We start from the raw sequence: 72,089 nt of genomic DNA, 5'->3' as shown, positions 1-72,089 counted from the left end.
CCACCCATTTTCAGGGAATCCTCACAGTGTTCTCACAAAAACGTAACAAGATTTTAAAAAAAACGTAGACGGTGTTCGACCGTATTTTTTTCTTTAAAAGAAAAACACATAACCCAAAAATTTAAAACTTTAAAATTTGCCCACTTACCTTAAATTCTTGATGCAAAAATTACGTGAATAATTAGGGTTGCTTGCACAGGAATTCTCGAAATTCCTACTTCCACGGCTGGACGGCGGCAGCGCTTCGCTGTGCTCGAAAATTCCTATGGAGACTAGAGGAGATTTTCGAAATTTTTGAGAGAATTTGGGTGTGATTTTTCGAAAACTAGGGCCCTTCTATTTATAGGAGTTGGCTGCTATCGTGATAGTGCGTTTGAACTGTGAATCAAATCTAGAATCATGATGTATCCGTGATCTAGGTAGATATTCGAAATCTCCTTCTTCCTTCCACCTAATTTTCGAAAATTCCTAGTATATATTGTTAGATTTCGAATTCTATTATCTCTTATTTGATCTTTTATCCTGATATCTCAGCATTAACTTAAATCTTAGATATTTATCTGCTTATTTTTAAAATTCCTTCTTTAATTCTTTAGATTGAGATAAATTTATTCCTACCAAATTTTTAATTTTAAAATAGATAATATTATCTTAATCTCGAGCTTTATAATTCTGTACACGATAAAATTATCTACACAACTTAGATAACCTTAAAACAAATCTTATATTCTGAATGATTTAAATATTAATATCCAAGATTACACCATCAAATTATTAACCTGATATCAACTGATATGATCACGATATTACAAAATCCCGGGTTTTACAGCTGAGACAATTATGGAATTCAAAAATCGTGTAACAACTAACAACCACTAATATAACAGTGGTGTTTTAAGGGGGTGTGATGCGATTCTTCGATCACGAAAAGCAAACGCGCTCAAAAACGGAGTCACATCGTCGATTCGATGAAACAGTTTTGTTGTTCCGATTTTTTTGAACAAGTAAAGTTGTAATATTCACCTTTAAATTACGAAGTATTTAGCAACAAATATTAACGATATAAACAATCGAAATTCAAGCGAACCTTCAAAGAACTCGTCTTTGACAATTCGAGTGAAGAACAATCGACAAACTCCACAAAATATTAAACTTTGATAAGTTTGATTTGAAAACACACAACGGTGTATACAAAGCTAAGCTTTGAAATTGAGAGAAAAACTCACAAAATATGATTAAAACTCAAGAATTTATTCGTTTAATTCGTGTGTACAATGTTTATATAAAAGAAATACAACAAAATCGTAATCTAGGGTTCTCATATGTAAAATCTGCACGGCGGCGCGCCAGAGCTAGCACCTAGACTCTAGGCGCTACAGGTTCGGCCCTGGTGGCGCCTAGTCGCTAGAATGTAGCGCTTAGGCGCTAGGCAACTCCCTTTAAGCACTGCAGTGCTTCTTCCTTAGCGATGTGGCGCTAGTCCATCCACCTTTCTCCACACTTAATAGCATTCATTTGTCCTTTAAGCTCACTCCTATGCATCACAACTCTTTCGAGGCTTGGAACCTTGCTTTCAAACTCTTCTCGATTGCTCATGAGTCCATGCAATACATTATTGAACATCTGCTTCCAATCATTTGTACGCCATGGCCGACCAGATTCATATCAGTGTGGCTAATTTTTACCATTGGATTGTGATAGGAACCCACATATTTTGCTGTAAAACACGTGGTCCTCCAAATGAAGGGTGGGTGGGACAGGGGAGAACTATGCTAGGTGCGGCGCCACATCCAGCGTCATAGACTAGATGAAATGGATTTTGGAGTAGATGATTTTTCGGGTGAAAAACATAAACTTGTTCGTGCAAGAAAATCATTGGTTAATGCCCATAAGCAACTACACTCTTTTCCCAATCAAGTTAAATCAATCTAACAATTTTATGTATCCGCAAGCTCATTTTATTCCATGCTGGATTTTACGCCCAAATTCTTATAATTCAAACTGGACCTTCGATGTCAGAAAATGAAACCACTTCTAATGATTCCAAAAGCTACTCCAAATCCACATCCCATAAGAATAACTTGCCACTTAAATCCATCCAAAATATTAAAATCTTCATGTTGTTGTGCAACATTGCTGCGACTGCTGATGGTCTTTCTTCATCATCGGTGCATTTCTTAGTCAAAGGAAATCCGCAAAATCCCAAGTTTCTTATGTACAAGTTGTTGTCAAATGTAGGAAACTGACCACCAGATTGAGGTATTGGCCCAACAAGATAATCGTGTGACAGATTCAACCGTTCCAGAAATGTTAACCTCGTCAATTGCTGGGGAATTGACCCTATCATAGTACAGTTATATATGCTATACATTCAGGAATATGACATGTGAGGATGCTATGGGACAAACTCAAATACCTTAATGAATTTGAGTATTCCTATTGTATCTGAAATATTTCCATAAAACACCACGTTTGAAAAATCAATGGTGGTAAGTGTTTCCAGAATTATCTGATATTGAAGCTTCTGTCCTTTTACAGTTGATGTCATTGACTCCATGTAAGGGTAGTCTAACCTTGAGTTCACTGTTTCATTTTCATTTTCTTTGACATCTATGATGGCTTAGAAATTCTTGAAATATTGATTTTACAAAGCTCCAATGAATTGGTTTTCGGAGAGGGATCTGCAACATAGAATATGAAATATTACTCCTTAAAGCAGGCATTGTACCATGGAACCTATTAGATCTCAACACAAGAACTCGAAGCTCCACAAGATTTTCCATCCAAGAGGGATAATAATCTTGCTTTTTGTTGTTTCCGAGGTTAAGAACCCGAAGCTGTCAGCACTTGGCCAAGGACTGAGGCAATGTTCCTTCCAAATCTTTGTTATTCAAGTCGAGATATCAGAACACTTCCATTTCCTATGCACTCTGGAACTTTTCCTTCCAATCTGTTATTGGACAGATGCAGAATCTGAAGGGCACTCATATCGCAAATGGATGATGGAATATCTCCTGTTGAATTACTAGTTAGGGGGAAAAAAATAGAATGTCGTAGAAAATCAAAAAATAAATGAAAAATGAGATTTTAATGGGTTTCACACTTTTCTTATATCTTTGTGATAAGGGAAATAAACTACTAGTCTTTAATGTTGAAACACAAACAAGATATTTAATGGCACACAAGTGCTACTGCAGTGGGATCTTCACCTGTCAAGTGGTTCGAGTCCGAGACCAGAGTGTCCAGATTTGTAAAATTGCTTGAACAATTTTTGAAACACTCGAGCAATGGCCCATAGTTCCATTCAAATAATTATCATCTAGATACAAGCGACATAATTTAGTCATCTTCCAGCTGCCACAATTTTTTGAAAACTGATTCGGGAATTCTGTGGGTTTGCTGACAATTCAAGAACAGTATCTATATTCTATATATCTATATGAATTTGAATTGTGAATTTACTTAGTTACCTTTTCACTCACATTTACTTCATTAATGTTTTATTTATTTATTTAGGCGACTTTCCGATTTTCTGATATAAAAATTGAGATTAAAAATGAGAGTAACTTTATTTCATTATTTTAGTTGAATTGATGACAAATATTACAAATATATTAATATGATATTTTATTTTATTTTTAATTTCATAACTTGTGATATTTAATTTATAAAATTTATTTATTAAAAATAAATATATGAGTTTGAATTGTGAATTTACTTAGTTATCCTTTCACTCACCATTACTTCATTAAAATTTTATTTATTTATTTATGTAACTTTGAAGTATGTTTTATTTATTTCTTTATGTAACTTTTCAATTTTCTGATATAAAAATTGAGATTGAAAGCGAAAAAAACTTTATTTTATTATTTTAGTTGAATTGATGACAAATATTACAAATACATTAATATAATATTTTATTTTATTTTTAATTTCATAACGTAATATTTAATTTATAAAATTTATAAAAAATGAGACAATAATTTTATTTCATTATTTTAGTTGAATTGATGACAAATATTACAAATACATTATGATACTTTATTTTATTTTTAATTTCATAACTTGTGATATTTAATTAATGTATCAATATATATCTCAAACTTATACTTTTCTACAAGTTTAATTAAAAACATGTCAGAAATGTCATTTTTATGGTACTTTTTCAATGAAAATGGTTATTAAGAGCATGTAGATTATATATGCTCTTTTGCAAAATTTTCTAATATTTTATTTGTCATATAATTTTAACTAGAAAGAAAAATTAACGATAAATTAAAAAGAATGAAAATTACTTTTTATTTTTATACTAAATTTAATAGATAGTTCTTATAATCTTTTTAAATAAGATAATCCATATAATAAATATGAATTATAGTGATGATTTATTTTCATTCATTAGAAATTTAATTTTTTACATATGAAGTGTATTACTTATTATTTTATTTATATATGAGTTTGAATTATGAATTTACTTAGTTATCTTTTCGCTCATCATTACTTCATTAATGTTTTATTTATTTATTTAGGTGACTTTTCAATTTTTCTGATATAAAAATTGAGATTAAAAATGAAAATAACTTTATTGCATTATTTTAGTTGAATTGATGACAAATATTACAAATACATTAATATGATATTTTATTTTTTATTTCAAAACTTGTGATATTTAATTTATAAAAATTGAGATAATAACTTTATTTCATTATTTTAGTTGAATAGATGACAAATATTACAAATACGTTAATATGATACTTCATTTTATTTTTAATTTCATAACTTGTGATATTTAATTAATGTCTCAATATATATCTCAAACTTATATTTTTCTATAAGTGTCATTAAAACATGTCAGAAAATATCATTTTTATGGTACTTTTCTATTGAAAATAGACATTAAGAGCAAGTAGATTCTATATGATCTTTTGCAATTTTTTGTAATATTTTACTTGTCATATAATTTTAACTAGAAAGAGAAATTAATGATAAATTAAAAAGAATAAAAATTACTTTCTATTTTTATATTAAATTTATTAGATAATCCTTATAATCTTTTTAAAGAACATAATTCTTATAATAAATATGAATTATAGTGATAAATCAAACTATACGGCAAATGAAAGTAATTTTACTATACATATTTATTTGATTGATATTATTTTAAAATTTTATTTAACATGAAATTATTAATCATAAATATTAATTTACAAATGATCCATTCTCATATAAAATTAACTATGTATAATATGTATTCTAAAAAAGAGAAAGTTAAACAAAATTCGCAAGAGATTAAAAGTTAGCAAAATCAAAATTGATATTTAACTTAATAACAAGCTTAAGGATTTTATTTTGACATTATTATGATAATTTAGTTAATTAAGAGAATTTTATTTGAAATCGTTATATGCACTCCATTTAAGTATAGAGTAGGTCTTTCATAAGACGGTCTCACGGATCTTTATTCGTGAGACGGAACAATATTGTCTATATTTACAATAAAAATTATTATATTTGACATAACAAGTAATACTTTTTCGTGGGTAACCCATATAGAATATCTGTTTCACAAAATTGACCAGTGAGATCGTCTCACATGAGTTTTTGTGTTAAGTATATTGTGATTTTGGTTTTAGTAAAATTCACTATTCTATTAATTTTATTTTTATTGTTTTTCCATTGTGAATAATATTTGGATGAAAACTATCTTTGTTAATTTGAGAGAGATGTCATTATGTTATAATCACGCGAATTGAAAAATGTTATACAAATAATGAAATATTTGATTTATCGTCATGATATATTTTTATTTATTGTGTTTTTATATATTTATATTAATAAATACTCATAAACAAGATGTTATTCAAACGATTTTAAACACTATCTAAATCTCGTTATCATATTTTTCATTATTAGTCACTCACGTGCATCGCACGTGATGCACGTGATCATTCCTAGCGTTATATAAAATGGAAATTCCAAGGTGAGTTCATTGTTAGAAAAGTTGAGGTGTGTCAAAAAAGGGAGGTAAGGGATTCTAGACCTTTCAGTTTTCTCCAAGTGATTCGAACAAAAATCCAAGAATCTTACTTTTTGTAAATAGCCAATTTGGCATGGAACTTCACCATTGAGTTTGCTGCGTTGTAAACTAATATACTGAATATATGTCAAATTCCCAATCTCTGGTGGAATTATGCCTTCCAATAAATTGTAGCTGAGGTCCAATAAAATGATGCTCGACAGGTTTCCAATACTAGACGGTATCAACCCATTGAAGTTGTTTCCGCTGATATCGAAACTGGTGAGATTTGGGAAAGAACGGAAATCGAGCCTGTCAATTCTGCCTGAAAGACGTGCTTTCGATAAAAACGGAGCCCCCATCATTGCAGGTAATCCCCGTCCAATGAAAAATGTTACTAAGGTTATCAAGGGACCATGAACGGGTAACAGGAGATGACGTCAAGTTTCTCTTCCACTCAACAAGAGCTTCAGCTTCGGTTTCTGCAGAAAAGCCAGTCTTGGGCGAAAGTAAAGAGAGTAGAAGGCAAAGCAATAAGATGGAAGGTTTTTGGGATGTTCTCATAGTTATTTTCCTGCAGTTATACTAGAGATTTCCAATTTTTGCACTTTATAGTATCAAGAACAAGAAGGGACGATAGCGATTGAGATACAGATTCATCTAAGTCAAGAAAGACTTGGATCTTTGATCCACTGTGTCCATCTTCCACCCATTAATAAGGTGACACTCATATGTCGGATGTGATGAAATATATCTAAATTGTATATCAAAATGATGAGTGTCACCTCATTGGTGAACACCGAGGTGATCAACATATCAAAACTAATATATATAGACACACACATATTCATAAAATAATAATATATGTTACTATATTATAATCGGAAAATTCAATCCTACATAGGGGGTACTACCCCATTTGTAAGATCAATGGCGAAGATTTGACCATTTTCATATGGGGCCACAGGATTTATACATGGTCCATATGAAAATCATGTGTGCGAAATCTGAATCATTATCATGTAATGAGGGTCCTACCCCCACTGTTGGGTCAAAGGACCCATTATAATCATGTAAATAAAAGTACCAGTTTGAAACACATGTACTGCACATAAATTCCTATTATTTATATTTAAATTAAAACTCAGAGTTAGAAAAAGACCAACAACACGGTAAATCTGGATTTGACAATATAAATGATCACAATAGCAAAAAGAAAAATACGTGATACAAAAATTGCAATTTTCATTTTTAGTATATAAGAAACTATATGTTAGGATCAAGCGCTTACAGCTAAGCCAAAAGCTATAGCTGTTAGCCAAAGCGTAACTTTATTTCCTTATTTCTATCTACTGCTGCTATCTAATATTCTTTAGAGACCAGTGTTACACTTTCCTTACCGTCAACCCTGACCCCGACAAAGATAATATTGCTCGTTAAGATCTGGTGTCACTCTTTTACGACCCACCTAACCAACCAGATTAAGCAGTGCAACATCAGTAGCTTGACGCACGGTAACCCAACATCCTCCAAGAAGCATAGGCTTCTTGACAGACTTGAACTCATGACTTTGCTCTGATATTAATTGTTAGGATCAAGTGTGTTGGGTGCAATAATTGTCCCTGCTGGAAAAAAGATCGAACCGTGGTGCTTGAGCTGCTGTGTGGTTTAAAAGATTTGAGTTGCACCATTACCACCAGCTGTAGCTTTTGGTAAAGCGGCAAGCGATTGGTCCTACAATTGGTATCAGAGCCAAGGTCACGGGTCCGATTCCCATTGATTGCAAGGAGTGCAATTATTGAGAGAGAGATTGTTGGGTGCAATAATTGTCCCTGCCGGAAGAGCGATCGAACCATGGTGTTTGAGCTGCTGTGCGGTTTAAAAGATTTGAGTTGCATCATTATTACTAGCTATAGCTTTTGGTAAAGCAGCAAGCGCTCGGTCCTACACAATTGTAGGATCGAGCGCTTGCCGCTTTACCAAAAGCTATAGCTGGTGGTAATGGTGCAACTCAAATATTTTAAACCGCACAGCATCTCAAGCACCACGGTTCGATCGCTTTTCCAGTAGGGACAATTATTGCACCCAACAATCTCACACCCAATAATTACACTCCTTGCAATCAATAAGAATCGAACCCGTGATCTTGGCTCTGATACCAATTGTAGGACCGAGCGCTTACCGCTTTACTAAAGCTATAGCTGGTGGTAATGGTGTAACTCAAATATTTTAAACCGCACAACATCTTAAGCACCAAAGTTCGATCGCTTTTCCAGCATGGACAATTATTGCACCCAACAATCTCCCTCCGAATAATTGCAATCCTTGCAATTAATGGGAATCGAACTCGTGACCTTGGCTCTGATACCAATTGTAGGACCGAGCGCTTGCCGCTTTAGCAAAAGTTATAGCTGGTGGTAATGGTGCAACTCAAATCTTTTAAACCGCACAGCAGCTCAAGCACCACGGTTCGATCGCTTTTCCAGCAGGGACAATTATTGCACCCAACAATCTCACACCCAATAATTACACTCCTTGCAATCAATGGGAATCGAACCAGTGACCTTAGCTCTGATACCAATTGTAGGACCGAGCGCTTGACGCTTTACCAAAAGCTATAGCTGGTGGTAATGGTGCAACTCAAATCTTTTAAACCACACAGCAGCTCAAGCAACACGTTTCGACCGCTCTTCTAGCAGGAACAATTATTGCACCCAACAAAGTGCTTACCACTAGGCCAAAAGCTATAGCTGTTAACCAAAGCAAAACTTTATTTCCTTATACTTGTGGCGGCAAATAGTGCATCTATTTGGGTGCTAATAGGTTGAGTTGTTAGGACAACGAGTCTGGAGAGGTGCATGTCTATCTACTGTTACTGTCTCACATCCTTATAGATCAATTTTATCATTTCTCTACTGTCAACCTTGTCCTCAACAGACAGTAATACCCGTGAAGATCTGACGTCACTCTTGTACGACCTACCTAGATAACCAGATCAAGTAGCGTAACGTCAGCAGCTTGACGTATGAGAACTTTTTTAGAGGTCACTCATTCTAGTACNGTGGGGTGGGAGGACTCGAACTCGAGTTGTAGGGTAAAACAGAGTGAGACCATGAGAGCTAATAGTCGACCTCAGTCCATCTCATCTTTTAAGTGAAGATAAAAGTAAAATAAAGTGAGAATTTTTTATTTTTTTATTTTTTAATTTTCTATTAACATAAGATGGTGACAAAGGTTTACTTCCACTCAACAAGAGCTTCAGCTTGTGCTTTAGCGGAAAAAGCGGACTTAGCGAAAGTAAAGAGGGAAGAAGAATAGTAAGCAATAAGATGGAAAATCTTTGGGATGTTCTCATGGTTATCACTTTCCTATTGTAATACTACAGATTTCCAATTTTCTCTTTCTTAATTGTAGGACAGAAGAACCAAGAACGTAGAGACTGTGATACATATTCATAGAGTGAAACTTTTATCCAATGCGATGTAACATGTTTTTTTGTTTTGCAGTGGACTAAAACTATAATCCAACAACATTCTTTTCATTAGTCACTTGTAAGTTGTAATGACTATAGTTTTTCATGTAAGGCAATTCTCAATGTTATATATCTATTTATCGAGGGAATTTTTTTTGCCATCCTCTATATTTAAAGTTTGGCGATTTTTGTCCGTTTTATTGTCAAAATCGAGTTTTAATTCTGCATATTTAATTTTTTGCAATTTGTTCATTGGTTTTGTATTTTTAGTCCTTTTATTGATTGAGTGCACTTGACATATTAGCGTCATGTATTAAAAAAAAAGTAAAATTGAAAAAAAATAATGGACTAAAACTAAAATTACATAGAGACAAATATCAAAGACCAAATTAAGAACTTTCCCATTATATATCTAACAATCCACACAAGCATCTTTAAATGAATTTGTGAGACTCAATTATTATAATTTGTTGGAACATTTTTTGTTTGCAATCTTTTCTTGATTTTGATGTTAACAAAACTTGTTATTGTGTTTCTAATAATCTACCTTAAGTGCACAGATTACTGGAACTGAAATAATCAGTTGGTAGCCCAAACTGAAGACTATCGGATACGCAAACTGAACGCACCAACTGATCTTATGAACTGAACACAATCCAACTGATGTATCTTAAAAGAGTTCAACTGACTAAACAGCTGAAAGATAGTTCAGCAGGAAACCTTCAAAAGCCTGGCCAGCTGATGAAGTGTTCAATTGATGAAGATACCAGCTAATCAGTTCAACTGAACCAGTGAAATCAGCTCAGCTGACGAGCCAACTGATTTCACCTTCTCAACTAACTAGATCAGAAATTCAGTTAGGAGCAATCAGTTGCGGAACACGACAGTCAACATTATTGGAATCCAGGTGTGCGCAAAGGTATATAAGCTTTTGTCCCGTCAAAGAATAATAATGGACCAAACAACAAATCTTAAAGACAAATTGTTCCAAAAGAGATGTTGGAAAAAGACGAGACACAAACGCCAAATAACGCATTCAAGCAGCAACGGTCACATGTGCTGAATCTTGGTATACGGTCATCTTGCTGCTATAAATACATGCCAAGATCATCAGCAAGAACAAGAAAGAGAGTGTGGAAGAATAAGAATGGCACGCTTATTATTCATCAGCTTTCAAGAAGCATTACGCCCAGTTGCGAGGGAACAATTCAAGATATATCAGCTTAGTATAGAAGCTATTTTCCTTTAGTGTGTGAGAACACCTTTCAGTTGTATTCATTGTTCAGTTCTCACACACACGCACACACACCACCACTCAAATACAGTCTTGCACAAAGACAATAAACTTGTGTATATAGTCTTTAACACACATACGCTAAACAAGTGTTGGCTGGAAGGTGCTGCCTTCAGTCTAGTGTAAGTCCTAAGCTGTGTAGGATTTATACAATTAGTTGTATAAATCTAAGTCTTCTAGTGTATCCTACCCAAGGAGGTAGAAGGGGTGACGTAGGAGCAGTTGACGTCTCCAAAAATCCATAAACATATCTTGTGTATTTAACTGATCAACTGTTGTTTTCAAGTTAATTAGATTAGCAAGAGTATCCATGAGTTCAGTTGTCACCATAACTGAATTGGTGAATGCAAAAACTAATCTTCCCCTTTTCAGTTATTCAGTTGCACGATATATAAAATATATCAGCATTTCTTAACGAAGGATTACTTCGAGTGTTTTCCGCTTGGTTTCTAACGAAACTCAATTTAATTTATCGGTGTAAACATTCTTAGAACACGAGCTACTGCAGCTCATTGAAGAATATTGTGTTTAAAGCATCTTTGGTGCTCAGCACACGATCAAAAAATAATTACTATTAATTATCAAACAATAATGATTAAATTTAAAAATGTAGTGGAAAAATAGTTTAAAATACTTAAAAATGTATCTTAGGGCGTGGAAAAATTTTGGTATTACCTCTCCGTAAATAGGACATACAAAAAATTTAAAATGGTATAAAAGAAAAATGACTCAAGGACGACGATACTGTATTAATAAATAATAAGACACACGTGCCGATCAGACACACATCAACAATTCACATGCTACAGTTGAAATAAATTTGGCAAGGCTCTCAACAACATAAACTAAATCCAAACTCACCATAACAACTCTAAATAACCATACAAATATATGGAGCATCTCCCCGATAAATAGACTCTGACATAAAATTGACCAGACTCCAATATAATCAAAATGGATTAAATAGGAGACTTCAACTCTTATAACCGACTAATCATATCACAATCACGAGCTCCACTGGCAGAGCTGCCTGGTGCTGCAAAACTACTCTGATGACCTACCATGATGCCCAACAACAACCATAGTATCCCCTAGTAAAAAATACTTAGGTTATGATTCTTGTATGAAATAGTTAAACAACAATTACGATAAACATAAATCATGCATAAATATATAATAAAATGAACTAGACAATGTATGAACATGACTCAATAACAACTTGAGAATAGAAGCCAATAAACAGTACGATAACAACATGAATAATGCTCGAGCCATAACATACAGGGGAGTTACATCATCATACAACTAAACCGTCCTGCCAAGAATGCTAGGTATGTCGTGTTGTGTCTAATAGACACCCAAGACTCGGCATCCATACAACTTATATTGATATAATAGGAAGGTACAATAATGAACAACGTATGATGTCAATATTTCAAATGTATATCACACAAAAAATGCCTCAACAAATAGATAATCATAATTTTGGTATCAAGGATAAATCGACTCGAAAGCCGCCGACTGATTCCAAAATAACCACGTGTGTTAGGAATACAATATAACAATAAAAACGAGTCACAAGAATGATATGACTCAACATGAATGCCATAAGATCATGCCCTAAACTAAATTTCATAAATATGTCAAATAATCGAACATAACATCAACAAAACATTTAACAACTCATATAACTCCACATAATCAAGTTAACAACTATAAAACATATAATATGTCTAAAACAAAATTTATATATTATCGTTGTAAGTTACTGAACTGTACCTGAACCAACTTTGAACCACAACAAGCTCAACTTTGATATCCTGGGCCTAACAAGTAAGATAATATGCCGAATAGTTCATACATCAATCCACAATAACAAATAATCCATATAAAATTTTCCAAACTTCTCGAATTGAAATTATTTTATTAAAGATTCAACTCAACTAAATACTTGTCCAAAATATAATTATTGTTAGGATCGGTTTTGACACCAACAAAGGTGTTTCAAACACAATATTCTCAATGAACTGCAATAGCTCGTGTTCTAAGAATGAATACACCGATGATTTAAATCGAGTTTGATTTTCAAACCAAGCGAAAAATACTCGAAATAATCATTCGTTAAGAAAGCTGATCAATTTAAAGTTTTTAGCTTGTGTAAATTGAAAAAGTGAAATAAGGGAGATCAGTTCGAGCTTGTATCAGTTCAGTTATGGGAAGAACTGAACTTATATCAGCTGAACTGATCAAATCAGTTTTAAAGCAGTAGTTAAACATTAAGTACACAAGATATGTTTATGGATTCAGAGATTTCAACTGCTCCTACGTCACCCCTTCTACCTCGAGGGTAGGATACATTAACAGACTGAAGGCCACACCTCTCAGTCAGCACATTGTATAACGTCTCACATGCAAAGACTATATACACAAGTTTAACGTCTTTGTGCAAGACAAACATACACAAGTTTAATGTCTTTGTGCAAGACTCACTCAGCTGAATTTATCTTTTTGTATTTGTGAGTAATTGTGTGTGCGTGCATGAGAACTGATATATGAGTATAACATGAAGGTGTTCTCAAACACTGAGGGAATGATGCTTCTAATCTAAGCTGACAACACTATGAAGTGTTCACTCAAAACTGGGCTGGTTGTTTCTTGTAAACTGAAATGAGTTAAGCGTTCCCTATCTTTTTCCACACTTGTTAGTTGATGGTCTTGATCTTGTATATATATATAGGGGCAGTGTAAAGGTACATCAAGACTCATTAAATATGTTCGTTGCAGTTTGAATCCGTTCCTTGAATTTGTGTCTTGTACTGTCTGACAGCCATTCTGGAACGTATTAACTTTAAGCTCTGCTATAACATTCATTATCGTCCTTTGATCGGATAATTGTAGTTACCCTTGTACAAAGCTGGATTCCAATAAATAAGCTTGCTGCGATTCTGTGAACTGGTCTGCTCCAAACTGATGCTCTGAACTGGTTAGTTGAACTGATTCTTCGAACTGGTCTAGTGAAATTAGTTGAACCGATTTCATTGATTCAATTCAAGGGTGTTTCAAACACAATATTCTCAATAAGCTGCAATAGCTCGTGTTCTAAGAATGAATACACCGATGAATTAAATCGAGTTTGGTTTCCAAACAAAGTGGAAAATACTCGAAATAATCATTCGTTAAGAAAACTGATCAGTTTAAAGTTTTTAGCTTGTGTAAACTGAATAACCGAAATATATGGGATCAGTTCGAGCTTGTATCGGTTTCGTTATGGGAAGAACTGAACTGATATCAGCTGAACTGATCAAATCAGTTTTAAAGCAGTAGTTAAACAGTTAAGGATACAAGATATGTTTATGGATGTTCGGAGACTTCAACTGCTCCTATGTCATCCTCACTACCTCGAGGGTAGGATATACTAACAGACTGAAGGCCGCACCTCTCAATCAGCACATTGTTTAACTTCTCGCATGCAAAGACTACATACACAAGTTTAACGTCTTTGTGCAAGACATACATACACAAGTTTAATGTCTTTGTGCAAGACTCACTCAGCTGAATTTATCTTTTTGTATTTGTGAGTGATTGTGTGTGCGTATGTGAGAACTGATCTATGAATACAACACGAAGGTGTTCTCACACACTGAAGAAATGATGCTTCTAATCTATGCTGATAACACTATGAAGTGTTCCCTCAAAACTGGGCTGGTTGCTTCTTGTAAGCTGATATGAGTTAAGCGCGCCCTATCTTTTTCCACACTTGTTTGTTGATGGTCTTGATCTTGTATATATATAGGGGCAATGTAACCGTACATCAAGACTTATCAAATATGTTTGTTGCAGTTTCAATCCGTTCCTTGAAATTTGTGTCTTGTACTGTCTGACAGACATTCTGGAACGTATTGACTTTAAGCTCTGCTGCAACATTCATTATTGTCCTTTGATCGGAAAATTGTTGTTACCCTTGTACAAAGCTGGATTCCATTAAATAAGCTTGCTACGATTCTGTGAACTGGTCTGCTCTGAACTGGTTAGTTGAACTGATTCTTCGAACTGGTTTAGTGAAATAATTTGAAATGGTTTCACTAATTCAGTTTAACTATTCAGCTGGGTTTTTCATCAGTGGAACTCGTCATCAGCTGGTCGGGCTTCTGAAGGTCCCCTGCTGAACCACCTACCAGCTGAACAATTATTTGAACTGGTCTTTGATCTATCAGTTGGACTAGCTCAGTTGACACTTTCAGTTTGCATCTCGATAGCTTCAGTTTTTGCTCGATAACTGATCAGTTCGAAGCCTGATCAGTTTCGGCTTTCTGCGCACTTAGGTAAACTCGTTAGAAACAAAACAACAAGTTTTGTTAACATCAAAATCAAGATTGCGAACATGAGATGTTCCAACACTTATCATACCACCGAAATCCTAACTCAAATTCTCATATTTCATCAGAGGACATTAAGGTGAGATTAGATCATTTCGACATTTTCATACACCCGAAAACAGAAACCAATGCAGCTGGTTCTGTCACAGTTTGCATATTCAACACTTAATAGAATAAAATTTATATCTAACTCATTATTATTTCAAATCAATATCCTTCAGTTAGAAATGAAAGAAAATCAAATATCTAAGTTTGTCTAGTTGAAAATACATTCAAATTCTCAATCGTTCGTGCCCAGAATTATTAAAACACACTGCATCAAAACCAATTCGCGTACAGAATTCTGTAACAAAGTAGTTCCAGGAAAATATGCATAACTATCTCGATTCTTAATGGAATTAAACGATTTTGGTTTTGTTTTGAAGGTACTCATAGATCTACAACTTTTACTTGAACCAAAATTCTAGAATCATAGTGCACACAACTCATATTCTCGAAATACCGTAGGTTTGCATCCCAACTCAAATAAAAAATACATTTTAAACACATTATGATAGAAAATTCATATAAAATCTATTACTGATTTAAATTAGATTATTCTAGTGATCAAAGAAAGCCAACACAGAGCACTACAAGTCTATTTAGATCATAACTAAAAATTCTCAATGAATAAATCGCAGTGACCCAAAAACGAACACATTATACCACAAATCTCAACCTTGAACAAAAATGAATCGAAGTGCTTAAACTTTGAATCCTAAAAATTGGTATACCTTCAAACAACTCGTGGGCTACAAAATAAAGTGGTAAATGAGATCTTCAAGCCCTAAAGTACAGCAGAAAACAAGGAAAAAAGCTGGAATCCACGAGTGGCTCGGCCCCTTCCACATATAGAAAAACAGCAAACAAATAGAGCTCCGTGCAGATAGAAACAAACATAAAAACAATGATTCAAGGCTCAAATCAAAACTACGGATGTGGGGAAAAAACCCTTCAAGAATTTTTGAGTTTCGACATTGGATGGAGAAGTTATGACAATGCTTCTATTACTGCTACAATAGTGACGTGAAAAGGGGTTGGGATGTGTTTTCTTCTTTGTTCTTTCTTATTTTATTGGAATGAATTATGGGTGTATGTATAAGTGTATATCATGTTTATTTACTAATAGTAGTAATGTGTGCCAATTTATCCCATTTTACATTTATTTTGCTTTTGTGTGAACTCCGATATTTTAAAATACATATTTTTAACACAATTTCTAAATTTATTTTGCATAATTAATTATTTTAATTAATAAACTCAATAATTATTCTAATTATGTCAAATTACCAGATAATTGATTACAAGACCTTACATTTCTCCATCCCTTAACACAAATTTCGTCCTCGAAAATTCTGTTTATACACATACATCTTACACACTATAAGAATACAATAAGCCAATACTAAAAATCAAACATATATAGATAAGATACTATCATCTTCTCCTATGTCTCCTAAGTTGATTCTTCTACCCCATGCATTGACCATTGTACTGAAACAACTGGTATAAATTTATTATGAAGAACCTTATCTTTTCGGTCTAAAATGAAAACGGATACTCAGTATACGATAGAGAGGGATCAAGTTCAACCTCGTCAAGCAGAATCACATGCGATGGATCAGGCTCATACTTGCGAAACATAGAGACATGAAACACATCGTGTATGCCATATGACAATTTTGGCAACTCTAACCGATAAGCGCAAGTCCCAATACGCTCAACAATCTCACAAGGGCCATCATATCTAGGTGACAACTTATATCTCATACCAGAACGAACAATACCCCTAAACGGTGAGATTTTTTGAAACAGAAAATCTCCAACTTGGAATTCTAGAGGTCGATGACATTTATTTTCATAACTTGCCTGACGATCTTGAGCAGCTTTCATTCCTCGACGAATTAGTTAAACTTTGTCATGTATTTTTTGAACAATCTCAGGTCCAATCAAATGTTTTTGACCAAACGCATTCCGACAAAGAGGCGATCGATATCGTTTTCCATACAAAGTCTCAAAAGGAGTCATACCAATAATCACTTGAAAACTGTTATTATAAAAAAATTCCACTAATGACATCGAAGTGACTAGATGTACGAGACAAGTGAGTGAAAAAATCCATAGCCACGTGCTCCCAGTTCCACCAAGGAACTTCAAGACTGTGTAACATTCATCTTGGTCTCATTTGCTCTGCCTTGACCTGCTGACAGAATATATAATGAGATACAAACTGAGCCAAATCATTTTTCATGTTTTTCCACTAAAGACGAGGTCTTAGAATATGATATATTTTCCTACCTCCAAAGTTTATACTATAACGAGTGCAATGAGCTTCTATATAGATAGTTGTATGCAATTCAGAACTATCATGAACAACAAATCTTCCATTCAAACGAAGAAAGTCATCTGAATGGATTGTGAACGCAAATTGATGTCCTTGAGACATTAACTCATAACATTTCTGAACCCAATCATCATTTTTCTTAGCTGGTTTAACAATCTGAATCAACTCTGGTTCAACAGAAATCTGAGGCACACAAATGACATTTTCTTGAATCTGAAAATCCAAACCAGAAGTGCAAATATCCTCATGCAACTGAGAAACATGAATAGATGATAAATTAACATAAAAAATTTTACGACTCAATGCATCATCAATGACATTCACTTTTCCGGGCTGGTATTGTATATCACAATCATAATCTTTCAAAAGATTCATCCAACGCATCGGTCTCATATTCAGATTTGATTGAGAGAAAATGTACTTCAAATTTTTATGATCTGAATAAATTACAAATTACTCGCAAAAGAGATAATGCCTCCAAATCTTGATTGCACAGATAATAGCAGCCAATTCCAAGTCATGGACATTATATCTAGATTCATACGGTTTCAATTTAATAGAATCATAAGATCCAACTCGGCCATGTTGTATTAGAACACAACCTAGAGCTCGACTTGATGCATCAATACAAACAACAAATCCCCATGAACTATTTGGAATGATAAGAACTGGTACAGAAGTCAATCTATCATTCAATTCAACAAAACTTGACTCACATTCACCAGACCAAGTGAATATCTGATTTTTATAAGTCAACTGAGTGATAGGTTTAGCAATTTTAAAAAAAATATTTCGGTAATAACCTGTTAAACCCATGAAACTTCGAATCTCTGACACACTGGTCGGTCTTGCCTAGTTCAAAATTACTTCCACTTTACTTGGGTAAATAGAAATACCATGTTGAAAGATAACAAAAACAATATTTCATGGCTCAAATCGAAACTACGGATATGGGGAACAAAACTCTTCAAAAATTTTGAGTTTCGACATCGGATGAAAAAGTTATGACGATTCTTCTATTGTTGGTACAATAGTGACGGGAAAGGGGTCGTGAATGAGTTTTCTTCTTTCTTCTTTATTGGAACTGGAGATGGGTGTATGTATATGTGTGTATTATGTTTATTTACTAATAATAGTAATGTGTGTCAATTTATCCTGTTTTGTATTTATTTTGTTATCGTGTGTTATTTGAACTCTGGATGTATTTTATATCGCATTAACTTCGATATTCTAAAATACATATTTTTAACATACTTTTTAAATTTATTTGACATAATTAATTATTTTAATTAATCAATTCAATAATTATTCTAATTATACCAAATTATTGGATAATTAATTGCAAGGTCTTACATTTCAAAAGCACTTCGGTCACTTCATAAACACTACAATTTATTTGTACAATCTCATTGTCGGATTATTTGTTCCATTTCATGCATATAATATTTCTGATCACGTAATTATTTAAAAATCTAAATGTAGTAGTTCATGGTCTTGCTAGAGTTACTTTTTTTATGCTAGTCATTCGGTTTATTTTGAGACTCTGCCTTGTTTGATTGAACATTCTTTGGATGATTATTGTAATTCTTTGCATGATTAATGAAATTTCCTTTAAAAAAAAAAAAAACCCTTTACTTAATCCTTTAATAGAAAATGTATATGGCAATAAACCTTTTAAGTAACTTTACGTGATTTGAGGTTAAATGCATTGAATAATCACGAACCTAAATGAGCTTATAATTGTTTATTTGTGTCAAAAAATATATCGTTTTTAAAAGAGAGAAAATAATGTCAATAAATTAGGCATATAGTAGTAAAGCATTGTTCTGTTTATATATGCATTCTCAACTTACTCGTATCAAGTGACTAAAAGTAATAAAAAGAAGTTGGCATTTATAGACATAAGCATCAATATTTTTTCTTCGAATATGTATATTGTGAGACGGTTTCACATATTTTTATTCGTGAAACAGATTGATTCTGATCATATTTATAATAAAAATAAATACTTTTGACATAAAAATTAATATTTTTCATAGATAACTCCAAATAAATATATCACAAAATTGAACCATGAAACATTCTCATATAAGTTGTTTTTGTGTTTTTCTTCCATGTAGTTATGGAATAACACTGTATAATACATATCCACAACCTCAATTTGTTTAGTGCTGAATTTAGATTTCAAATCTATTAATACAGATCAAAAAACGAAACGACTTGAAATGATCCCAAAAACTACTCCAAATCCATATCCCATGAGAATAACTTTCCACGTAAATCCATCCAAAATGCTATCATCATCATCATCATCATCACCTTGTTGTGGCAACATCTTTTCGTCATCTGTGCATTTCTTAGTCAAAGGAAATCCACATAATCCCGAGTTTCCTATGTATGAGCTGCTGTCAAATGTAGGAAACTGACCGCCAGATTGGGGTATCGGCCCAACAAGATGATTATATGACAGATTCAACCGTGCTAGAAATGTTATCCTCGTCAACTGCTGGGGAATTTCTCCTACCAACTGATTTGAAGATAAGTCCAAGTACTCTAGTACGCTTATATATGCTACACATTCAGGAATATGACCCGTGAGGATGTTATGGGACAAATTCAAATACCTTAATGATTTGAGCATTCCTATTGTATCTGAAATATTTCCATGAAACATGTTGTTTGACAAATCAATGGTCGTAAGTGTTTCCAGAATTATCTGATATGGAAGCTCCAGTCCTTTTACGTTTAATGTTACAGACTCGATGTAAGGGTAACGTAACGCTGATTTCTTTATTTCAGTTTTGTTTTCCTTGACATCAATCATGGCTTTGAAATTCTTGAAATATTGGTCTGGTAAAGCTCCAGTGAATTGATTGTCGGAGATGTCGAAGATTTGCAACATAGGATAGGAAATATTACTCTTTAAAGCAGGCATCGTACCATGGAACCTATTAGATCTCAGCACAAGAACTCGAAGCTCCGCGAGATTTTCCACCCAAGAGGGAAAATAATCTTGAATTCTATTGTTCCCGACGTTAAGAACCTGAAGCTGTCGGCACTTGGCCAAGGACCGAGGGAACGTTCCTTCCAAATCGTTGCTATTCAAGTCAAGAGATATCAGAGCACTTCCGTTTCCTGTGCACTGTGGAACTTTTCCTTCCAATCTGTTATTCGATAGATGGAGAACCAGAAGGTCCCTGATATCGCAAATGGATGATGGAATCTCCCCTGTTAAACTGCAAGTTACTTAGAAACTAAAATGTAGAAAATCGAAAAATTAAATGAAAAACAACCTTTGAATGGGCGTCCGAATGTAACTTGTGATAAAAAGGAACTTCACCTGTTAATTTATTTGATTCCAAGAGCAGAGCTCTCGGCCATCTCAAATTGCCCGTACTTAGCCTCGAACAATTTTCGAAACACTCCAGCAATGGCCCATGTAAATCGTTTTCTTTCGCTGCAAAATAGTTGACATCTAATCCACAGCATAATCCTCGTGGGAGATTCCCCGAGAAGTGGTTTTTAGAAAAATCAGCGACGGTCAATCCAGGAATATTTTTCCCAAAATTCTCAGGCAACTCCCCAGTCAATTGGTTATTATTCACTTCAAAATATAGGAGTGAAGTTAAATTCCCAATTGTAGGTGGAAGAGTTCCACTGAGATTGTTCGCATCAAGGCGCAGCATTAAGAGGTTTGTGAGATTTGTGATTGTAGGTGGAAGGTTTCCATTGAGATTGTTCGCATAAAGGCTTAGCATAATGAGGTTTGTGAGATTTGTGATTGTTGGTGGTATTGAACTCGAGAACAGATTATTTGAAAGGTCTATATACTGCAAATTAAGGAGGTTTCCAATCTCCAACGGGATGGAGCCTGAAAATTTGTTATTTTGCAGGAGGAGTTCAGATAAATTGGTCAGTAAGCCTATTTCAGATGAAATCACCCCCGTGAAGCGATTGCTTGCCAGAAACAATAATCTAAGTTGGGTCCAATTGCTTAAAAAATGAGAGATATCACCAGAAAGATTGTTACCAGCTAGGTCCAAGGCTGTTAGTTGGGTCAGGTTTGACAAGGATAGAGGCAAAGGTCCTGTAAGTGAATTCCGGCCTAAGTTCAAAGAGGTAAGGTTGGTGCATTGGCCGAGCTCAGGAGGAATTGTTGAATCGAGGTGATTATTTTCCAGATATATTTGTTTAAGATTCACGAGTTGGCCTAAAGAAGACGGAATATTTCCTTCAAATGAGTTGTCGCTTAGACCAAGATATTCGAGCTGTAACAAGTTTTTGAATACTGATTCGGGAATTGAGCCTGTGAGATTGTTAAATGACAAATCAAGAAGAGTAACACTCTGGCACCTGATTATAAAACTTGGAAACTGCAAAGTGAGTTTATTGGTATCAAGGTTGAGAGATGTCAGAAAAGGGAGGCTCGGGATTCTAGACCAATCAGTCGTCTCCAAGTGATTTAATCCAAAATCCAAGTGTGTCACCTTTTGAAGTTTGCCAATTTGACGTGGAACTTCACCACTGAGTTTGTTGTCACGGAAACTAATGTACCGAATCTCTGTTAAATTCCCAATCTCAGGTGGAATGATGCCTTCTAAGATATTGTGGCTGAGATCCAAGAAAATGATTGTAGATAGATTTCCAATACTAGACGAGATGAATCCACTGAAGTTGTTTCGGCTGATATCGAAACTGGTGAGATTTGGGAACGAACCGAAATCGAGCCTGTCAATTCTGCCGTAAAGATTTGCATGGGATAAGTTTATATCAGAAACGGATCCCCCATCATTGCAGGTAATCCCCGTCCAATTACAAAGGTTACTGAGATTATCAAGGGACCATGTAATGGTGGTAAAAGGAGATAGTGACATGGTTCTCTCCCACTGAACAAGAGCTTCCGCTTCCGTTTTCGCGGAAAAGCTAGTGTTCAACAAAAGCAAAGAGAGAAAAAGAAGCAATAAGATGGAAGATATTTGGGATGTTCTCATGGCTATTTTCCTGCGGTTATACTCCAAGATTTGCTCTCTTTTATAGTACTGAAGAACAAGAACGGATGCTACAGATTGATTCATCAAGTCAATTAGAAAGACTTGGAAGTCCACTCGTCAATCAATAAAATCCAAACAGCTTCCATCTCTATTATTACCGATCTTGATATATGATCAATACATAGACTATAAGCTCAAGTAACACATACGTGATTTTTCTTGATGAATTTTATAATGTTCAATTTTTTTTTGTACCGGATCAAATACCCCTATTTACTTTAATTAATTTTTTAATTCAAATTTTATTTGTTTCACACATTTAGTGTGTTTAAAAGTTTATAAATTGGATTAATTGTTAAAATAAACTTATTAAAAATCATATAAATTAAAATTTGTTTTAAAATTTAATTTCTATTTTTTAAAAAACAAAAGTAGTTATACAAAAAATGACTATACACCCACAAAACGTGCGCATAAAAAGTTTATTGTACATACACGCAAATGTATAATTTATAGTGTAGGTCTCTTGTGAGACGGACGGGTTGACTCATTCTATATAAACATGTAGTCAAAATTAATATTTTTACGGGTCGGATCAGGTACTTATTTCACAAAATTAACTCGTGAAACGCTCTCAGATGAGTATCTATGTAGTTGAGTAGGTTTATTGTGAGACGACCTTACAAATTTATATATGTGAGACGGTCGATTCAGTAAATTATATGATGTGAGAATTAATACTTCTGAAATAAAAATAATATTTTTTATGAATCGAATAGGATTGGGTCGAGTCGGAGATCCGTTTAACTAAATCCATCCATGAGACGGTGTCAAATGAGTCTTTGTGTTAAAATTAATGTGATTTTCAGAAGGTTTTCTTCCGCACTCAAATGATTGAATGGAAGCTTGATATTGAAGAGTTTTATGGTCAACATCGAAAGCATATTCTTAATACCATCTTTGGAACGTTTTCTATGGTTTAAAATCAATATTGGGTTAAGTTCGTTCTAATGATTTTCTTTATAGCTTTCAGATCTTGAAAATCATAAGATTTGTTTAAGGTTTTTTCCGATTGAATTAAGAATATTTATTTAAGTGTGGACATATATATCAACATAAATGTTTTTGCAATATTTATATATGCAGAATTATATTTCTTTCCTCATATTGTATTTACTAATTAATTAAAGATGTATGAATAATTATCATATCTTATTCATATTTTTTTATATTTTATCGTAGCTACGTATTAATATGTACATGTACAATTGAGATTTGTAATGTATCGCATCTATTTCACAGATGTACATGTCACGGTGGCTAGTCAATAATATTTATTATTATCTATTCTACATTTATCCCACCTATAAATCAAAAGTATGAACAAATGACAATTTTTTTCTGTTGTGATTTTACTATTTTGTCTAAAAACTACAATTATTTTTTTATGCACATGTTGTGTGTGTATAGTTGATTTTTTTTGTAGATATTTTTGTTAAAAAAATAATAAATTTTAAAACTTAAAATCAAATTTAAATTTCGATGATTTTTAATAAGTTTTTTAAACAATTAATTCAATTTATTAACTTTTAAATACACTAAATGTGTACAAAAAATAAAATTAATTATTAAAGTAAATAGGGGTATTTGAAAAATTATACCATAACCCCATGATTTTTGTCTTATTATGCGTAAATTTATAATATAGTATAGACATGCACAACATACATATATAAATAATAATACGTTTAAACAATCACCAAGATCGTCAATATTATGTACATAAAATGGAACGTATAGGAGCTGACAACGGGTATGTATTATAAATAATTGTAGTGAATAATTGGAGTGTTGTTTGGATTCAAATTGAAACGTATGTGTGTGGATGGTTAGATTGATAGATAGATAATATAATAATATATAAAATTTAGAGAGATTTCGACAGTACATGAAAAAATGTAGTTGGATTTTATTCATTGACGAGTGGGACTTCCAAGTAGCTATCGCAGTTGATCAAAGAAATCTGTAACTCAATGGCTACCATCCGTTCTTGTTCCTGAGTACTCTAAAGAGAGCCAAAATTGGAAATCTCTAGTATAACTCCAGGAAAATTAGGTTTGATATTTGAAAAACCCAAGCACATGAAGAATTTTTAAAAGCCCACCAATTAATTCAATTTAATCAGTTCTAGAGTAGGTCTATTGTGAGACTGTCTTACACAAGTTTTTGCCTCAGTTCTAATAATGAGATCGTGGAAAATGGAAGTAAGGAGTGAGAGAAAAAAAAAACTTATCCAACATCAAACAAAAAGACTCATCGAAGTATTGAAAAAAAAAAACATCTCAACACTCACAAACTTGCATACTCTTTGCAAAATCAATAGCTATAGCTGACAACGGGTATGTATTTTAAAAAATTGTGCAAACATGATGATAACAAAAAAAAAAAAGGAGTTACGAGCTAATGATGAGATATATATGCTACTAATGAGGATGAAAAATCAAAGTGTTAAAAATGATATATAATAATTTTTTACTTAGGAAGGAGAACTATTTAAAGGGCAAATGTTTAAATTCACAATTGAAAAATTTTACCCGTATATCTACACTTTCAGAGGTAGCGTGTTTCCACCTAATACCTCTGCGGTTAATAAAAACAAACAAATATATAGTATATAAGGTAGGTCTTTCGTGAGACGGATGAGTCAACTCGATCTATATTTGTAGCAAAAATAAATAATTTTGACATAAAAAGATAATATTTTTTTATGGTTCAAGTCAAGTCGGATGAAAAATCTGTATCACAAAATTAACTAGTGAAATGATTTTATATAATATTTGTGTAATGGAGAGGTAGTTGAAAATATATATTTAAATTTGCAAAAAAATTGTGGGAATTTCTTTATTTTTCCTTACTCTTTTAAAAAAATTATTGTTCTTTTAATTTAATTTAATTTATATTTTTTTTTCTTCACATGTAATGCATGTGCATTTGAACGCTATTATATTTATAAACAAGAGGGTGTAATAAAAATAATCTTTGAATGAGAGATCACTTGAGAGAGCTACCTTATATACTATACATTTGTTCGGATCGACTAAACTGTTTCTGTGTTTTCATGATGAATCTTTTGGAATGACTAAATTTAATGAAGTAATAAAGATTTGTTCTTAGACGAGGATTTTTGTCTGTGATAACGGGGATGACACGTGAGTTATAAAAGGATACATGGGAGGTTTTCTTCGTTCTGCACTCAAAAATGATTGGATGGAATATTATTATGGGAGGTTTTCTTCGTTCCAATGATTTTCTATATAACTTTCATATCTCGAAAATCATAAGTTTTGTTTCAGTTTTTTTTTTCCTCAATTAAAAATATTTATATTTATTAAATCATACCTATAATATTGTGAATAAAATGATAGTATTTTTTCATTGTGATTGTACTACTTTGCCTAAAGACTATATATTGTTTGAATTAATTGCAAGGATATTTGGTGGGAACATACGACCTGTAGAAATGTGGGTGTATGAGTAAATTTTTTCAATTGTGAATTTACACCGTTACCATTTAAACAAGTATCCAGTTAATTCAATGGCAATAATGTTAATTTTAATATAAAATTTTGAATTTTTATTAATTATTTTTCATCATCTTTAATACTCCTTATTTTTCATCATCATTAATACTATATCTCACAGAAAAAGCGGTCTTAGGAGAAGGGAAGAAGAAGAGTAAACAATAAGATGGAAAATATCTGCGATGTTAACATGGTTGTTTTCCCCGCACATTTCCAACTTTATAACACGCAAGAGAGTAGAGACTGGGTGTCAGACTCCGAGCCCGGGCCCGCGCCTGCGTGACTGCATAATAGGCCCCTATAGCAACTACTTCGTATTCGTCCTCGCTTTACGAAAATGATTAACCCAAGTTGCTATAGAAGTACATTGTAAGCCATTATAAACTCATTTTAAATCTTTGATTTTTTCGATGTGGGACAAGGGTATCACAATCACCCCTCTTTCAGAACGCGACGTCCTCGTCGCTGCCTGACCCCTCGATCCACAAGCATCGAGAATCTAGATGTGGCTCCTACATGTTCAAGAGGTGGCTCCCGTCATGTAGCACTTTGCCCCGCAGGTTCAAGAGGTGGCTCCCATGCACGTAGCACTTTGCCCCGCATAGCACTTAGTGGGACAAGGGTATCACACTGGGATACGGGTTCATCAAGTCGAAATGACTTGGAATCTTTGATGGAACATGTTCTTTGTTTTGCAGTAGATATTGTTGGGGAAAATCCAAAAACCATAGAATCCGTCATGCTAGATCATTAAAATTTTAATTGAAAACTTAAGCGGAAATATATCTAAAGCTATAATCCCGAATTCTTTAAAACATGTTTTGATCTTCCAGATCTGCACTCTTTTTTAATTGATAGAATCCTTTAGTTTTTTCTTCTAGACTATTTTCTTAATGTGGCAGAGAATAGAGAAAGTGATTACGCGCGATTTGGGAACTATAACTCATATATAGATAATGTCTATCATTATATTCTGATATTTATGTTTTAGCCCATAATAAAATCAGAAATTACAGTTATGTCTCTGCACATTAAAGGTCCACAACCTATTAAATACATTAAAGCCAAATAGTCAAAACTTTAACCGATCATTTTGATTTTGGGTTTAACTTAATAGAAAACTCACAACTCATAATTATTCACAAAAATCAAATTACTTGTGGGATCGTAAAACTGGTATCCCCTGCATCTTTCAAAGTATCCAGTAAAATAACAACTGATCGTTCTTGAGTTCAGTTTATTATCATTAGGCTTGTAAGGCCTTGCCTCAGCTGGACATCCCCAAACATGCAAATGCTTAAAACTAGATTTTTACCTAGCCAAATTTCATAAGGTGTTTTGATCGCTACTTTAGTTGGAACTTTGTTAAGGATATATGATGTGGTCTTTAGTGCCTCTCTCTCAAGTGATTTTGGCAAGGTATAATGACTAATCATACTCATCACCATCCTTAAGCATTTTGTTTCGTTTTTCAGCAACAACATTCATAGTGGGCGAACCCAGCATAGTGTACTGTGTGACGATACCGCATTCCTCTAGGAATCTAGCAAAAGGTCATTGACGATGTTCACCTGAACCGTCATATCTACCATAATATTCATAATCACAAATCTAACGTTTTTAATCTTTAAGACAAGTTAATTTTTAACTAGATCTTTATAAATTTTGAACACATCCAATAACTGTGCCTTGTCATAAATGAGATCAATGAAGTCGTATATTGAAAAATCGTCTGTGAACGTTATAAAATAATGTTGACCATTCCAAGAAGCTGAAGGGAATGGTCCACAAATATCAGTATATATAAGTTCTAAAACGATTGAACTCTTGTTGGTTTCAAATCTCCTTTTATTGGTTTGTTTTTCATTTATACAATTTACACCATTATTAAAATCTGTGTAATCTAAAGGTTTATAGAATTTCTTCTGATGCAAATCTCCTTATTCTCTTTTCAGATATGTGACCCAATCTCTTGTGTCATAACATAGCTGAATTCTCAATAGTAAATTTTCTTTTAATTTCTCTACTTGTTTGCATAGATTCGTTAAATGAAGCAATAATATCCAAAGAATAAATATTATCGTATCTTAATAAAGAATCAGAACCAACCAATTTTGAATAATGAAACAAACTAAATATTTCATTTCCAAATGAAAAAAATAACCGAATTTGTCAAATGCAGAAATAGAAATAAAATTCCGTCCAAAATATGGTACAACGAATGTTTCAAAAAGATCCAAATATATTATAATCTTTAACAATAATCTAAATTTATCTATTGCCTCAACTTCAACTTTGTTTTTGTCACAAACATAGATGACTCTTTCAGCATCACTTGATTTTCGGCAATTCAGGAAACCTTACATAGACATACTGATGTGATTTGTTTCACTAGACTCTATCCACCATGTGTGTCTAGATGTAACGTCCGAAAAACCAACCTACGTAAACCACATGCATGCAAAATTATTTTAATTGTTTAATTGTTTTATTTAATTGCTTTTAAACGCTAAGCATGATATTTATGATATGATTAAATGTAAGCTTGCATAATTAAATGATAATATGACATGATTGCATGAAATTAAGGATTTTACCTGAATATTCGATAATAGGTAGGGAAAATGAGACCCGAAACGACGAAGACAAGAATATGTATTTTTCATTAATTGATGGCAAGGATTCCTAATATGATTTAAAAATGATTTAATTTTCCTAAAAATGTTGAGTTCGAATTATTTTACGAGTCGAGCTCGATTTTTCCCGAGAAGCCGGTTTTGGGCAAATAAGGAGTTTTAAAAGATCAAAAATATTATTTTATAGAAACTAATTTATAATTTTTTTAATTAATTAAGTGTTATTGGGCCCAATTTAATTAATTTAAGTAGGCCCAATTACCTTTGAGCATGCAAGACCAAAACCAAAGTAAATTTAACTTGTTAATTGAATTATAAATAACTAAACCTAAGTCTTTTATCACCCCAATTCAGCCTCCTATCAGCCGTGAAACAAACCACACACACAATTCATATTTTTGAAAATTTTGGGAGAAGAAAGCTTGTGTTCTTCGTCGTCCGGTCTTTCAAACATCGCACCCTCGCCGAAGATCGTATATTCGAGTGTTATAAACACAAAGGCACGTTTTCTAAACCCTTTTAAACATCATACAAATCATAATATGTGTGTTTTAATTGTTTTTGCATGAATACAATAGGTATTCGATAATTTTTACGGTAAAACATTTATACGACGTTTTTGCGCTTTTATGAAAAGCGTTTTGAATCCAACGGACACGCTGCCAATATATGATTAAATATGAATGATTATTGGTTAAAACATGATAAAAGTGAAGTAATTAACAAGCTGGAACCATAGGATTTTTAGCCAAGAAGGAACCATGGGTTTGTGTGCTTGTTGAGGTTCAAGGGGTTTCATCACTATGAATGGGGCTTAGGGGTTCGACCAGGTCTCGAGGAGGGCTCGTGCTGGACGTGGGTCAGGGTCAGGATGCTAGGACTCCTCGCACGCAGCTTTGGAGGAGTCCCATGGAGCAGGGACTCCTCGCGCGATCTGGTGAGAGTGACAGCAGCCATGGGGGCTCGTTGCTGGGGCTGAGTGGCTAAGGGTAGGTCCATCAAGGTCCAAGGGAGATGGGCAGGGGTCGGGCTAGGGTTTGGTGCAGGTGGGTGCGTCGTTGGCTCGAGGGAAACATAAGAAGGGCATGGAGTTACGCGCGGCCTGTCCTCGTTTCAGGGGGTTCGCTACCTGGGTTCATGGCTTGGGCTGGTCTGGGATGGGTATGGGTGTGGTTCAGGGTCGGTTATGGTCATGGTGGTTCAGTGGTGGCTAGGCTGGAAGAGCCCTAGGCTAGCTAGGAGTCCTAGTGCAATTAAAACACCTCACACGCACACATACATGCAATTGGGTCAGTTTCTAGCAGGGTTTGAGCGAACTAGGGGATGGTTCTTTGGGCTGGGCTTGGTTAGTAGGGTCCCTAGATGGGTTGGTTAGGGTTTGGCTCAAGGGGGCTTGGGCGTGGCTCGAGTAATTTGGGACATGGCTCGGGTGGTTCGATAATGGGTCAATATTTCGAATTTAAGAACTAAAATTGGAACCATGGGTCCACGGGTATGGGTCATGGCTCACAAGGGTAGAATAAATAATAAAAATATTATGTTTAAAATTTGGGATCAAAATATCGAGTTTTGGATTTATCCGGGATTTAATCGCCGCACGAAACACTAATTAAAGAATTAATTGAAAAGCCTAGTGTTAAGCTTTAAAAAATTATGGAAAAATATATTTATCCTTAAATAATTATTTAGAATATTCTCATGTCATTAAATGTGAGAAAAGATAAATTTGAGAATTTTTACGTCCAGGGGCAAAACGGTAATTTTACACTTAGGAAAATATGAAAACGCTTGGCAGCATCTCGAATGATCATAACACATGTTAAATGATATTATATGATTTAAAACGATGATTTTGAGGATATTATGTATTTTTATGATTTATGTTAAAGCTGTGCAATTTATATTGTTTAAAATATTATTTTTGGAAAGCTGTGTTATTTTACGATTTTTAAAGAAAGGAAAATATTTTGAAGGATGTGAATTGACTGTGACGAAAGATATGATACATGAGATAAGATTTTGTGGGGATGTCGTGAGGGGCAAAGACCCAGGGAGCCCATTTACGGGAGTAGACCCCAGAGATACCCATTTATGAGAAAAGGCCCCAGAGGGAGCCCGTCTATGGGAGAAGGCCTCCGAGGTAGCCCCGACGATCGTATTACCACGGTGGAGCCTAGTGCCCACCCCCATGGACCATGTGGAGCTAAGACTGCAGTCGACCAAAGGATAAAAGCTAGTCACTTTCAAGTATCAAACTTCACCCAAAATGATATATGATTGAAAGCTTATGATTAAAATGTTTTTTATGATATATGATTTATGATGAGGATTAAAGCTATTTTTAAAATGATTTATTTATGCTCAAAGGTATTTTAAAATGATTTTTAAATTTATTTTAAAATGATTTTACGATTTATGATTTAATTATGCTAAAATGATTTTAAATGATTTATTTATGTTCAAAAGATATTTTAAATAAAAATATGATTTTAATGCATGTGATTGTATAAGTATTATTTGCTATCCATTTTTAGAACGTGCTGAGTCTTTAGACTCACTAGGTTTGTATGATGCATGATTTGATGATTTATGGGAGGTGCTGACGATTGCGTGGATCGAGTGCAGCAGTACACACCCGAAGGCCTTTATGTTTCCGCACTAGCTAGATAGATAAATGATTTAAATATTATGTTAATGATTTTTATTAGAGATATTTTTATGCTTTATTTTATTGTTAGTCGATCTTTTTAAAGATCGATTTAGGAATTTTGGCTAGTCGATGATTTATGATTTTATTTTATGCACTTGAGATTTCATATGTTAAATTATTATGATTGTTGATTATGTTAAGTTATTTTATTTAGATAGTATTTTCGAGTTTATGATTTATGATTAATATAATTAAAATAGAGGTCTTTTCAGTTGGTATCAGAGCCAAAGATCCCCAAAGGGTTGTGTATAGTCACTTCGAGAAGCTCAAGAAATCATGCCTCAAATATGTGAGTTTTTACTGCTTTATATTTTATATGCTTAAAATTTCTTTTAAATGCTTATATGACACATGATATAAATGTTAGATTGCATGTTGCATGTTGCATGAAAATTGATTAAATGCATGTTGGTTATGTGGTTGGACGACGTGTACATAGATGCCTCCTAGAAGGATTTTGCATAGGACTGATGAGGTTAGACAGGAGGAGAATATTCCACAGCCTCCACCTGTCCAGGATGCTAGTGCCCGTGTACTAGTCGGTATGGCCCGTTTTTTTGAGCAGCACGTAGGAGATGGAGCAAGGGTTAAACCAGAGGCAGCTTATGAGCGTGTTAGGAGGATGCCTCCCGAGGATTTCCATGGCACTACTGATCCATTCGTTTCTGAGGGATGCATTCGATTTTTAGAGGTGATTTTTCGCTACATGGACATGGCGGACGATGATCGAGTTCGCTGTACCATCTATCTGCTGAAAAGCGACGCTTCTTTATGGTGGGAGCGGAGCGGAGTGAGGAGTGAACATGGCGACATTGACTTGGGAGGAGTTCAAGAGGGTGTTCTATGACAAGTACTTCACATCTGATGTTCGTTCTAGGCTTAAGAGGGAGTTTATGAGGCTCCGTCAAGGGGATTGGTCTGTTGCTGAATTTGTGTAGAAGTTTGATAGGGGCTGTCACTTTGTGCCCTTGATTGCCAACGATACTGCTGAAAAATTATGACACTTCCTAGATGATTTGAAGCCGACTATTCGCCATGATATGATGCTCAGCGATCCGACTGACTATACTACTGCCGTTGCCAACGGTTTTAGAGCCGAGCAGTCACACAAAGACATTGATTGGGAGTTGCAGCGAAAGTGGAATCGTGCTCAGCAAGCTAGTCAGAGTAACAATAAGTCTTATGCGGGACCACCGAAGCAACCAGAACCACCTAAACCACAAGGGCAACCACCTAGAGGGAACATTCCGAGAGCTGATAAGAAACCACTTTGCAAGGAGTGCAATCGTCATCATCATGGCAAATGCATGTGGGGCACCTTCAAATGCTTCAAGTGTGGAGAATTGGGACACAAGGCTGGGGATTGCACAAAGCCTAGGCAACCCATGAGTCTATGTGATGCAAGCTGAGGAGGATGAGATAGAGCCGGCACTACACTAATTTCGAGGTAAGCTAGCTGTTTAACATTTTTTTCGATGCTTTTCTTGCATGAAATGTTAAATTCGGTTATGGTAATTGTTTGGGATATTGAAGAACTTAGAGGAATATGGTGCATGAACTACTTGAGCTGGATTTAAGAGTCGACTTTGGGAAATTTTTTGGGTTAGAATCGCAATTTTCAAGATTTTGAAGACCGAATTGAAGAGTAAGATTTAAGTTAGATGTTAAGTTTGAGGTGGATAAGGGAATCTAAGCTTTGCCATCATCAAGTCAAGGAAAATTTCGAGGACGTCCAAAAAACCAACCTACGTAAACCACATGCATGCAAAATTATTTTTATTGTTTAATTGTTTTATTTAATTGCTTTTAAATGCTAAGCATGATATTTATGATATGATTAAATGTAAGCTTGTATGATTAAATGATTATATGACATGATTGCATGCAATTAAGTATCTTACCAGAATATTCGATAATATACAGGGAAAAAGATACCGGGGACGACGAAGACAAGAATATGTATTTTCATTAATTAATGGCAAAGATTCCTAACATAGATTCCTAACATAGTTTAAAAATGATTTAATTTTCCTAAAAATATTGGAGTTCGAATTATTTTACGAGTCGAGCTCGATTTTTCCCGGAAAGCTGGTTTTGGGCAAACAAAAAGTTTTAAAAGATCAAAAATATTATTTTTAAGAAACTAATTTTATAAACTTGTATTAATTAATTAAGTGTTATTTGGCCTAATTTAATTAATTTAAATAGGCCCAATTTAACTAAAGCATGCAAGCCCCAAAACCAAAGCTCATTTAACTTGTTAATTAAATTATAAATAACTAAACCTAGGTCTTTTATCACCCCAATTCAGCCTCCTATCAGCCGTGAAACACACCACACACACACTTCATATTTTCGAAAATTTGAGGAGAAGAAAGCTTGTGTTCTTCGTCGTCCGATCGTCCAAACGTCGCACCCTCGCCGACGATCGTATATTCGTTCGTTATAAACGCAAAGACACGTTTTCTAAACCCTTTTAAATATCATACAAATCATAATATGTGTGTTTTAATTGTTTTTGCATGAATAAAATAGGTATTCGATAATTTTTACGATAAAATGTTTATACGACATTTTTGCGCTTTTATGAAAAAAGTTTTGAATCCAACAGACACGCTACTAATATATGATTAAATATGAATGACTATTGGTTAAAACATGATAAAAGTGAAGTAATTAATAAGCTGGAACCGTAGGATTTTTAGCCAAGAAGGAATCGTGGGTTTGTGTGCTTGTTGTGGTTCAAGGGGTTCGATCACTATGCATGGGGCTTAGGGGTTCGACCAGGTCTCAAAGAGGGCTTGTTCTGGACATGGGTCAGGGTTAAGAAGGGTCCTAGCATGGCTAGGATCCCTCACGCGCAGCTTTGGAGGAGTCCCATGGAGGAGGGACTCCTCGCGCGATCTGGTGAGAGTGATAGCTGCCATGGGGGCTCGCTGCTGGGGCTGGGTGGCTCAGGCTAAGTCCATCAGGGTCCAAGGGAGATGGGTAGGGGTCGGGCCAGGGGTTGGTGCAGGTGGGTGCGCTGTTGGCTCGTGGGAAACATAAGAAATGCATGGAGTCGCGCGCAGCCTATCCTTGTTTCACGGGGTTTGCTGCCTGGGTTCATGGCTTGGGCTGGTCTGGGTTGGGTCTGGGCGTGGTCCAGGTTCAGTTAGGGTCATGGTGGTTTGGTGGTGGCTCATCTGGAAGAGCCATAGGCTAGCTAGGAGACCTAGCGCAATTAGAACACCTCACACGCACACGTGCATGCAATTGGGTCAGTTTCCAGCAGGGTTTGAGCGAGCTAGGGGCTGGTTCTTTGGACTGGGCTTTGTCAGTGGGGTCCATAGATGGGTTGGATAGGGTTTTGATCGAGGTGGCTCGAGCGTGGCTCGAGTAAATTGGGAGATGGCTTTGGTGGTTCGATAATGGGTCAATATTTCGAATTTAAGAACTAAAATTGGAACCATGGGTCCAAGGGTATGGGTCATGGCTCACAAGGGTAGAATAAATAATAAAAATGTTATGTTTAAAATTTGGGATCAAAATATGGAGTTTTGGATTTACCCGGGATTTAATCACCGCATGAAACGTTATTTAAAGAATTAATTGAAAAGTCTAGTTTTAAGCTTCATAAAATTTTCAAAAAATGTATTTAAGCTTAAATAATTATTTAGAATATCCTCATGTCATTAAATGTGAGAAAAAGATAAATTCGAGATTTTTTTCGTACAAGGGCAAAACGGTAATTTTACACTTAAGAAAATACGAAAAGGCTTGACAGCGTCTCGAAAGATCATAACACATTTTAAGTGATATAATATGATTTGAAATGATGATTTTGAGGATAATTTGTATTTTTATGATTAATGGTAAAGTTGTGCAATTTATATTGTTTAAAATGTTATTTTTGGAAAGCTGTATTATTTTACGATATTTAAAGAAAGGAAAATATTTTGAGGGATTTGAATTGACTGTGACAAAAGATATGATATATGATATATGATTTTGTGGGGATGTCGTGAGGGAAAAAGACCCCAGAGGGAGTCCATTTACGGGAGAAGACCCCACAGGGAGCCCATTTATGGGAAAAGGCCACAGAGGGAGCCCGTCTGTGAGAGAAGGCCCTCGAGAGAGCCCCGACGATTGTATTGCCACGGTGGAGCCTAGTACCCACCCCCATGGATCATGTGGAGCTAAAACTGCAGTCGACCAAAGGATAAAAGCTGGTCACTTTGAAGTATCAAACTTCACCCGAAATGATATATGATTGAAAGCTTATGATTAAAATATTTTTATTATATATGATTTATAATGAGGATTAAAGCTATTTTTAAAATGATTTATTTATGCTCAAAGGTATTTTAAAATGATTTTTAAAAGATTTATTTATGCTTAAAGTTATTTTAAAATGATTTTACGATTTATGATATAATTATGCTAAATTATTTTAAATTGTTTTTTTAAATTCAAAAGCTAATTTAAATAAAAATATGATTTTAATGCATGTGATTGTATAAATATTATTTGCTATCCATGTTTAGAACGTGCTGAGTCTTTAGACTCACTAGGTTTGTATGATGCATGATTTGATGATTTATGGGAGGTGCTGACGATTGAGTGGATCGAGTGTAGCAGTACACATCCGAGGGCCTTTATGTTTCCGCACTAGATAGATAAATAAATGATTTAAAGATTATGTTAATGATTTTTATTAGAGATATTTTTATGCTTTATTTTATTGTTAGTCGATCTTTCTAAAGATCGATTTAGGAATTTTGGTTTGTCGATGATTTAGGATTTTATTTTATGCACTTGAGATTTCATATGTAAAATTATTATGATTGTTGATTATGTTAAGTTATTTTATTTAGATATTATTTTCGAGTTTATGATTTATGATTAGTATATAAAAAAATAGAAGTCGTTTCACTAAACATTGAAGTTAAATTAACCTCAGACAAACCATATTAAGAAGCATACATTTCTTAGCACACCAAGCATGATAATTTGTGTATCCCCAGCATCCTTATCTTTTTCTTTTCTTTCTTTTATCCTTCCAGGTAGAGGCATAATGCTCACTTTCTATCTTGTATTGATTCAACATTTGCTCTTCCTGAACACAATGCGAGATGAGGTCATTCAGATACCAAGGCAATTTCTTAAAGTTAAAACTCACCTTTACCTCATTGAAACGAGGCTTGTCAAAAGTGTACAAATTTCAGACTATTCACTTTTAGCAAACCTCTTTTCTAGGTCTTGAAGGAAAGCCTTAGCCATAGTAATGTAATTAGACATTGTGCCCCTGAATGTTTTTTGGAATGACCCTCTTCATAATCATCATACACATGTGATTAGACATCTCCCACTTTTCAAACTCTTTTTAATTAGAGCTTCTCTTATCTGTAATGGCGGGAGGAGAGTCAACTCTTATCGCAAGGTCGAAATCCACGACTTTGAAAACTATCAATAAATTCTCTTGCTACGATTTAAAATTGGAGCCATTTAGCATATGAATAGAATTAATGTTGTAATGAATATTCGCAGGAGTCAAATCTGAATAGAGAACAAAAACCAAATATACATGCTAACAAAATATCCAAATAAAATAATCAATAAATTCAAATAATGTAAATCTCATAAACAAGAAATCAAGCACTCTATTAATATTTTATCTTTGAACAAAAGTTCAACTTGCAAGTGATATCATAGTGCAGCAGTCAAATACTGATAATAACTATCATATCAAATAACAACGTTCCTTTGAGCTGATTTATTATTCACATTAAAAACCGAACAACTATAACATGTTTACCACCACAAGCATACATGTAATTATATTAAATATTAACTTTCATTTTGGCCGATAAATATTCATATAAATCACATATACCAAAATATTTTTGTATTTCAAAATAAAATTAATTTTCATAAAAGATTGTCAAGATCAAGATTAGAAATTTAGAGAGAATGTGAAAAAACTTTTAGTGAATTGTTTAGATTATGTTAACGATGCTGAAACTTTCTTCTTGTCGATAAAGTCTTCATCAAGTCTATCAGTGTAAACTGTGCGGAAAAAGACTTATTGAAACTGATTTGAACAAAAAACTATTGAGTTGGATGGTTAAGAGAGTATAGGCTGAAAGATAAATGAACGCAGAAATGTTTATGGATGTTCGGAGAATTCATTTGTACTAAAAGGCTTTGGTAATTACAAGTGATTTGAATTACCCACTTCAGTTAGAATTTAACACTGCCTAACTGAAACTCTTAGTGAAACTAAAACTGAAGACTTTGAGCAGTAGAGTTCCTTGCTCACAGCTTATCTGAATTACACAGAAGAATTCTGTGCACCAATATGATCCTTGAAATGACAAGATAAATAACGAATTAGTGTGTGCTTCTTCTTTAATCTGATTGTAATATTTATGCTAAGAGATTTAGATTTTGCTTTCGGTCGAGGATGCTCATTTGGCTAGTTCAACTGATCAGCCTATATCGTTTCTGAACAGGTTTGCAATTAAAATAATTTTTAGTTTTACTTTTCATCGAGTTCTGCTTGAATGAACTAGCTTGAAAGAAATTCCAGTTAGGTTTAGCACTAAATCTCTCAGGTACGTAACCAATACCAAATTTTTTATTTTTGTTCCTATACGAAATATGCTTTTCAACTTGGTGGATAGGTTCTTGATGTTCATGTACCAAACTAAATCACAGAAAGTGAATATATTTTCCTTTGCATACATTCAGTTTTAGTTGAGTACTGGTTTTAGGGATGCTTTCCTTGTTGTTGAAATCGAGATCGATTTTGTATCCAACATGTTTATGCAATTCCTGCATTTCAGTTTACATAACTGAAGACTTATTCCTGGATGAAACTAGTTCAGTTAGCTTGAAATTTTCAGTTTTAACCTTCTGGTTCTCATCTTGTAACTTTTGATTATCAATTTTAAGTTTAACAATCTATGCCCTTAGAATCAACATTTCACTAGATTGTTCCCGATCAGTTTCAGTTATGATGTCGGATAGATCATTTTGCTTTGCATTCAATGTGACAGTTGGAATCAAAGATTATTTATAGTTGATCGAATCAGCTGAAGAAGGAAGCAATATTGGAGGAAAAAAAAGAGAAGAAACACACGAAAGGAAAAATCTACAATTTTAAATCAGCTGTGATACATTTCTCGAGTATTTTCTCAAGTTTACAGATCGCACATGTCACGTCATGAGCCTGGGCCCATGCATGCGTGACTGCACAATGCACCCTGACAGCAACTACTTCGTATTCGTCCTCACTTTACGAAAATGATTAATTCAAGTTGCTATAGAAGTCTATTGTAAGCCATTATAAACTCATTTTTAAATATTTGATTTTTAAGATGAGGCACAAGGGTATCACAATCACCCTTCCTTAAGAACGCGACGTCCTCGTCGCGGCCTGACCCCTCGATCCACCAGCACCGAAAATCTAGAGGTGTCTCCTATAGGTTCCAGAGGTGGCTCCCGTCATGTAGCACTTTGCCCCGCAGGTTCAAGAGGTGGCTCCCATGCACGTAGCACTTTGCCCCACATAGCACTTATTTCTCGGTGTTCTATGCCGGGGACTGGCTCTGATACTATTCGGTCACGTCTCGGGCCCGTGCCTGTGTGACTGCACAATGGGCCCTGATAGCAACTACTTCGTATTCGTCCTTACTTTACGAAAATGATTAATCCAAGTTGGTATAGAAGTCTATTGTAAGCCATTATAAACTAATTTTTAAATATTTGATTTTGAAGATCTGGGACTAGGGTATCACATATACAATTTAGATCTGTTTCATCACATCCAATATATGAGTGTCACCTCATTAGTGAGCACGAAGATTAGTATTGTGAGTGAGCAACGTATCAAAAATATATATGTATATATATAGGACTAACATAAAAAACAAAATGTAATTTTCTAGATCATATTCATACCTAAACTTTCATGAATATTTTTACCACAAAATCCTGCAAGGAAAACCTAAAATCGAAATTCCCAACAAAATCTTAGGTTCAAGGAAGGTTACTTGCAACAAGATGAACTTAAGTGAGCCAAGAAGATATATGTATTGACAATAGGGAGTAAGTTTTATGATTACAAGCTCCAATAAAATATTACTAAATAATAGAGGAAGAATATATTGACTATAGGGCGTAAGTTTTATGATTACAGGCTCCAATAAAATAATAATAAATAATGCAAGAATATTATTCATGGGTATAATATTCTTGCATTATTTACAGGCTCGAATAAAATAATAATAAATAATGCAAGAATATTATTCCTGTAATCATAAAATTTATTTATTATTATTTTATTGGAGCCTGTAATCATAAAACTTACGATATATATAGGACCGAGTGCTTGCCGCTTTACCAAAAGCTATAGATGGTGGTAATAGTGCAATTCAAATCTTTTAAACCGCACAGCAGCTCAAGTAACACAGTTCAGTCGCTCTACCAAGTAGGAAAAATTATTGCACCCAACAATCTCCCTCCCAATAATTGCACTCCTTGCAATCAATGAGAATTGAACCCGTGACCTTGGCTCTGATACCAATTGTACNGTACTCACTCTATGTATTAAATATTTAATAATAAATATGTAATGAATATGTTATTTAATGTGAAATTTTTTTCATTTTTTTAAAAAAATTCAAGAGATGTAAAATTTAAATGTCCGCATTGATTGTATCGTTTAATTTAATTTCAATTATAGTTTCAGTTTTGTGTTACTTTTGTATACTAGGTTCTCATACTCTCTAAAATATTAAATAAAATATAATTTTTTTTCATAATATTATGTTTTACAAGTTTTAGTGGACAGTGTCATCATAATTTTTTTTATATTATATGTTCATAAATTTATATTATTATTATTATTATTATTATTATATATTTTATTCAAAACTTCAGTAAAATATTTTTTCAGTAGGTCTATTGTGAGACGGTATCACATGTCTATATCCGTGAGACATGTCGATCTGGTCAATACATGCAATGAACAGTAATAATTTTGACATAAAAAGTGAAACTTTTCATAAGTTGAGAAGGATCAGAGATTCGTATCACAAAATTAACATGTTAGACAATATCACAATAGTTTTAGTGATATTATATATTTTTATTATTTAAAAATTTGACAGACAAAATAATATATGATCTTTTAAAATATCTTTTTCTAATTTTTTTTATTAAAAATATTTTTGTTCAACTAATATATAAAATGCAATTGTAAAAAAATTAATTTGACAGCAAAAAATTGTTATCTTCATTTAAATGTTATTTCAAATGGCATAAACATTTTTTATGTAATAATATTTAAAATTTAAATATATTCATTACATAATATCAATATTTTAAGTAATTACTCATATTTTACTAATTTAAATAATTAGTTACATAAAATAACACTTTGTGCATATATACTATTCAAATATTTATATTTTACTAATTTAAATAATTAATTACATAAAATAACACTTCGTGTGCATCGCAAATATACTTTTAAATAAATAAAATTAAACTTACACCCAATAACTTTTTCTGAAATGGTCGTATGCTTTCTTATCACGAAATAATCATAATCATTAAATTTTAAAATATTATTTTTAACTTCAAAGTAAAATAAGAGAGAGACATCTCAAAGATATTTAATTGATCAATCCATTTAATTATTAATTGAAAATTTATATTCCACACTTAATGTTTCTGTAATTTCGTATATAATTTTACACATAATTACTCTCGACTCAGATCAATTTCTATCATTTGAAATCCCAAAAGGTGATTAAGTAGTTCGTTATACTGAAATTTATAGTACTCTAAAAAGTTAAGTAGAAATTGAGTCGATTTAATTGTTATGTACTTCAAATTGAGCGTATAGGAGCCGACAAAGGGTACTGTAAATAATAATTGCAGTGATTATCAAGATAATAATAAAAGATTGTATTACTTTTGTAATCGAGATAATACGTGGAGAATCTGGCATGTGTCCCTCATATTTCACGGGGAGCAAAATATTCAAACCATGACAGCTGAAAACAATACCAGAACCAATTTTAACTTTATCTTATTTTTTTTTATCTAGAAGATGATAAATTTAATTAAAATAAAATTTGCATTTTTTTGTATTTTATTTTATGATGTTAATATATTAATATTTATGTGTTTTTGAGTATAAATATATTTTAATTACTTTAAAAACTTGTTCAAAGACCGGATAATACTCGATCCGAACCACGAGAACCCGATACATGACGCTAATATTTTCCCAACTTGTACTATGAATTAATTTATCTAAATCAATGTATGCTTCTTTTATCCTAAAATAATTATAGTCAGTGGCATTGTTTGGTGTGCATGATAAGGAGTGATTGGTTTTTAATCTTTCACTTATCATGTGTTTGGTGTGTATGATTAAGATAGTGATAAACCCGTTCAGCCCGCACATAGCCCGCAATATATGCATTATTATCCTCTTGTTAATGTTTATATAATCTTTTGGGAGAGAAGTGATGATGTTTGATTAATTTAAATTTTCTTTTGATATCTTAAAATTTAAAATAATTATAAATTCAACAAATTTAATAATATTTATATATAATTTTTAATTTGACTAACATTATAAATAATTTATTTATTTTTGATCATATTTTAATTATTATTATATTATTTTTAACCGTAATATTATAATTGTTATTAACCATTATTTAATATTCAAATTTGTATTAACATTTTAATGATCACAATAAATGTATATTTATGTTATTATCAAATTTTAATTATTTTCTATAATATTAATCGATTTTTTATTTGTTTTTGGAAATTGAAATTGATGAAAATTTAATATAAATATAATATTTTAATTTTATTTATAATATTTTAAATAAATTAATTCTAGAAATTTATTTATTTATTCAATCATTTTAACAATATATTACTAATTAATATATGATGAGAGCATTTTAGTAATCAGAATATAATTAATAAAAATAATCAAGCAAGTTAAAATCATGTCAAACATCATATAATTTATCATAATGTATTATTTATCATTGCTTTTTATTTTATAATCACTCTTATTATATATCATTTACTTATTATATCACACGAACCAAACGATGCCTAAAATTCCAATATATGATTTCTTAAACACATCATAAAATAAGACTTCCCAAAAATATTCTCATTTAAATTCTTTAATTGATCAGTCCTGTTAATATATTCATGAATAACCTTTTGGATTCTTTATGTTTGTGGATGGTTAGATAAATAGATCTATAATACATGAAAAATTGTAGAAATTATAACTTGCAAGAGATGACTAATGGAGTGCGTTGGAGTTGATATATATGTTGGATCAATTTTTATTTATATGGGGTTTTGAGCTTTAATATATCGTTTCTTTTTTCTTTTTGTTGTAATGGTCAAACAATGGAAAGGTTAATTTGTTGGTGATTGACTATTTTAAAATATTCGGTTTGGGCTTTAATATATCTAATAGGTTTCTCTTCTAAACTATTTTAACAAGTGATCAACTAATGTTTTGAGGTTTGGGCTTTAATATATCAAATAGATTGTAGGCATTTAATGCGTATCTAAGTGTAATTTTTGTTTTTATGATAAGTTAAAATATAAATATCGGAAGATAATTACATTATCTATATATGAGACATGGTCCCTAGATAACTCGTAATCATGTTTTCTATTATCTCCCCTGTTAAGAAAATAATTTAGAAGATAAACCTAAAGGATACTCTCTAGGAAAAGAGATCTGGAAGATCAAGACACGTTTTGAAAAATTAATTATTATGATTTTAGGTACGCTTCTACTTAAGTTTTACGTCAAAATCTTAATGATTTAGCATTACAGATTCTGTGGTTTATGGATTTTCTCAAACAAGTAGTATCAGAATCACTCATGCTTGAATAATTGAGATTTTATTTTAAATTTTGGATATTATTTGGTTTTAGATCTAGAAAAGAAAATTTTGTTTGAAAATATTTTATATGGCTTCACATCTAGAAAATATTTTGGTTGAAAACAAATTTTTCATGGATTTAGGTTGATAGTTTCGAATTATGTTTCAGTTTTTTTTTAAAAAAAATCTTCAGAAGTTTGAAACTACAGTGTCGTTGCACAGTTTCTACATCATTCCAGCGTTGAAAAGGCGGCGATTCGCCCAGGTACAGTTTTTTAAGATACCGGGCACAGACTAGCGCGTGGAGACGCACCTGCTCGACCAATACTGTCCTGGACAAACCTAGGCGCGATTTCAGGGCTCCCCCGCACGCCCTATATGGAATTTCCGAATTTTTTCTTATGGTTCAAGTTTATTTGATCTAAATTTAAATATTCAATTATTCAATTAATGATAAGGTTATATATATTTTAAAATACATTCATTGAAATAAAATATCGCAAAAGTGACATCTTTGTTAGAATATTTAGTTCTGGTGTTTGATAAAAAGATAACCTCTGATCGCTAGCCCGAGCAAAAACTAAAATCAGTAACCTAACTGTTCACTAGCCCTAGCAGAAACTAGAATTAGTAACCTAACTGATCGCTAGCCCAAACTGACCAAACTGATTAAAAGACTTCTGTTTTAATTCAAATCGACAGGCTATCACTTTTAACAAGATCTATACAAAGATATTTTAGATCAGTGATTAAGGATCAGAACCTAAAGACATACAGCTTTTTGTTTATACCAATCAGTGTTAAGTATCAGAGTGACAGTCTCTGTCGGAAGTCAACTAATACCAGAAAATATGATGAATCGGCAACAAGTACATTTGCAGTCATAAACATATATTTTTTGTACAAATTACCATTGAAGATTGGGACTATAACTGATCAGTTGAACAAGCCAAAGGAGTATCCTCGACTGAAAACAAAAGCCAAATCTTTTATCAGAAATATTACAGTCATATTTAAAGAAGAAGACACACTGATTCGTTATTTATCTGGTCATTTCAAAGATCATATTGGTGCACAAAATTCTTCTGTGCAATTCAGATAAGCTGTGAACAAGGAACTCTACTGCTCTAAGTCTTCAGTTTTAGCTTCACTAAGAGTTTCAGTTAGGCACTGTCAAGTCCTAACTGAAGTGGGTAATTTCAAATCACTTGTAATTACCAAATTTTTTTAGTACAGACCTTGCTTGAGGAAGAAGGGGTAACGTATTAGTATTGAATTCTCTGAACATCCATAAACATTCATTTGTTCATTTATCATTCAATCTATATTCTCTTAACCACCAAACTGAATAGTCTTTTGTTCAAATCAGTTTCAATAAGTCTTTTTCCGTACAGTTCACACTGATAGACTTGTTAAAGACTTTATCGAAAAGAAAAAAGTTTCAGCATTATTAACATAATAAAAAAAATTCACTAAAAAATTATTCACCCCCTCTAAATTTCTAATCTCGATCATGACAAGCGGAATCAGAGCTGTTCATTCTTGTCCCTGAACAAAACATTCATCATGGCGTCATTCAGTAAGATTTCAATGTTATCCACAAAAGACTTTGATGATTGGAAGATCCGAATGAACGTTCACTTAGCTGTTCAAAATGATGATATGTCGTTCGTCATCACAGATGGACCAATGAGGATAATGAAGCAAATACAGTTGTAGCCATCACTGAAGATGCTCTTCAAATGCTAGAAAAACCAAGAAGTGAGTGGACAAACGATGATAAGAAGAAAACGAATCTTGACAATGTGGCCAAAGACATTCTATAAAAAAAACTCTCGACAAAAACACATTCAGCAAGATAAAAATGTGCAAGACTGCCAAATAAATTTGAGAAAAATTGATCCAACTATGTGAAGGAAAAGACCAAACCAAAGAAAATAAGCTCTCTGTGGCCTTACAGAAATTTTACAACATCAAGATAAAGCTTGAAGAATCTATGTCTGATTTTGATGAAAGAGTCAGCGGGATTATAATAGAACTCGGTGCACTTGGAAAAGTGTACAACAACCGAGAAGTGATTCTTAAAATAATGAGAGGACTACCAAAAGAATGGGACGTCAAGACAGTGGTTATGCGTGAATCAAAATATCTGAACAAGATGGAGATACATGACTTATTTGCAGACTTGAAAGCCTTTGAATTTGAATTGAAAATAAGGGAAGATGATCAACCTACTGCTTATCTGACTAAAGCTTTAACTACGGTGAAACTTGAACCATCAGTTTCAAATGAAAATTCATCTGAACAAGTGATGATATGTCACTGTTCGTAAAAAAGTTCAGGAAATTTCTAAGAAAAATTCAAGGCAACTTTCAAAACTCCAATCGACGATCTTATCAAAAGAGGGAGTCAACTGATGATTCCAATACTTATTTCAATTGCGGCAAAACTGGTCACTTCATAGTTGACTGCCTTAAAACAAAGAAGGATGACAGGAGGTCATCTGAAAAAGACAAGAGATCTTTTGACAAAAGGAGTTCCAAAGACGAAAAGAAATTCTAAAAGAAATTCTCTAAGAAAATGCATGATCAAAAAACGATGGTAGCTAAAGAAAACAAATCAAAATGGGCTGATTCAGATTATGGATCATCTTAATCAGAAGACTCAAGCATCTCCAACGATGATGAAGAAGTGAAATGCTTAATGGAAAATGATACTGAGCTGGAATCTACAAGTGAACAGGTATCTGACTTTATCTCAACAGATTTTTCATGAGAAGACCTTGTCAATGCACTTTATAACATGATCAATGAGTACCAAAGACTTTCTCAATCATTCAAAGAAATTAAAGCTAAGCAAAATGATCTATCCGACATCATAACTGAAACTGATTGAGAACAATCTAGTGAAATGTTGATTCTAAGGGCATATATTGTTAGACTGAAAATTGAGAATCAAAAGTTACAAGATGAGAATCAGAAGGTTAAAACTGAAAATTTCAAGCTAACTGAACTAGTTTCATCCTGGAATAATTTTTCAGTTGTGTAAACTGAAATACAGGAATTGCAAAAACATGTTGGATACAAAATCGATCTCGATTTCAGCAACAAGGAAAGCATCCCTAAAACAAGTACTCAACTAAAACTGAATGTATGCAAAGGAAAATATATTCACTTTCTGTGATTTAGTTTGGTACATGAACATCAAGAACCTATCCACCAAGTTGAAAAGCATATTTCGTATAGGAACAAAAATAAAAAATTTGGTATTGGTTACGTACCTGAGAGATTTAGTGCTAAACCTAACTGGAATTTCTTTCAAGCTAGTTCATTCAAGCAGAACTCGATGAAAAGTAAAACTAAAAATTATTTTAATTGCAAACCTGTTCAGAAACGATATAGGCTGATCAGTTGATCCAGCCAAATGAGCATCCTCGACTGAAAGCAAAATCTAAATCTCTTAGCATAAATATTACAGTCAGATTAAAGAAGAAGCACACACTAATTCGTTATTTATCTGGTCATTTCAAGGATCATATTGGTGCACAAAATTCTTCTGTGTAATTCAGATAAGCTGTGAGCAAGGAACTCTACTGTTCAAAGTCTTCAGTTTTAGATTCACTAAGAGTTCAGTTAGGCAGTGTTAAATTCTAACTGAAGTGGGTAATTCAAATCACTTGTAATTACCAAAGCCTTTTAGTACAAATGAATTCTCCGAACATCCATAAACATTTCTACGTTCATTTATCTTTCAGCTGGACATTATCAGTTCTAACTGATGTCCTATCAGTTATGAATATTTCACTTGATTAGGTTTTTTTCCAGTTCTGTTCAAACGAAGTCTTCAGTTACGATTACTTGATTTGTCTGAGCTGTTTGATTATCCAGTTCTCTTACGGATTATCTTATCAAACTCTGAAACTTATAATATTCCAACACCTAAAAATGTACCCCAGGACGTGGAAAATTTTCAATATTACCTCCCTGTAAATAAAACGTATCAAAAATTTTAATTAGTATAAAAGAAAAATGACTCAAGGACGATGATGTTGTATTCATAAACAATCACACACAAGTGGTGACCAGACATAAATCAACAACTCACAGACAACATGTAACATTCGAAAAACCAACCTACGTAAACAACATGCATGCAAAATTATTTTAATTGCTTAATTGATTACTTTTAAATGCTTTCATTTTATGATTAAAGATATGATTGCGTGATTAAATGATATATGACATGATTTCATGAAATTGAAGGATTTTACCAGAATATTCGATAATAGGCCACGGAAATGAGACCTGGGACGACCAAGACAAGAATATTTATTTTTCAATTAATAATTGCAAGGCTTCCATATATGATTAAAAATGATTTAATTTTTCTAAAAATGTTGGAGTTCGAATTATTTTACGAGTAGAGCTCGATTTTTCTCGGGAAGCCGATTTTAGGCAAATAAGGAGTTTTAAAATATCAAAAATATTAATTTTGGGAAAATAATTTTATAAACTTTTATGTTTTAATTAAATAAGAGTTATTGGGCCCAATTTAATTATTTAAAGTAGGCCCAACTACCCTTAAGCTTGCAAGCCCAAAACTCTAGCCCATTAACATGTTGATTAAATTATAAATAAGGACTCTTAGGCTTTCTAACCTAATAATTCAATTCTCCATCAGCCGAAAAACACCTTACACACACACCACTAATTTTTGAAATTAAGGGAAGAAGAAAAGGCTTGGAGTCTTCGTCGTCCGGTCGTCCACCGTCGCACCCTCGCCAACGATCGATTATTCGAGCGTTTTAAACGCAAAGACACGTTTCTTAAACCCTTTTTAAACATCATACAAATCATAATATGCTTGGTTTAAGTGATTATGCATGAAAAAAAATTATGGGTTTTTGATTATTTCACGGTATATTACGTATTTTAAACGTTTTCACGATTTTACGCTTGTTTTAAAAACGTTTTTTAATCCAACGAGTACGTTGCGAACGTGGAATGTTATATGAATGAATTATGGATAAAACATGATAAAATTAATAGGGAAATCAAAGCTGAAACCGTAGAGAATAGAGAGGAAGAGGCCGAAGGTTTTGTTGTGGTTTGCACTTGGTTCAATTGGCGGCTAGCTTGCATGGCTGGGCAAGGCTCGGCTAGGTGGCTGAGCTGGTTTCGGTTAGGTCCTAGGGAGAGTCCTAGGAGGGCTAGGGCTCGAGCCTTGGGCTGGGGAAGAGTCCACGTGAAGTGGGACTCTCCCCCACGCATGCTTTTGACAGCAGCAGCCAAGGAGACTTGTGGCTGGCCTGGGGGCGAGCCAAGGTGGTACATCAGGGTCCAAGGGAGATGGGTAGAGGTTGGGCCAAGGGTTGGTGTGGCTGGGTTCGCTGCTGGCTCGACTGGAACGTGGAAAACGTGAGGGAGCCGCATTGGCGTGCAGGCAGCTTGTTCTTGATTCAGCTGGCTTGTGCGTGGGTTCAGAGGCTAAGCTGGGCTTAGGGTGGGTCTGGGCATGGTCCAGAGTCATGAGGGTCCAAGGTGATTGCTTGTTAAGTGGCCAGAGGAGTCCTAGAGTGGCTACGAGTATTGTAGCGTGAGTGGCAACCATGCGTGCAGCTTTGTGTCAAGGTGCAGGGCTTCGTGCGTGAGGTCAGGGGTCTGGGCTAGGCTTGGTTGGGTCTAGGCGTGGTCCAAGGTTGGTTAGGGTCAGGTGGGCTCGGTGGTGGCTCTGCTGAAAGTGTCCTAGGTTGGCTAGGAGTCCATTAGCGTGAGTTAGCAGCTTGTGCAGTGCTGGTGCTCGGTTGCTGGGCTTGTGCGTGAGTTTGGGGCTAGGTCCAGGGGTCATGGCTGGTCAGGAGGGTGCCTAGGTGGGTTGGCTCGGGTTTAGCTCGAGGTGGCTCGACCCTGGCTCGAGTAAATAAGCATATGGCTCGGTGTGTTCGAGTGAGGGTCATATTTAGAATTTAATGAATTAAAATTGGAACCATGGGTCTACGGGTATGGTTCATGGCTCACAAGGGTAGTTTAGGTACTAAAAATGTTATGTTTAAAATTTGGGAAAAAAATAATGAGTTTTGAATTTATTCGTGATTTAAACGCCTCACGAATAATTAATTGAAAATCCCCGAATTAAGCCGAATAAAATTATGAAAAATTATATTTAAACTTAAATAATTATTTGGAATAATCCCATGTCATTAAAAGTAAGAAAAAGAAAAAATCGAGAATTTTACGTCTAGAGGTAAAACAGTAATTTTACACTTGTAAAATACGTAAAAGCTTGGCAGCGTCCCGAAGGATCATAATGCATGTTAAATGATATTTTATGATTTAAAATGATGATTTTGATGTAAATATTATGTTCTATAATTTATGGATATTATATTATTTATGATAAAAGATGTGCAATTTTCACTGTCTAAAATGCTATTTTTTGGAAAGTTATGATGATTTATTATTTTAAAAGAACAGGAAAAATATTTTGAGGGATGTGAATTGACTGTGACAAATGATATATGATTTTGTGGAGCCCATATTCGGGCCAAGGCCCCAGAGAGACCCCGTTTACGGTCCAAGGCCCAGAGGGACCCTGTCTATAGGAAAAAGCCCTAGAGGGACCCCGATGATCGTATTTCCATGGTGGAGCCTAGTGCCCACCCCCATGGACCATGTGGAGCTAAAGACTGATCAGTCAACCAAAGGATAAAAGCTTGTCACTTTCAATGATTAAATTTCACCCAAAATGATAAATGATTGAAAGATTTACGATTAAAATGATTTGTGATATATGATTTACGCTTAAAAGGTTTTTAAATGATTTATTTATGTTTAAATGATTTTTAAATGATTTAATTATGTTTAAAAGCTATTTTAAATAAAAGTTTGATTTTTAAATACTTGTGATTGTATATGTATTATTTGCTACTCATGTTTAGAACGTGCTGAGTCATTAGACTCACTAGATTTGTATGATGTAGAATTTGATGATGTTTGGGAGGTTGACGATTGAGTGGATCGAGTGCTGCAGTACACACCCGAGGACCATTTATTTTCGCACTAGCTAGATAGATAAAAGATTTAAAGATTTATGTTAATAATTTCATTAGATATATTTGTATGCTTTATTTTATTGTTAATTGATCTTTTTAAAGGTCGATTTAAGAGTTTTGGTTAGTTGATGATTTAGGATTTTATTTGATGGACTTGATATTTAATTGTTAAATTGATATGATTCATGATTATTATAAGTTATTTTATTTAGTATTTTCGAGTTTACGATTTATGATTAGAAAAAAAAATTCGAGGTCGTTTCACAACAGTTCAAATAAAGCCGACAAGGCTCACAACAACATAAACTAAATTCCAACTCACCATATCAACTCTAAATAATCATACTAATATACGGGAGATCTCTCCGGTAAATAGACTCTGACATAAAATTGATCAGACTCCAATATAATAATAATGGACTAAATGGGAGACTTCAAATCTTATAACTGAGTAATCCAATCACAATCATTAGCTCCACTGGCAGACCTTCCGCGTGGTGCTACAAAACTACTCTTATGACCAATCATGGTGCCCAACAACAACCAAAGTAGACCCAAGTAAAAAATATTTAGGTTAGGATTCTAGTATGAAACAATTAAACAACAATAACGAGAATCATAAATCATCTATAAACATATAATAAAATGAAATATAAAATACATGAACATGACTCAATAACAACAGGAGAATATGAGCCAATAAATGATACGATAATAAGAGGAATAATGCTTGAGACATAACACATAGCGGAGCTACATCATCATGCAGCTAAACTACATACCAAGTATGCTAGGTATGTTGTGCTTTGTCTAATAAACACCCCAGACTTGGCCTCAATACAGCTGATAATGATAAAATAAGAAGGCACAATAACGAACAACGTATGATGTCAATATTTTAAGTGCATATAACACAGAAAATATATCAAGAAATAGACAATAATAATTTCGGTATCAAGGATAACTTGATTGGAAAGCCGTCGACTGATTCCGAAATAACCACGTGTGTCAGGAATATAATTGAACATGACATCAACAAGAAATTTAACGACTCATATAACTCTTCAAAATCACATAAAAAACTATAAAACATATAAATATGTTTAAAACAAAATTTATATATTATCATCGTATGTTACGGAAGTGTAAACAAAAAGCTCAAATTTGATCTCCTCGGCTTAAAGAATAAGATAATGTGCCAAATATTTCATATATCAATCCACAATAACAAATAATCCATATAAAATTTTCCAAAATTCTTGACTTGGAATTATTTTATTAAAGATTCAAACTCAAATTCTCATATTTCATCATAAGGCATTAAGGTGAGATTAGATTATTTCGACATTTTCATACCCTGGAAAACAGAAACCAATGCAGCTGGTTTTGTCACAGTTTGCAGATTCAGCACTTAATATAATAAAATTCATATCTAACTCATTATTAACTCAGATCAATATCCTCCAATTAGAAATGAAAGAAAACTAAAATATCTAAATTTTTCTAGTTGAAAATATATTCAAATTCTCAATCGTTTGTGCCCAAAATTTATTAGAACACACTGTATCAACCCAATTTGCGGACATAATTTTGTAATAGAGTAGTTCGAGGAAAATAGGCATAACTATCTTGATTCTTAATTGAATTAGACAATTTTGGTTTCATTTGAAAGATACTCATAGATCTACAACTTTTATTTGAGCCAAAATTCCAGAATCCTAGTGCACACAACTCATATTCCTGAAATACAGTAGGTTTGCATCCCAGCTCAAATACAAAATACAGTTTAAATACATTTTGGTAGAAAATTCAGATCAAATCCATAACTTATTGAAATTCGATTATTCCAGTGATCGAAGAAATCCAACACAGAGCACTACAAGTCTATTGAGATCATAACTACAAATTCTCAATGAATAAATTGCAGCGACCTGAAAACGAACACATTCTACCGCATCTCTCAACCTTGAACCAAAATCAATTGAAGTGCTTAAACTTTGAAGCCTAAAAATTTATTTACCTTCAAACAACTCCTGGGATGCAAAATAAAGTTGTAAATGAGATCTTCAAGCCCTAAAGTACACCAAAAAATGAGAAGAAAAGCTGGAATCCACGAGTAGCTCTGCCCCTTCCACTTCTTGAAAAATAGCTCACGGATAGAGCTCCGTTTTGTCACGCCCCGAGACCGGAGTTAGTCAACACCGACGTTGTTCATCGATCAAACAATCGAAAAAAAACCAGCCTCGTAGCACATTATAAACCGAAACCAGTTTATTTTCATAATTCGCAAATCAAAGTCTTTACAACTGAAATAAAATAGAATATGCGGAAACGTCTTACATAAAATTTAAAGTACTAAAATTCGAAAATCCTCCACTGCCAAAACTTGAAATTTAAAATAGTCACCAGCCCCAGAATTGTTCAGACTCCTCTTCTTGAACCTGCTCTTCGGATTTATCTGGGGAGGAGAGTGTAAGGGGTGAGTATTTTGGAGAAATACTCAGCAAATGGGGGCCGTTCGAGTACACAACAACATGCACATAAAATTTCGAAATACACACACACACACCATGCATATTTTGACTCATACCACATTCGTATCCTTGACCTGACACTGAGATTCATCTACTTTCAATGGTTTACTGAATTCAGTCCCTAATTTTTATTCCTCTAAGGGGGCGAGGCCGAATCGGTTATATCCCCACCGTATGAGGGTCATATCATAGTTGGGATTGCCTCCCATATCAAGTTGAATCCTCACAGTGTCAACATAAAACCCATGCAGAAATCATAACCAGAAGGGGGTAAAAGAAGAATTGTACTCGACCGAAATTTCAAAAACGAAAATGCATACACCGAAATTACACATTTAAAACAAGTCCACTTACCTTAAATTCTTGCTGAAAAACGTGAAAAGCTAGGGTTGCTTGCACAGGAAATTTCGAAAATTTCCTCTTCGGTGACTGGACGGCAGCGCTTCGCTACTCGGCTGAGCAAAACTCGAAAATTCCTAGGGAAACTAGGGAGAGCAAACTCGAAAATTTGGTGAGTTATGAGGTGTGATTTTCGAGTTATAGGGCCCTCCTATTTATAGGGGTTGGCTGTTATCTCGATAGGTGTCATCCGCGCGTTTAAACTTGAATCAAATCTTCATCTAGAATCGTGATCTAATCTAAATCTTTATCCATGATCCTGGATAATAATTTCGAAATTTAAATATTTTTCCTTGGATAATTTCGAAATTATGCCTTGTCCAGCTTGCAAAAATTTCGACTTTTGTGTCTAATTTCCAATATTCGGTAGACTTTTTATTTCCCAATTATATTTCTTAAATCCTAAAAGTTTCCCTACCTAAATTCGAAATTTAGTGGTATTTTTCCAAGATAAGATTTTGATATTTTTTTCTTAAAAATCCTGGTAATTAAACTTTTAAATTTTTCCCAAGCCTGTATTTTATCGTGCAGACTTTTCCCTATATCTCATCAATTTCGAAAATCCTCCCTAAATCCTTCAATATTTTTGAAAATCCTATGATATCTACTTCAAGATTTTGTAATCCAAGATTGAGTTATCTTCCTGCTTAAATCTTTATCAGTTATATCAAATCTTAGATCTATATCCGGTATATTTCTGCATATCTCAAATTCCGAAAAATATACACGATATTAATTAAATTCTTGAGTTCCAAATAATGTTCAAGATAAAATTATCCATTCCATTTTCGAAAATCTTGCAAATCTTGGTACAAAATATTATAATGATAAAATCTAAAATCCTGGATTTTACACGTTTAAATAGAAACGAACATAAAAAAAAACGATTCATGGCACGAAGCTACGGATGTGAGGGAAAACTTCAAGATTCTTTGAGTTTCGATTTTGGAAGAAGATGTTATGACAATTCTTCTATTGCTACTACAATAGTGACCAGAAACGGGGTTGGGAATTTGTTTTCTTCTTTCTTCTTTTATTGAAATGAGATATGGGTGCATTTATATGTGTTTATTATGTTTATTTACTAATAATAGTAATGTGTGTCAATTTATCCCCATTTTGCATTTATTTTGTTCTCGTGTGAACTCTCATATTCTAAAATATATATTTTTAACACACTTTTTAAATTTATTTGGCATAATTAATTACTTTAATTAATCAACTCAATAATTATTTTAATTTTACCAAATTACCAGATAATTAATTACTTGGCCATACATTTCTCCACCCCTTGAAACAAATTTCGTTCTCAAAATTTCTGTTTGTACACATACATCTTACACATTATACAAATACAACAAGCCAATATTAAAAATCTAACAGATATGGATAAGATACTCTCATCTTCTCTTATGTATCCTAACTTGATTCTTCTACCCTATACCTTGACCACTGTACTCAAACAAGTGGTATAACTTTTTACGAAGAACCTTATCTTTGCGGTCTAAAATGCAAATCGGATACTCATTACACGATAGATAGGGATCAAGTTCAACTTCGTCAAATTAAATCACATGACACGGATCAAGATCATACTTGTGCAACATACACACATGAAACCAACGATTGTGCCAACTCTAACCGATAAGTGCAAGTCCCAATATGCTCAACAACCTCATAAGGGCCAACATATCTAGGTGACAACTTATCTCTCATTCCAAAACAAACAATACCCCTAAACGATGAGATTTTTAGAAACACAAAATCTTCAACTTGAAATTCTAGAGGTCGGCGACGTTTATTTTCGTAACTTGCCTGAAGATCTTGAGCATCTTTCATTCCCTAACGAATTATCTAAAATTTTTCATGTGTTTCTCGAACAATATCAGGTCCAGTCAAATGTTTTTCTCCAAAATCATCCCAAAAAAAGGCAATCAACATCGTCTGCCATACAAAAGTCTTAAACAGAGTCATACCAATAATCACTTGAAAACTTTTATTATAAGAAAATTCCACTAATGACATCGAAGTGATGAGATGTACGAGATAAATGAGTGACAAAATCCATATATAGCCACGTGTTCCTAGTTCCACTTAGAAACTTCAAGACTATGTAACAATCCTCCCGATCTCATATATTCTACTTTGACTTACTGATATACTATACATCGTGATTTAAACTCAGCCACATCATTGTTCATGTTTTCCACCAAAACTGAAGTCTTAGAATATGATACTTTTTCCTACCTCCAGAGTTGATACTATAACGAGTGCAATGAGCTTCTTTAAGGATAGTTGTACGCAATTCAGAACTATCACGAACTACCAATCTTCCATTCAACCGAAGAGAATCATCTGAATGAATTGTGAATGCAGATTGATGTACTTGAGATATTGACTCATAACATTTCTGAAAAAGATCATCAGTTTTCTGAGCTGACTTAACAATCTGAATCAACTCTGGTTCAATAGAAATCTGAGACACATAAATGACATTTTCTTGAATCTTAAAATCCAAACCCGAAGTGCAAATATCCTCATGCAACTGACAAACATGAACAGAGGATAAATTAACGTCAGAATTTTACGACTCAAATCATCAGCAACGACGTTCACTTTTCCTTGCTGATATTGGATATCACAATCATAATATTTCGAAAGATCCATCCAACGCCTCTATCTCGTATTCAGATCTGATTGAGAGAAAATGTACTTCAAATTTTTATGATCTAAATAAATTACAAATTACTCGTCAAAGAGATAATGCCTTCAAATCTTGAGTGTAAAGACAATAGCAGCCAATTCCAAGTCATTGACATAATATCTAGATTCATGCGGCTTCAATTGACGAGAACCACAGGCTACAACTCGGTCATGTTGTATTAGAACACAACCTAGACCTCGACTTGATGCATCAATGCAAACAACAGTCCTCCCGAACTACTTGGAATGGTGAGAACTGGTGCAGAAGTCAATCTCTTATTCAATTAAACAAAACTTGACTCACATTCATCAGACCAAGTGAATACCTGATTTTTATGAATCAACTGAGTGATAGATTTAGTAATTATTGAAAAAAATTCAATGAATCTACAGTAATAATAAGCTAAATCCGTGAAACTTCGAATCTCTGGCACACTGGTCGGTCTTGCCTAGTTCAAAATTGCTTCCACTTTATTTAGGTCAATAGAAATACCATGTTGAGAAATAACAAAAACAACGGTTCATGGCTCAAATCGAAGCTCGGATGTGGGAAACAAAACCCTTCAAGAATTTTTTAGTTTCGACATCGGACAGAGAAGTTATGCCGATTCTTCTATTGTCGCCACTATAGTAACGAGAAAAAGGGTTGGAATGAGTTTTCTTCTTTAATCTTTTATTGGAACTGGAAATGAGTGTATGTATACGTGTGTATTATGTTTATTTATTAATAATAGTCATGTGTGTCAATTTATCTTGGTTTTGCTTTTATTTTATTCTCGTGTGTTATTTGAACTCTGCATATATTTTATATCGCATTAACTTCGATATTCTAATATTCATATTTTTAACACACTTTCTAAATTTATTGGGCATAATTAATTATTTTAATTAATCCAGTCAATAATTATTTTAACTATACCAAATTACTGGATAATTAATAACACAATGTCTTACATTTCAAAAGCACTCCAGTCACTTCATAAACACTACAATTTATTTGTACAATACCATTGCCGGCTTATTTGTTACATTTTATGCATATAATATTCCTGATCACGTAATTATTTAAAAATCTAAATGTAGTAGTTCATACTCTTGTTAGAGTTGCTCCTTTCTATGCTAGTCATTCGGTTTATTTTGAAACTCTGTATTGTTTGATTGAACATCCTTTGGATGATTATTGTAATTCTTTGAATGATTAATGAATTTTTTTTTTAAAAAAAAAAACCCTTTTACTTTCTCTTTTCATAGAAAATGTATATGATGATAAAATCTTTTAAGTAAGTTTACATGATTTGAGGTTAAATGCATTGAATAATCACGAGCATAAATGATCTTATAATTATTTATTTTTGTCAAAAAATATATTGTTTTTAAAAGAGAAAAAACGATGTCAATAAATTAGGCATATAGCAGTAATGCATTGTTCTGTTTATATATGCATTCCCAACTTCATCGTTTCACGTGACTAATAGTAATAAAAAGAAGTTGGAATTTATAGACAAAAGAATCAATATTTTTTATTCAAATAGACATCTTATGAGACGGTCTTACGGATCTTTATTCGTAAAACGAGTCAGTTCTGCACATATTTACAATAAGAAGTAATATTTTTGACATAAAAATAAATATTTTTCATAGTTGACCAAAGTAGAATATGTTTATCACAAATTGAATTGTGAAACTGTACAACATGAATTGTTTTTGTGTTTTTCTTCAATGTAGTCAAAACTATGGAATAACACTGTATAGTACATATCCACCTCCTCAATTTATTTAGTGCTGAATTTAGAACTCAAATCTATTAATACCGATCAAAAAAAGAAACGACTTGAAATGATCCCAAAAACTACTCCAAATCCATATCCCATAAGAATAACTTGCCACGTAAATCCATCCAAAATGCTATCATCATCATCACCTTGTTGTGGCAACATCTCTTCGTCATCTGTGCATTTCTTAGTCAAAGGTAATCCACATAATCCCGAGTTTCCTATGTATGAGCTGCTGTCAAATGTAGGAAACTGACCGCCAGATTGGGGTATCGGCCCAACAAGGTGATTATATGACAGATTCAACTGTGCTAGAAATGTTAACCTCGTCAACTGCTGGGGAATTTCCCCTACCAATTGATTTGAAGATAAGTCCAAGGACTCTAGTACGCTTATATATGCTACACAATCAGGAATATGACCCGTGAGGATGTTATGGGACAAATTCAAATACCTTAATGATTTGAGCATTCCTATTGTGTCTGAAATATTTCCATGAAACATGTTGTTTGACAAATCAATGATCGTAAGTGTTTCCAGAATTATCTGATATTGAAGCTCCAGTCCTTTTACATTTAATGTTATAGACTCCATGTAAGGGTAATGTAACGTTGAGTTCTTTGTTCAGTTTTGTTTTCCTTGACATCAATCATGGCTTTGAAATTCTTGAAATATTGGTCTGGCAAAGCTCCAGTGAATTGATTGTCGGAGACGTCGAAGATTTGCAACATAGGATAGGAAATATTACTCGTTAGAGCAGGCATCGTACCATGGAACCTATTAGATCTCAGCACAAGAACTCGAAGCTCCACGAGATTTTCCATCCAAGAGGGAAAATAATCTTGGATTTTATTGTTCCCGATGTTAAGAACCTGAAGCTGTCGGCACTTGGCCAAGGTCTGAGGGAACGTTCCTTCCAAATCATTGCTATTCAAGTCAAGAGATAACAGAGCACTTCCGTTTCCTGTGCACTGTGGAACTTTTCCTTCCAATCTATTATTCGATAGATGGAGAATCAAAAGGAAACTCATATCGCAGATGGATGATGGAATCTCTCCTGTTAAACTGCAAATTACTTAGAAACTAATTGGGTAGAAAATCGAAAAATTAAATGAAAAATAACCTTTGAATGGGCGTCCGAATGTAACTTCCTTGTGATAAAAGGAACTTCACCTGTTAATTTATTTGAGTCCAAGAGTAGAATACTCAGCCTTCTCAAATTGCGCGTCGTACGTAGACTTGAACAATTTTCGAAACACTCCAGCAATGGCCCATGTAAATCGTTTTCTTTCGCTGCAAATTGGTAGACATATAATCCACAGCATAATCCTCGTGGGAGATTCCCCGAGAAGTGGTTTTTAGAAAAATCAACAAAAGACAATCCAGGAATATTTTTCCCAAAATTCTCAGGCAACTGCCCAATCAATTGGTTATTACTCACATCAAAATCTACGAGTGAAGTTAAATTCCCAATTGTAGGTGGAAGAGTTCCACTGAGATTGTTCGCATCAAGGCGAAGCATAGAGAGGTTTGTGAGATTTGTGATTGTTGGTGGTATTGCACTCGAGAATAGATTATTTGAAAGGCCTGCAAACTGCAAATTTCGGAGGTTTCCAATCTCCAGCGGGATGCAGCCTGAAAATTTGTTATTTCCCAGGAAGAGTAGAAATAAATTGGTCAGTAAGCCTATTTCAGATGAAACAACCCCCGTGAAGCGATTGATTTCAAGATCCAAGTATTCTAGTTGGGTCCAATTGCTTAAAAAATGAGAGATATCACCAGAAAGATTATTATGAGCTAGCTCCAAGACTGTTAGTTGGGTCAGGTTTGACAAAGATAGAGGCAAAGGTCCTGTAAGTGAATTCTTGCCTAAGTCCATATAGGTAAGGTTGGTGCATTGGCCGAGCTCAGGAGGAATTGTTGAATCGAGGTGATTATGTCCGACAAATAGTTGTTTAAGGTTCACGAGTTGGCCCAAAGAAGAAGGAATATTTCCTTCAAATGAGTTTCTGCTCAGATCAAGATATTCGAGCTGTAACAAGTTTTTGAATACTGATTCGGGAATTGGGCCTGTGAGATTGTTAACTGACAAATCAAGATGAGTAATACTCTGGCACCTGATTATAAAACTTGGAAATTGCAAAGTGAGTTTATTGGCAGCAAGGCTGAGGTATGTCAGAAAAGGGAGGCTCGGGATTCTAGACCAATCAGTCGTCTCCAAGTGATTAACTCCAAAATCCAAGTGTGTCACCTTTTGAAGGTTGCCAATTTGAGGTGGAACTTCACCACTGAGCCTGTTGTAACGGAAACTAATGTACCGAATCTCTGTTAAATTCCCAATCTCAGGTGGAATGATGCCTTCTAAGATATTGTGGCTGAGATCCAAGAAAATGATTGTAGATAGATTTCCAATACTAGACGAGATGAATCCACTGAAGTTGTTTCGGCTGATATCGAAACTGGTGAGATTTGGGAACGAACCGAAATCGAGCCTGTCAATTCTGCCGTAAAGATTTGCATGGGATAAGTTTATATCAGAAACGGATCCCCCATCATTGCAGGTAATCCCCGTCCAATTACAAAGGTTACTGAGATTATCAAAAGACCATGGAATGGTAAAAGGCGACGGTGACAGGGTTCTCTTCCACTGAACAAGAGCTTCAGCTTCCGTTTTTGAGGAAAAACTAGTGTTCAGCAAAAGAAAAGAGAGAAGAAGAAACAATAAGATGGAAGATATTTGGGATGTTCTCATGGCTATTTTAGTGCAGTTATACTCCAATATTTGCTCTATTTTATAGTACTCAAGAACAAGAACGGATGCTACAGATTGATTCATCAAGTCAAGAAAGACTTGGAAGTCCACTCGTCAATCAATAAAATCCAAACAGCTTCCATCACTATTATTACCGATCTTGATATGTGATCAATACATAGACTATAAGCTTAAGTAACACATACGGACTTCACGTGATTTTTCTTCATGAATATTATATTGTTTAATTTTTTTGTACTTAATCAAATACCCATATTTACTTTAATTAATTTTTAAAATTCAAATTTTATTTGTTTCACACATTTAGTGTATTTAAAAGTTTATAAATTGGATTAGTTGTTTAAATAAACTTATTAAAAATCATAGAAATTAAAATTTGTTTTTTAAATTTAATTTCTATTTTTTTAAAAAAAGTAATTGTACAAAAAACGACTATACACCATGTTCTTTGTTTTGAAGTAGATATCTATATAACCATCCAGAGACGTAAATCAATATATTAACAGGATTGATCAATTAAAGAATTTAAATAAAAATATCTTTCGGATGTCTTATTTTACGATGTATTTAAGAAATAATGTTTGGCCAGAACTTGGCGATTAAAAACATTATATTGTTGATTTCATGTCTGGTTCGAATTTGATTGGATTATTAAATTTTTTATGGTTGATTTTTCCAAATTTAGAAATACCTTTCCTTTGGCTTGATTATTGCTTAATAGTCGAGGCATTCACAAACTAAAAAATCGATTACGAACGTAATAAAATCTTTTACTTGAGATGAGAATTATTAGTTTCAACAAGTTATTTTTACCACTTTCCCAACAAAAACTTGTTCCACCTTCCACTCATTTTGGTCTTGCAAAGAAATGATGACTAATATATAAGCACCAAACCAAAATGGACGCATCCCAACGTCCCTTTAACAAGATAATCAAAACAAGCTTGACTTTATGGAAACACAGCACACGACACTCGGGCCACATGCAAAGCAACAAAACCCTACATTTAATTCTTAACAGAAGATTCCAAACTTCCATCATATCATACACGATGATGCTCCCAATCTCACATGACAACACATGCAGCCGGATTTTCGTCGCTAAAAGCCGTGGTGTACCGGACTTCGGTCGAGCTCGCACGTGCGAGATTCGACACTTGAGGGTCGTCAACGTTGCGAACGTACCCGGCGGGGGCCTTCTTGTCGTAGACACCGGGTGCATAAGGGTGCGCGACCACGTCGTACGGGACATATGGCCATATCTCCACTTTCTTGCCTGTGCGATGAGCTACACGGGCGAGGACTTTTGGGGGATCGACGTAGCCGATGACGGTGAGCTTGTTCTGCTTCGGCGAAACCTCTATGGATGTCACTCCTTTCATCCCCTCCACAGATCTTCGAACCCGCTTCTCGCATCCTTCGCAATCCATTTTTATCTTTATTTCGACGGTCTGTTGAAACGAGAGAAATCGATGTTTAACAAATATGTTCAAATTAAATAAATGATTAAGCTTGCAAAAATATGCGCCCAGTAAATAATAATTATACATTATTCCTAAAATCCTATGGCATATGTACTTATTTAATGGGAGATAAATACTGTCGATGATCAATTAATGATGTCACCTCATTTGAAGAACGATGATTGTCACAATTTATTAAAAATTAGGAAAAAAAATGAAGAGATAAAGACTACCTCACTATCATCAACACAGAATTTATATCGACACATAAACCCCTATCATTTTTGACACGTGTATTCTGAATTGTTATTTAAGTTTCNAATAAAACTACATATCTTCTAATCTTATCAGATTTCATACAAGAACATAACAGTAAAACTACTGAATATCCCAATATTTAGCAAATAGTAATATGATATTTGATTCACAAACTACAAAATTTATTTAATTTTATTACCAAAGTAGCATTGATTATCCTCTAAATAATACGGACTATTAATAATAATAATAATAACATGACAGCGTAGCATCGTGTGAGGTGTGATCAGGTTCCCAACAAAGCATTAAATAAAATTAGAAGTTATAGTAAGTAACACAAGTGTCAGAAATTAATGCAAAACAAATGATTTTCTTTCCTACAGATCTGAACCCCGACATCTCTTCTCTACGTACAGTCAAGAAGAAAGAAATGAGAAAATTAGAAAACTCTCCAGCGATCTGCATATCATGATGAAGAGGGAGCAGAGTCGGCCATGTTTACGGAAAATACAGCTAAAACCCACGAAATCTATACGCAAGCAGTAGAAGAGTCTGACTATTTAATATCATATTTTAGACACGATCTGAACTAACAGTTTCGTACTCAGAGGCCAAGTATTGCAAATATATATAGTTAAAAAATACATAAAAAATGTGAGCCAAACCTGAAGCTGTTTGCGTTTCTTGTGGTGCCTGGAATGGCCGCCGGTGCAATCGAACATGTCCGAAAGATGGTCTAAGGCACCCATTTCTTCTTCTTCCTTTCTTTCACTAACAAACCACCCAGTATTTATATGTATAGAGCACCAAGTTACTTAGATTAGATTATATATATATATATATATAATATAATGTGAGTGTGTGTACAGCTGGTGGACACAGAGCTATACTTTGCAGTGATTAGGCTATCTTGACCTCAAACTCTATTTTAAAGCGATTCCACGTTAAAATAATACAATTTATTGTATCAAATACAATATATATTTTCAATCCATCTACTTTAAATTTTACTTTAATAAAATATTCTCGAAATATTCTTTTTATTTTATTTAGTTAATTTTTTTCTTATTAGTTATTAAATATATATTTTAAATTTAGTGATATAATTATAATTACATTAGATATATTTAATATTATATTTTTAATAATTGCGATAATATTACAAAAATGATCTAAGTACAATTGACGATTAAGAAATACGTTAAATTGTTCAAAATGAACGAGCAAGAATTATGGAAAAAATAGATGAAGAACATCGTCAACACGAGAGCAGCGCTATTGGAAAATATTTTGGTGATTATGGAGATCCTGATCCGATTTTTCGAATTATTAATGATTTAGTTTGTTTATCTTTTATTATATTTACATTTAAATTATCTTAATTCGAATTCATATTTTTATTTTAACTGTGTACTTGAATGTTTAAATATTATTCAATAAATTTGTGTGTTAGATGTTTAATTATAAATTATTTTAAAATATATTTATAAATTTGTATAATTAATTTTTATGATTAAATATCTAATTATTAAATGATATAATAATTATTAAAATAATATAATAAATATTAAATATAAATTAATATAATAATATCATATTATTATACAAATAATATTTATAATTCTTAATATAAATATTTATAATTAAAAAAAAAAAAAATTTTAAAAAAAGAAAACTATGGCGCAGAAGGAAATGGAGTTGAGAGAAGCGAAACGCTAATTGGATGCTTGGGTTGGATATGCTCTAACTTTGTTTTGGGACACCGGGGGTTCTCTGTTCATATAAGCGAGAGCTTAACATTGAAGCAAGATTGACGCGCGGAGGCATGTTATTGGGCAATAATTTGGATAAGTCTGCACCGACCCGGAGAGAAAAGATAAGGGAAGGTTCAAGGTTCTTGGAAGTCGGATCCGGGTTGGGACCCACCCGTTTGAGTCGGTCTATCTAGTTTTCTTTGATTATCTGTCAATGTGTGAGCCATTTGAGTGTGAACGGCGCCGGAGACATATGACTAAAAATTTATTATTATATCTTCCCAAATTTAATAGCCTTTATATAATTCATGTTTCCTGTCAGTCTATAAATGGTGGGTCAACAGTTGGGGCCTGAATTATGACCCGTTTAATACCTAATAAATTCCCCGGACACGTACAACTTCCATGAACCATTCTCTCTTTGGATCTCAATAATTTCAATTAATTTGGACCAAGTTAGAACTCAACTCGTTTAATTAAAATTGATGATGATTTCCATCTTAGAACCCTTTTACCTATTGTAACGATGAAAACCTTGACACTTTTGTGGTTAATATGAAATTTAGTTAAGTTGTTATCATTTTCGTTCGTCTCAAATATATATTTCAGTTTCTACGTTCAGTTGTATTTTTTTAATTTTTCAATTAATATACTCGCATCAACTAAATCTTGGAACACAAAAATTCATGTGAGACGGTCTCACGGGTCAATTTTGTGAAACGAATATTCTATATGGATCATCCACGAAAAAGTATTACTTTTTATGTCAAATATATTATTTTTTATTGTAAATATGAACATGATTGATCCGTCTCACGAATAAAGATCCTTGAAACCGCATTATGAAAGACCTACTCATCTTGGAAAACATGAAAAAAAAAATTGGATGAATTAAATTAGGACAAAAAAGAAAGTTTGTTTGTAAACTTAGAGAATATTCTATAGAGTGAATATTCGTAGAAGCTTGTGACAAAGAACAAGCTCTATGTTTTGCGTAAAAGAATTATTTAAGCATAAACGAATAGGCAAGCTGGAACGTACACATAACTTCTCCCAAGATCCAATTTGTATATTCGTAGGTATATAAAGGATGTAAACAAGTTCGATAATAAAATTATATAAGGTGTAAAAAGCTATAATTAATCAATTTGATTTATGATGGATCTTACATAAAATTTCAAATATCCCAAAAATAAATAAATAAAAGATATGATAAGAATAAAGAAAGAAAAGAGAACGATCGAGTAAAGAATGTGTTTGGATTGCACATCATTTGACTTATGAGTATGGAGGATATGGTAGCATTTGATTAGATAAATTATAATGATAAATTAGATAGTTTGAAAATATTATTTATTTAATTTTACGCGATATGATAATATATATATATATATATATATATATATTTGCCCTTTGTTTTTTTTTTAAATGTTATATGTCCTTATTGAATCAATTGTTTTTTATGTGACGATAACTTTCGTAATCACTATCTTTTGATGAGGACTGAGTAAATATTCTGACTAATTTAGTATATTGTAAATCACGTTAGCGAGTTAAACTATACTTGACAAATAATGAATGACAGGACCGTCAGAAAAAGTTTTCTTAAGAAAAATCGAAATCATGATCAGTATCAATCATTCACTTACACTATTTACTCGAACAGATAACTAAGAATAGAATTAATTGTTATTTTTGTCCTTCAAAATCAGAATGTTTGTGAACTTTCCGGGGAAAAAAAGGGAAGAAAGAAAAGTTTGTGAACCGAAGCCCAAACCTTAAAAACAATCAAAAATGGGCTCAAATAAGAACGACAAACTTCGATACATGAGGCCGAAAGAGCTACAGCCCAGATTGTCAAGGCAAAATAATTTATTTAGATAATACAGAATTTAAGAACTATGCAGTCCCCCTAGCTTCATTCAGGAAAAAAGAAGAAGATATCTGACAAGTTATAAAATGAATTGGTTAGGGCTTATCATATTGACGAATGCTTAGAATTCATCGACTCCCATGAGATATCCGTTGATATGCAAGATGTTTGTGTCATCGTTTCCTCACACCCTAGATCGTACAACACCAGTTTGGCGTTGTCCTTATCGGATTGGTGAACACATAATAGCCTACGAATTTGGTTGATATGAGATATGACGATCTAATTTTATTTTGTTAGCTAGGGTCGTTGAGCCCTCGAGGAGATAGTGTCTTCCTAATGTGTTCGATAAATATTCCGGAAAAATGCAATGGTTGAAAAAATAATAATAATAAGGGACATTGACAACACTCATATTTTTAATCATTATTATATATATTTGTATATATATTTGTGTGTATGAAAAGTGTGAAAAGTAATAATTAATCATATATAGTATACGACAAAATAAATGCCGTTTGCAATTGCAATAAACCATTGGCACGCACGTACTATAATTTCCTTGGAATGACATTTAATCTTTTTTTATATAGATGAATTGTCCAGCGGAAATTTCGGCCCGAGTTGGTAATATGTCATCACTATTAAAATGTCTTCTGTGTTGAAATTTTTAAATTATTTTATTTTATTATCTCTATATAAAAAGAGATTTGTTGTTATATATAAAAAAATTTTCGTAAAAAAATTTATGTTAAAAAATAAAATAAATATAAATTAGTGTTATATTTAATAATATTATAATTTTAGAAATTATTTATTTATTTCTTTTTTAAAAATAATAGTATTCATCATTATTACTAATATGCTTATTTAAATGTATTGATTTTGAAATAGCATTAAATAAAAATATATTTATATATACAATTAAAGTAATAATTTACAATAAATTATAAGAGTTCATATATTTATTATTTCACTAAAAACAAATCTATTTGAGAAATCTAAATTTACAATGACACACACAATAATTACGAATTATACAAGTATTTACAATTATTTTATAATTAATTAAATTAAATAAATAAATATTATAAATAAAAACAATTATTGAAAAGAAAAAAAAATTGTTTTAAAATTGGCTACAATATATTTTTTAAAAAAAAATACTAACAATGTGTTACGTGAATTAAAAAATGTTGGAAATCCAACCGTCTATTTAAACTGTTTGTCAACACATTTACGAAAAAGTACTCGAGATATAAAAAAATAAGCTTATCTAAATTAGTTTGAGTAAGTCTTATGTGTGATGGTATCACATATCTATATTAATGGGACGACTCGATTTGGCTCATATCTTGAGTGAAAAATAATAATTTTGATATAAAACAATATTTTTTCACGAATCGGATCGGATAGAAGATCATTATCACAAATTGATTCATGAGATGGTCATAAGAGTTTTTATAAATTAGTTTTCATATTTTCTTATATTCAATAAAAGAAAAATGTATAAAAATATTGTATATTTATATTAATACTTTAAAAATATCATTTGACGACATATTAGGCATTTTTGAGTTAAAAAAAATATGAAGTGTGATTTTTAAAAAATAGAGTGTCTCTTAAATGTTTGCATTGATCGTATCATTTCGTTTAATTTTGATTATAGTTTTGAGTTTTGTGTTACTTTTATATATTTAGTTCTCCGTACTCTTTAAAATATTAAATAAACTATAAAAATTTTATATAATTCTACATTTTTCAAATTTTTACTGAAGAATATCATCGTGAATTTTTAATATATTGAATGTCCATACATCAATATTATTATTATTATTATTTAATTCGAACTTAGTATAAAGATTTTTTAAAAAAATATTTATTTATTTTTTAAAATTTTAATAGACAAATAATAAATGCTTTTTAAATATTTTTTCTATTCTTTTTATTAGTAACCGTTCTACTTAATCAATATATCGAATACAATAAATAATTCGATTTGAAGCCATGATTGTTTTCTTATTTTGAATATGACCTCAAATAATATGAAACAATTATATAATATTTAAATAGATATGTTATATCAATAATTTTAAGTAATTATTTAAACCATCATACTTACTAATTTTAATATTTTGTGTATCGTACGAATAAGATACTAGTTTTTTTTTTTAAAAAAAAAAAAAGCAACTGATTTAGACAAGTGTATATTGTATAAACTCAAGCTATTATAGCATAATCGTAATTTTGGTGGTGTTTGTATAAGATTATTTTAAGTATATATCAGTTTCTACATATAATTTTCAAATATTTCAATGGCTAAAAGCTTGATAGTACTTAAAATAAGCTATGGCAAATACTATTTTAGTATACGTGCTCAATCAATCCATGCTGAAAAATTCAAACGATTAACTTTTTTAAAAATTTGATTTTAATATTGGACAAGATAATTTTCATATATTAAACAAATTTTTGGATCATTTGAATCGCATATAAAATATAAGTTCGACGATTTATTTATATATTTGATACGGTATACTCTCCTGATGTTAAATAATTGAAAAAAATGGTCACAAATTTTTTTTATATAGCAAAAATAAATATGAATATCCCGATTTCAATGCATGGAGCAATAAGTCGACCAAATGAGACGCCTAAGAAAATTGACCCTTCTTGAGTCATTATATTAATTTTTAAAGTGCATTTTATTGTGGAAGTTTCGGTTCTAATTTTCAACATGTTGAGTTATCGTTTTCAAAGTAATTTCCGGGTAGATTCAATACATTGTGGAATTCTCTATTTCATATATGTATGTGTGTGTGAGAATTTTTATTTGGACTCTATTTATTGTTGCACACACTCTACTTTATTAGTAAATTTTACACATAAAGTGAAGTGTACGCAACACAAAGTCGAATGCAGATAATAATTATATATATGTGTGGTTGTGTCTGGTTATCAAGAAATTAACATTATAGTCCATTAATTTTCTTCTATTTTTTTCAAATTCAATCATTTCTCATCAGAGTATAGACGTGATATCAGACAAATCAACAATATCTATCACTACATCAATATTTTCTTATATCATTTCAAGACTTCGATGAAAAGAACTATGACAAAGTAATGGATTAATCAAATAAGATTATTAATATAAATTAAAAGCCAACTAATTCTCCAGGAGTACTGCCATCTAAAAAAAATATATATTTAAATTTCGTTTCATTACGGTTTCCAATGTGAAAAAACCACCTCCCTGAGTTTTATCTTCACATATGAACGTGACAGGTTGCCCAATTTGCGAACATCATCATCAAGAAAACTATCAATATTAGTTCTTGTGATATGCGTGTGTATACAGTATTTTTGTAATTAATTTTATTTATATTAAAATAAAAATCATATCATAATTATAGAAATTAGTGAGGGGTCAAAATATAAATTCGAGAGGGATGACATTTGAAAATAAGTTTCAAGGATAATTTTGAGAAAAAAACATTAGTATAAAGATAATTTGATAAAACAAAAGATTTGTTGGTATAAAAATAATTTGAAAAACAAAAAATGATATTCGTTTTGTATGTATTTGAAAGATTATTTATATAATATAATATTACACATAGCATAGATATGGGCACAACCATTACGACCATTGGATAATATTATCAACACAAGTAATCCAATCCAAGTTTTCCGATGTCCAGATGAAAACATGATCAAACATTAATTATTTAAAATATTTTTAATTTGCAAAATATATGGGTAAAATAATAATATTATTCTTGAATTTATAACAACTGAAATTGTGTACGTATTTAGCAGCATATATGGTCAAATCAAAATTATTAGTGCAGGACAAGAGGCAGGAATCATGTGATGTGCCGAGTATGTATATATTGTGGTATGTGTAATTATGTTGCCGAGGAGGCTCAACTATTTTCCATTAAAATCAAAATCCAAATCAAATTAATGGAATTTTCTAATAATTCATAATTTTATTAAAAAAAATTAGAAAATTTTAACTAGTTATAAAAAAAAAATTCAACCCGAAAAGCGAAATACATTCAAGCGTAACAAGAAAAAGATTTCGACGAAATGTTTCCTATAGAAAAGTAGAAAACAATCTAATCAACAAAAATAAACGAATGAAAATACTTTATTAATGGAATAAATAAAAAATAAAAACAAAAATTTGTGTGAGACGGTCTCACGGATCGTATTTTGTGAGACGGATATCTTATTTGGGTCATCCATGAAAAAATATTACTTTTTATGATAAGAGTATTATTTTTTATTGTGAATATCGGTAGGGTTGACCCGTCTCACAGATAAAGATTTGTGAGATCGTCTCACAATAGACCTACTCAAAAATAAAATAGTATCAGTGTGAAACAATACAACTAAGTTTCGGTTATTACCACACCAAATTTTCAAATTAAATCGATTCACTAGGTTATTTCGGTCCGATCGAAACTTGCTTGGTACACGTGTATAACCCGTATATTCGAAAGCCTGTTATATGACAAATACGACAGTTTAACCTAATCTCTAAAAGCATCTCTGAAAGCATAAATTTCATTTGTACCTGACCTCCAATAAAAAAAAAATCTAGAAGGCATAACACACCCTAAAAAACGTTAATAGACTCATATATTGTTGATTTTTGGTGCTATGTTTTGATATATAAATATAAAAATAAATAATAGAATTGAACATCGAGATTTACGTAGAAAATTCTTAAAAATTTGTAGAGTAAATATCACGGACAATATGAAATTTTTTTATTATAATATTTTATGGTGTTCAATCACTGACTACATTTTCAAAGAAACGCACACTCTCTTAATACAGGATAACAAAACATCTCACAAATATTATATAACAACACACTCGAAGTTCTCTCCTTACTGTGAAACGAAATATGATGAAGGAAATTCACATTAATTGAAACGTGTTTTTTTCATCGGCTTCCCCCAACATCTTTTCCTCCAATCATTCAATAATTGCTGATATTTCTCCTACTTGGAGTTTTGATTAAAAATCAAACACATCTCCCACATCCTTTCAATTTTGTCATTTCATACTGATTACTATTCCTCTAGGTCATTTGAAGATCCACACTATTCAAACTTATTCGTATTCCCTGGTATGTTCAGAAAATCAGATACGTTGTCATCTGTATGAATTTTCTGCAAAATGAAATTGAACTCCAATGTATTTAATCTTGAAATGAAAGGCTAGATTCCTTGCGTTGTGCATGACACTCTGACTGTCACAAAAAAAGGAATTTTTTCTTGTTTGTGTCTTATCTCTTTCAATAACCTTTTAATTCATATTGCCTCCTTGCAAGCTTGATTAGCTGCCATATATTATGTCTCTGTTGTAGATAAAATCACAACTATTTGTAGTTTTGAAACCCAGCTTACTGCTCCTTCTGCAAGTGTAAACACATAACCAGTAGTATATTTTCTCTTATCAAGAACACCTGCATAATCTGAATCGATATAACCCCAGAGTGTAAAATCCGATCCTCCATATCAAACTGATGCATTTGAGGTATCCTTAATGTATCTAAGGATCCTTTTAACGGTGCTTCAATTCTCTCGTCCAGGATTTTCCAAATACCGACTAACTGCTCCAACCGATTGAGCAATGTCCAGTCTTATACAGATCATGGAGAATATCAAACTTCTCACTGCCGATGCATATGGTACCCGAGACATCTCTATACTTTCTGCTTCATTGTTAGGACACATCTCGGAGGATAACATGAAGTTAACAGGAAGATGGAGTCGAAATTGGCTTAATATCTTACATGTTGAAGCGTTGCAAAAATTTATTCAAATAGATGTTCTGGGAAAGCCAAATCTTTCTGTTTCAGTGAACTTGCATCCCTAAAATCTTGTTTTCTAGTCCCAAGTCATTCATATCAAATTTCCTAGCCAATCGTGCCTTCAATTCTTGAACCTGATCTTGGTTGAGGTCTGCTACTAACATGTCGTCTACATAAAACATCAAAATGATATAATCATCACCATTCCTCTTGAATCATGTACAAAGGTCTGTACTAAGTGTATTGTATCCGAGGCTCATGAGATACGAATCAAATCTCTTGTA

At 32.9% G+C, this 72,089-nt stretch overlaps 3 protein-coding genes across 4 annotated transcripts; all 3 read right to left on the bottom strand.

Moving 5' to 3' along the window:
* Nucleotides 1-19,686: 19,686 nt before the first annotated feature.
* LOC140973671 (uncharacterized) lies at nt 19,687-60,722 on the bottom strand. 2 transcript variants are annotated; one of them, XM_073436644.1, is made up of 2 exons: nt 59,025-60,722; nt 19,687-20,769 (listed from the first exon to the last, which is right to left on the bottom strand). In XM_073436644.1, the coding sequence occupies exons 1-2, from the start codon at nt 60,685-60,687 to the stop codon at nt 19,745-19,747; spliced, it is 2,688 nt and encodes an 895-aa protein (XP_073292745.1). In that variant the 5' UTR covers nt 60,688-60,722; the 3' UTR covers nt 19,687-19,744. The 2 variants fall into 2 exon arrangements, with proteins under 2 accessions (XP_073292745.1, XP_073292744.1); XM_073436643.1 differs by lacking the exon at nt 59,025-60,722 and adding an exon at nt 20,882-22,631.
* LOC140973673 (receptor-like protein 9DC3) lies at nt 57,805-59,114 on the bottom strand. The gene is given in 3 exon segments (XM_073436646.1): nt 57,805-58,444; nt 58,447-58,908; nt 58,975-59,114. Coding segments are annotated over 2 exon segments (987 nt in total). The 5' UTR covers nt 58,883-58,908; nt 58,975-59,114; the 3' UTR covers nt 57,805-57,893.
* A 764-nt stretch (nt 60,723-61,486) lies between the features above and the next one.
* Nucleotides 61,487-63,248, bottom strand: LOC140973670 (heavy metal-associated isoprenylated plant protein 26-like). Its single transcript, XM_073436642.1, has 2 exons — nt 63,011-63,248; nt 61,487-62,075 (listed from the first exon to the last, which is right to left on the bottom strand). The coding sequence occupies exons 1-2, from the start codon at nt 63,092-63,094 to the stop codon at nt 61,692-61,694; spliced, it is 468 nt and encodes a 155-aa protein (XP_073292743.1). The 5' UTR covers nt 63,095-63,248; the 3' UTR covers nt 61,487-61,691.
* Between the last annotated feature and the right edge of the window lie 8,841 nt (nt 63,249-72,089).

The sequence above is a fragment of the Primulina huaijiensis genome, chromosome 3, assembly GCF_012295235.1.
Source record: "Primulina huaijiensis isolate GDHJ02 chromosome 3, ASM1229523v2, whole genome shotgun sequence".
Classification (NCBI taxonomy): domain Eukaryota; kingdom Viridiplantae; phylum Streptophyta; class Magnoliopsida; order Lamiales; family Gesneriaceae; genus Primulina; species Primulina huaijiensis.
This window is presented reverse-complemented; position numbering and strand designations above follow the sequence as displayed.

Coding starts and splice junctions, on each gene's coding strand:
- LOC140973670 (XM_073436642.1), bottom strand. CDS start 63,094: ATGGGTGCCTTAGACCATCTTTCGGACATGTTCGATTGCACCGGCGGC. Junction 62,076..63,010: donor AGAAACGCAAACAGCTTCAG/GTTTGGCTCACA, acceptor TCGTTTCAACAG/ACCGTCGAAATAAAGATAAA.
- LOC140973671 (XM_073436643.1), bottom strand. CDS start 22,616: ATGAATCAATCTGTAGCATCCGTTCTTGTTCTTCAGTACTATAAAAGA. Junction 20,770..20,881: donor GGAATCAAATAAATTAACAG/GTGAAGTTCCTT, acceptor GCAGTTTAACAG/GGGAGATTCCATCATCCATT.